This window comes from Asparagus officinalis, chromosome 6, assembly GCF_001876935.1.
Source record: "Asparagus officinalis chromosome 6, Aspof.V1, whole genome shotgun sequence".
NCBI classification, from domain to species: domain Eukaryota; kingdom Viridiplantae; phylum Streptophyta; class Magnoliopsida; order Asparagales; family Asparagaceae; genus Asparagus; species Asparagus officinalis.
In genome coordinates, this window is record NC_033799.1 from 3,408,938 (window position 1) to 3,481,026 (window position 72,089).

Sequence of the window (72,089 nt, forward strand, 5' to 3'; positions counted from 1 at the left end):
AGGCGCCGAAACAGCCTGCACCCTCATAAATGCGGCTCACCTCAGTTGTCCAGGTGAAGGGACGAGAGCCGCCAACGCTCGGTGGTTGGTCAGATCCACGCAAGCATCTGACAGCCGTTGTCACGCATACGAGGAGGGGCTTTCCCACTCCTATGTAGCGTGATGCAGAGCACAGCTCTTCGAATGACCATTGACGGTACGAATGAACAGCAGGACGTCTCCGAACAACGTGTGGTCACATCCCATAATTCAAGGAGCAGTCAAGCTATCTCCCTCACCTCTATTAGTGGTCAAATCCCATGAATCAAGGGATAGCCCATGCCATCCCTTGCCTGTTAAAACCCATCTTCAGCAGCATGAAAGAGGGGGATTGGCCGTTGCATATTCTGCTGGCTAATCTCCCAAAGGTTGAACCTGGACCTTTGCCAAAGGCTCCCTCATTTGAGAACCGAAGCTCCGGCTCCGGCATCAACTTCGATCGGATCGTCCAAGGGAAGCAGACTCGGCACGAGCACCGAGCGAGGCATCCTATCGCCACCTAAAGTCCCCACACAAAACAAAGAGGGCCTTCCCTCTGCTTCTGTTGTAAACATTTGATTTGTTAGTTTGTAATAAGCTTTCTTATAAATACAAACGAAACTCCTTTCTTCGGAAGAATCAAATATTCACCCTACAAGGGTTCCCGATCAGCTCGTGTTTCCGTCATTCCGAAGTTCCATCGTTTCGCATGGTCCGTCGACTCACTTCATGTGTTTGTCATCGTAAAATGATCTCTTGTGACTCGGATAGTGATATTCATCATCTTATCTCTGTCTCGAGCCGTGTGCGGGGACCTATAGGTAATTTTTGACGCCTATACTTGACAACGCCTATAAAAAGCGGAGAACCCCCCACACGACAAATAGTCGCTCTCACCCAGCCCACGCCACTCTCTCCCAAACCCTAGACCCTCTCTCCCCCGTCCCCCCGTCGTCGCCGCTGATCCTACCGTCGTCGTCGTCGCTGACGTTGATCTTCCTCACTGGCGTTGATCGATCTCGTCACCGTTATCGTAGGAGTTCACCAGAAATTAGGGCATCGACAATATTAAGGTAAAAAGTTTTTTTAAAAAAAGTTCTCCTAATTTTTTGTATATTCCCACTATTTTATGGTGATTACTTGTAAAACCTTAGATTTTAAAATAAATTTTGAATTATTTATGAATTTTGTGAAGAAAAATTAAATAATTTTGTGTATTTAGAGGGGAAATTATCAAAAAATGTTAAAATTAGTGTTACTATAAAAGTTTGACATCGATATATAAATTTAGTTAAAATTATAGGTTTCTAAAATTGATATAAGAGGATTTAATGGTAATTAACATTTTTTAAGTTTTTCGTGTAATATTGATATATATATATATTTACTCTTAAGAGGTAACGATGAACGATCGAATTGTAATTCTTTGTTCATATGATGGAAAGAGTAACTATCTTGAAGATAATATGTCTGTTTATGAAGGAGGTGTGACAAAGCCATTGTTTATATTAAAATCGTATATTTTTGATGAATTTGTTAATGAATTAACAAACTTACATTAACCAACTCACGTGAGTATCACCTCAATGTTATTTGCATTTATCCTGTTATGGAGAACAGAACAAGCGACATTCAAATCTCAGGTGGGGTATTACATGACGAGAAGCGTTCGGTGGAATTATTTATTAAAAAACATCAGAGAAATTTGGGCAAATCGGTGAATCACAACGGAATATACTCTTGCATGTTAGAGGACCTTGAAGTTGACTCCGTCGGCTTTCTATCTCCGTAATAAGATGAAGGTTGGACACAATCACAATACTTGAACGGTCCTTCGTTTGTGGGCACTTCAAATATCTTCGATGCTAACACAGCCCATCAATATAATAATGCAAGTGTTGAATCCAAGGATGGTGATGAAGAGGATGACTTACAAATTAATAGCATGACATGTTTGGTAGATCGTGATGAATGGGACAATCAATATATTGACGGATGTTATACTAACAATGAGTATGTCATTTTAGAGGATCCGCCGCCCGATGAACTTTATGGAGAAGAATGGATTGATAACTCCATGATAGAAAGTATTCCTATCGGCATTAATATTATTGATAGTACACAAGGCGAGGACTTCTCATTCAAAAAGGAAGATCTATTTAAAAGCAAGGAGAAATTGATCCATGCGCTTTGTTTGTGGGCCATCCAAAAAATGTCAAGTTTAGGCCAACAAAAAAACAATGCAACAAACTATAATGTGGTTTGTTTTTACCACAAAGATGACGAAGAAGAAGATAATGATGGGCACCACGACGGCAATGTGAAATGTCCTTGAGCTCTTAATTCGCGCTTGGGTGTAAGAGTAGGTGAGCAATTTAAAATCACACACTACAACGAACTCCACACATGTAACAATCATCGATTAGAGATGAATCATAAGCACGTGTTCGCCTCTTTCATATATCGATTGATTTTACCTAATCTAAGGAACGATCTTGATCTAAGGCCAAGTGATATTCGTCGTTTACTGCATAAAGCGACCAACTTGGATGTATCATACAACAAGTATTAGAATGCTAGGAGGAAGGTGATAATAAAAATATTCGGGGATTGGGACAAATCTTATGAGATCTTACCATATTATCTCGAAGCACTCAAAAAAGAAAATCTGGGCACAGTTTATGAAGTATCATCTGTGACGCTCCTGGGTTCACACAAGGCTGCAGTCCAAGATGAAACCAGAGATGTCAAACCTGCCATGCACCCACACTGTGCATAAACACGTTTCACCAATCACAGTAATATCCTCTAGTATAACCAAATAGAAGTGCAGGTACAAATAGGCAAAATAAAGAGAATAAATATAATAGACATGATATAGAAGAGATATCTCATAAATGAAAAGAATCATGTCTCAACTATAATACATATGATATCTGAATAATAAAAATATCTCAACATGAATCAACTAAAAATCGTACTAAGGCACACTGCCTTTACAATATGAATATGAAACTCTAATGTCTGGATAAAACTCAAAACTACAGTGGAGTCTCTACAAGTAAAAATACGCGACAACGACTATGCCAGAACTCCGTCACCCTGCGGCTCTCCGAAACTCTGAACTACCTAAAAAGTAATTTAAAAGAAAAAGAAACAACAACATGAACGTCAGAGCGCTACAGCAAGATTACCTCCATCCGTCCCAGGGGAAGGGCTGCTAGATGGAGTGGATGCTCTATCTATTAAGCATAGTCTACCTAGATTCATTTTTCCCGTATCTAAGTAGGATTAACATTTAGAAACCTACAACACGAGACATGGTACGTCGAGCGAAATAATCAAACAAGGAAACCCTCATGTATATACCATAAATCTCAAATTGTAGATATCTAAACATTAATACTGAACTAAGAAAAGATAATCTAATGAAACCAATAATTAGAAATCCATAACACGAGACTAGTACGTCGAGCGAAATAATCCAAACAAGGAAACCCTCATGTATATACCATATGTCTCAAGTTGTGAATCTCTAATCATTGATCCCAACTAAGAAGTAAAAAAGACAGTAAAAGAAATAAGATATCAACACATCGTATTTATAATATCTTTCACTATCACTGGAGAGATAGAATAAAATACAAACACATAATTTTGTATCCTTTCAAAAGTAACGTATCTCAGTTATATAGTTCAATGATAGGTCGTATTCATAATCGGCATCTGTCATACTTAGGCTATCAAGTAATTGTCTCAGTATAACAGACTATCCTGTAGGTATCCTAAACTGTGTACACGGTTCATTAGTCTCATCGCGATCTCAGTGTGTAACATGAGTACGGGACGGACTACCAAATAGGCATCCTAGAAATACGGCTCACGAGCCTCATCACACCCTAGTGCAGGACGGACGGCTAGATCAAACCTCCTAAAATCCGACTCAATGGCCTGTACATGTGGAATATCGACACACTACCTCATGTAGTACTGAACTGAGCTCATCAATGATATCCACCTCATATAAATCTTTGTATCTCTGGCATGTCGATGCACTATCCCATATAATACTGAGCTATGCTCATCAACGATAGTTACCTCATGTATAAATCGTGTATATCTGGTATGTCGACGCACTATCCCATATAGTACTGAGTTGTGCTCATCAACAACATCCAACATGTATATGAACTATATCTAATTCAAATATGATCAAATCAAAGTTCATCATAATCCCATTGGGATTCTTAAATGTCTAACATAACATATTCATGACTATACGTGTAATATCAAGCGGCTCAAAACCCCGCGAACGCACCTCAAAACGGCGCAACACAGCTCCACCAAACGAGCAGGAAAAACAGACGGGATATCTGTTAGTAAAATAAGCATATCTTTCTCTAGGAAAACTATTTTTACAAATTGTTTTCTGTTTTAAAAACTAGATTCACACATATTTCAAATGACATAATCTTGGTTCAGTTTGGAGTTCATTTGTTATCCCAAATCTCCAGTTAAATATTATATATGTGCAACCGTTTTTCTGCAGGACATGTTATTAGTAAACATAACATATCTTTCTCTATACAAAGTCTTTTTAAGAAGTTTTTCTGCAGGACATGTTATTAGTAAACATAACATATCTTTCTCTATACAAAGTCTTTTTAAGAATGGTTTTCTGTTTTAGAAACTATATCTTTCTCTATACAAAGTCTTTTTAAGAATGGTTTTCTGTTTTAGAAACTAGATACATATATCTTTTATTTAAAACTGGTTTGGTTAAATTTGGAGTTTGTTTGCTATCTTAAACTCTCAGTTAAAGATTATATAAGTGCTGTAGTTTTCTGCAGAAAAACATATATATAGTACATCACTTAAATTTCTCATATATGAATAAAATTATGAAAAACCCTAATAATCATGATCATGATACTATCATAAATAGAAAGAAAAGATTATTAATCTAGCATTTGTTTTAAGATTTACTATCAAAAATCTGATTTTTAACACCTCAGGTTAGGATTAAAGCATGAAAACACATATTCAACATCATATTAATCATCTAAACTAGTTATTTAACTATAAGAGTAGGTTTGGATGAAGATAATCTTGTATAAAATTTCGTTCTAAGCCTCTGAGATAAACAACAAGCAATTAGAAGTGCAAACAACCCGTTTTCTCCTTGCTACACGTCGATGATCTCGCCTTTGTGTCGATATTTGCTTCACAAAGCTCTCAAAATTCTTAATTTTAAGGTTAGGGCTTTAGAGAGAGGAATAGGGACTGCTAGGGTTTGAAACTCTAATGTAAGGGTGATAATTTTTATATATATATGCAAACCTGAAATAAACCCGTTTGATTCGAACCAGGAAACCTAGTCTGACGAGGAAAACAACTTTCAGTATTTTGGTAATAACTTTCGCGTCCGACCTATGAATGAGGTGATATAAGATTTGTTAGAAAGCTGTTGAAAAGACCTACAACTTTGGTATTTTGAATTTTCCCAGATTCTAAGTGCATCGTTATGTAAAATCTATAAACTCTTAACTTGTCATTTTTCCCAGATTTTTTTTCTCGTACATGTTTTGTGCATTTGCACTCATATATTCATATATATGTATCAGATTGATCTCAAATCAATTCCTAGCATACTCAAATATCAATAAACGTTATTTATCATAATATAACATGTTTATTATTATATCTCACAACATTCAGTATTACGAGGTTTTACATCATCAGACCATGTTGATGGCAGAGAACGGCGGTTCATAAGTGCATTTTGGGCATTTGGGCCTTGTATTGAGGGTTTCAGATATTGACGTCCTCTTCTTAGCATTAACTGCACTCACTTGTACGGCAAGTATAAATGCGTATTGCTTGTTGCAACCGGTGTAGACGCAGATGAGGGATTATTTCCTTTGGCGTTTGCAGTAGTTGATGTTGAAAACACAGAGAATTAGGCGTGGTTTTTTGAATGCATTACATATCATATCCCTAGTGTGGAGGCGTAGACTATTACATTCATATCTGATAGGATGAAAGGAATTCCAATAGCACTCCAACGACACTTCTCGTCGCCCATCAACATCATTATTGTTTGCGACATATTAGGGACAACTTCAAGATGAAGCATGGAAACAAGCAGGTTCAAGACCTTCTTTGGCAAGTCGGTTGTGTAACGGAAAAATTAGTTTATGAGCAACTACGGAAGAGGATTAAGTTTATTTCACGAGCTGCACATGAATGGATCGAAACTAGTTTGGGTCCACACAATGTTGATAAGTGGGCTTTATGTGAAGATGGCGAGAAACGATTCTGTATGATGATTACGAACGCTTCTGAGAGTTTCAATGACATGCTTAGGGAAGCATGCGGCATGCCAATACAGTCACTAGTTGTAAAAACATTTCATAGGCTTAATAAATTCTTTCTCCGACATCGCACATTTAGTGAAAATATCCTGTTAGAGCTCACGCCAAAGGTTAAAGACATATTAGCGGATCGGATTGTGCATGATCGATTATTTCGTATCGTAAGATACAATTTTAATGAATGGGAGGTCATTGAGGAAATATCACATAGAGAAAGTCGCTCTTACAAAGTTAATATGCTAGTGGATCACACTTGTATATGCACTTGCAATGTACCGCAACTACAATGGCTTCATTGTGCCCACGTTGTCGCGACTTGCTCTGATCTATAGGGTGGTGCGAGGATTTCACATTATGAATTCGTCGTAAATTGGTATTCAACTTATAACTATCAGCAGATGTACAAAGAGTGTTTTCGTCCATCATATGATAGTCGACATTGGGCACGAGATGGGCCACGCATATTGCCTCCTTTATATAAAAGATCAGTTGGGCGTCCGCATTCTGTACAGATTAGAAATAGCATGGATGACGGTCGAGAAGGAATTAGGAAGAAAAATAAGTGTAGTAGATGCGATCAACCGGGCCACAACAAAAGCAGATGTCCAGCTAGAATTAGGCGTTGATTTCTAATTTTAGTGTTTGTTCCCATATGACATTCGTATTTGTAATATGTAACATTCTAATATTAATCCTTGTTCAGAAGTGACATTCGCTTATTGTAATATGTAACATTCTAATATTAATCTTTGTTCCCATGTGACATTCGTTTTTTGTAATATGTAACTTTCTTCTTTAAATCTTGAATCATGAATATGTTAAATACATATGATTAAGTCATTCATCAGAAATATCTAACACATTGTCTTTTAATATTTTAATCTCAGATACATCCATTATGGACCCGGGACTGATACATGGCGATGTTTTATACCTTCAGGCAGATCATTGTTCACACCATATTGGCTTAGGACAGATAAAAAGTTTTTTTGTATATATATTCCTTACTTTTGACACTAATTTTAATTTTTCTCAATATACTAAATCAATTTTGTTTAAAGTGCAGCCCGTACCAGATATCACCATGATCGATATTCATAGTCATTCGGGTTGGGTCATTGAGGATGAGAGGGTACTAGACTTGATAGCTCAAGCTGGGTTCCGGGAGTGTTCAACAGTGAGATATATTAGGCTTGACTGGTCCCTTATCCGTGCATTGATTGAGAGGTGGAGGCCGGAGACTAACACCTTTCATATGAATATAGGAGAGTGTACTATTACATTGCAAGACGTAGTCGTCATACTTGGGCTCTGTATCGATGGCCCGGCAGTTACGGACACCGATGATCATAATTGGGCTAAAGTATGTGATATGCTTCTTGGTCAGGTTCCCGACTTGAGGAGTAGTGCGATGAAGCTATCACGGCTTCGTATGATATTTATGGGAGATATACCAGCCGAGGGTTCCGGGAGTGTTCAACAGTGAGATATATTAGGCTTGACTGGTCCCTTATCCGTGCATTGATTGAGAGGTGGAGGCCGGAGACTAACACCTTTCATATGAATATAGGAGAGTGTACTATTACATTGCAAGACGTAGTCGTCATACTTGGGCTCTGTATCGATGGCCCGGCAGTTACGGACACCGATGATCATAATTGGGCTAAAGTATGTGATATGCTTCTTGGTCAGGTTCCCGACTTGAGGAGTAGTGCGATGAAGCTATCACGGCTTCGTATGATATTTATGGGAGATATACCAGCCGATGCCACGGTTGAGACGCTTCAATATCATGCTCATGCGTATATGTTACACATGATTGGGTGCGTGCTATTTCCTAATGCGAGCAAAAATCTTGTACATGCACGATGGCTGCCACTCCTAAAGGATTTTGGTGTATGCGACAGTCTATCATGGGGTAGTGCGGCGTCGGCATACTTATATAGAGAACTAGGTAGGGTCTTCTTGATGCAGAATAAATAATTCAATGGATGTTGCACATTGATACAGATTTGATCATGGGAACGCATTCATATAGGACGACCTACTTTGCTTGTGCACCGCGACCTACAGGGCCAGTTTCCTTTGGCATACCGGTATAATTGTCCACATAATTTTATTTGTATTGAATTTGTACTCATATATTCTTTATGCCAAATAGGTATAACGTGTGGTACGCTAAGTATAAATCAACGACGCGACATATAGAGTTTTACCGAATGAGCTTGATGGCCTCCAACACCAATAGGTAAACATAAAACTCAGTTCATTATGAATATTTTAGTTTTGTTATTGATACCGATAAAGGTTTTATCTTATTTTAGTTCAAGTGGAGCCCCTATTTTCACCGCCAGAGCTCGATATGCTGGGAGATTGTGGAGATAGCAATGTCCCCGACCGTGAGTTACAGTAATTTCTGCGCTCTCAATATGTGTCAGATTTTGTCGAGCAAATCGATCATAGGTGACGACTTACATCGCATCATACGGACTGGGGCATATTCCTTGCAGCATACATAGGTGGATTAATAGGTGAGATTTCATATAAGATGAGAGAGATACAGTTGTTGATTATACCATATATATGCGTTGGTATTAGGATATCACACATAAATGGATCACACGCGACCCACAACCATCAGCTGGATACCTGTCACGCCCACCGATAGATAGTTACATTCCTAGTTCCATGCTCGAGAGAGATTATGTAAATTTCTAAGCTAAATTAAAACATCAATTTTTTATTAAGATATTACTTGCTAAATTGTGTATATATTTATTAACTCGCAGATCAAAGCTTTTGATGACATTGAAGCTGATATAGATGAGCACATCAGTGATATCCAGGATCCGATAGCCGTAGGCCTCTACAATAGGATCAAACAGAGAATAGCAAACGTGTTTCATAAGACTCATGTCGATGAGTTTGTAGGCCGTGAGGACAGGTCTCGATCATTTGGGCAAATGTACACGCGACGACATAGGTCACACAACGATGGAGCCAACACTTCTCATAGCACGTCGCATGCTGATAGAGCTGGTACTTCTCAACCTCATACACAACCATATACTCAGATCATCGAGACTCAACAAGAACGCAGGGGGCGGGGAAGGGGGGAAGAACGAGGGGAAGGGGGGAAGAACGAGGGGAAGTGGGAAGAGAGGGAGAGGAAGGAGATGAGGAATTTTCGGTTGTATGTGATTGTCACTAGTTGAAATTTGTTACTTGCAATGATTTTTTAAATATAAGTATCTTTTGTGGATTGATTATTGTTTATACATATGATTTACGTGAGTATTGTTTGATTCGTATTTGATTCACGGCTAAATTTTAAGAATATTGTCGTAATTCAGTATATATGTGATGGATTATTGTTCACATGTGTATTTTCGCGAGTATTATTTAATTCAGTATATATGTGATAAAATATTGTTTAATTTAGTATATCTTGTTTGATTCATGTATTTTGTTTGATTCATGGCGAAAATTTCATGTATACATTGTTGTGATATACATATAGGAAAATTGTCGTGTATATAAAAAACATGCATAACCGTCTGTGCATGTTTTTTAAAACCTGCAGCTTCACGGGACTTGACGTCTCGTGAAGTTGTAAGCTGAATTTCCACTCAAACTTGACGGGACTTCAAGTCCCGTGAAGATTTTTCAACTATTTCACGGGACTTGAGTCTCGTGAAAATATTATAGCTCTTAATCAACATCATTATACGCTGCTAAACTTCACGGGATTTGAAGTCCCCTGAAGTTTCAAAGGTTTTTTTTCCAAAAACCGATCAAGTTTCACCCGTCCGACCTAGTTTTAGCCCGACGCTAAAACTAGATCGGTTTTGATAATTATTTTCAAATGAGGGTGTTTTTGCTAATTTTTCTTGTAAAGGTGTCGGTTTTCGAAGTTTCTAAGCATATATTCCACATGAGGCCTTTATTGCCTATCTTGAAAGCTATCATCGTTCATCCTTCAAGGATCCTGCTTTTGTTATTTCCAGTACTTTTTTATGAGTACTGGGGCTCAAAGGCTCCTCCTTTACTCTTATTCAGCTATAAATGTGTCAGGTTGAGTAGGTTTGCTCCATCTTAGATACTATTTTCTAGCCTGAAGTGGTTTCTTGTATTGAGGGGTTTAGTATCTTAAAGTTTCAATCTTTGGTGGTTTTCTGCCTGCAAGGTGATGATTTGAGTTATTTTTCCTTGTAAAGGTGCAAGTTTGCATGTGGGTCTTCTAAAATTGCTAATAGATTGGGCTCTTCTACTGCAGGTGTAGATTTGAGCTTTATCTGAAAATGGGCCCTTTGCACTTCGTGAATTAAGTTTTTATTTCAATCTTGTAGCTCCTCATTTCTGTTCTTCTTGACCTGCAAGGTGATGGTTTTAGCTGATGCCTGTGATTTTTCCTTTTTTTTTCTTTTCCTTTCCCCAGAAGTTGACTCCAGCTGGAAATGAAACTTCTCCAATTCGTCACTTAACAGTATTTGTTCTGGGTTTTTGGAATGAGGCCTCAATTGATGGATTTTCCAAAGCTTGGACTTTTTCTTGTTCTGATATTGGGCTGGAATGATTCCTTCAACTGCGAAAGGCCCGGGGTTGTCAATATTGGAGCTATATTAGCTTATGATTCGGTCATCGGCAGAGTTGCAAAGGCAGCAATTGAAACTGCAGTTCATGATGTCAATTCAGATAAAAATGTTCTTGCTGGGACTCGGTTAAACTTGATTATGATGAACTCTAATTGTAATGCTTTTCTGGGAGCAATTGGAGGTAATGTTCCCTTCAACAGTAATATCATTCTGTTATTGAAGCATGAGGCCTTTATTGCCTATCTTGAAAGCCATCCTTGTTCATCCTTCAAAGATCCTGATTTTGTTATTTCCAGTACTTTTTTATGAGTACTGGGGCTCAAAGGCTCCTCCTTTACTACTATTTTCTAGCCTGAAGTGATTTCTTATATTGAGGGGTTTAGTATCTTAAAGTTTCCATCTTTGGCGGTTTTCATGTGGGTCTTCTAAATTCAGGTGTAGATTTGAGCTTTATCTGAAAATGGGCCCTTTGCACTTCGTGAATTAAGTTTTTATTTCAATCTTGTAGCTCCTCATTTCTGTTCTTCTTGACCTGCAAGGTGATGGTTTTAGCTGATGCCTGTGATTTTTCCTTTTTTTTTTCTTTTCCTTTCCCCAGAAGTTGACTCCAGCTGGAAATGAAACTTCTCCAATTCGTCACTTAGCAGTATTTGTTCTGGGTTTTTGGAATGAGGCCTCAATTGATGGATTTTCCAAAGCTTGGACTTTTTCTTGTTCTGATATTGGGCTGGAATGATTCCTTCAACTGCGAAAGGCCCGGGGTTGTCAATATTGGAGCTATATTAGCTTATGATTCGGTCATCGGCAGAGTTGCAAAGGCAGCAATTGAAACTGCAGTTCATGATGTCAATTCAGATAAAAATGTTCTTGCTGGGACTCGGTTAAACTTGATTATGATGAACTCTAATTGTAATGCTTTTCTGGGAGCAATTGGAGGTAATGTTCCCTTCAACAGTATTATCATTCTGTTATTGAAGATGATAAGTAAGATGTAAAAATATTTTGGCTTCCATCTGCAATATATACTATTGAGTAGGATTTACAGTGGTACACTTTCGTATTCCAAAATAGTAGTAAACGATTTAACTGTCAGACTGGTTTTGTGATATGTCATACTCCTGAAAAGCTTGCGTAATTCTACATATATTAGTCTACTTCTATCTTCTTGCTCACATGCTTGTTGTTAGTGGAAAATTTGTAGTAAAAGGACTGAAAGAAAATTGACTTGTATTCCTTCTATCTCAATTACAATTCGATTACAAAAAAAAGAGAATAGATTTGATTCTCCCCTTTGTTTAAAGCTGGGTTCTTCAAGGTAGCGATGGAGTGCCTCCTTCGAATGCTTGCGTCGAATTTGCTCTCCGTTGACGATCCGACGTTTTGATTCACTAGAACGATGTCTTCTCCTCACGATTTGACGTTGTGGAGAACTTACGTGGCAAGTTTTAGAACTCTGGACGAGTTTAGAAGAACTCTGTAAAGAGTTGATTTGAACCAAAAATCGGTTAATAAGCCAAGGCCAGAAGAAAGCTTCGGTGGTCGATCTCCAGATCCGAGAATGCTCCAAAAATCCTCTCTTTGCTGCCAAGTTTCAGGGTCAATCCGAGCCAAGAAGTTCTAACCTTTAACTCAGTTGAGTTTCTTCTTATTTATAGGAGATTAAGGGGGTGTAACCGCCTCTTAAATCACTCCTAAGTGGGGTGTAACTGCCCCTAAATCGTGGGAAACAGTTTTGGAACTGTTCAAGAGTTTAAGGGGTGCAATCCTCCCTAAAATCTCTTCATAATGAGGTGTAACCGACCCCATTAAGTGGAGATACAGTTTTAAAATCGTATAGGTTCTGTTTGAACCAGTCAAACACAAAAAAAAACGTAGGTCTGACTCCCGCGTTTTGATGTTGCAACGCAGGTCCGATTCCGGCGTTTTGATGTTGACACGCGGGGAGGACCTCCGCGTTTTGGTGTTGCAATGCAGGTTCGACTCCAGCGTTTTGTTGCTGACACACGGGCAGGACCTCCGCGTTTTGGTGTTGACACACGGGGAGGACCTTCGCGTTTTGTTCTAGGAGTTTGGAACGCGGCCACGAGCTATGCGTTTTGAATCTGAGACGCATAGGTGAGCTCCGCGTCTGAATTTGAAGAGACCGTCGATTTGTAGTTTCTTTTGCTAGAGCGTTGCAAAGATCATCATTTTGTAATCTTCATCTTGGCTCCTTGAAAGTATAAGAGTCGTTAAACTGTAACTCCCGATGTTGATTGTGAAGGCTGTTGATTAGAGCTTTCATCGGTTGTCGTGAAGGTCGTCAGATTTAACCTTCATCGATCTACGTGAAAATCTTTAAATTGTAACATTCTGAAAATCGTCAGATTGTAACATCCATTATCGACATTTGAAGGGGGATCAACTATCTATTGTGATTTTTAGACAGCCTACACCTGTAGGCGTCTAAAAATATCTATGGGTGTCCGCACACAGCTCGAGACGGAGAGAAGACGATGAACGTCGTTATCCGAGTCTAAGAGGATTATCTGACGCCGACAAGCGCCTGAAGCAAAACGGCGAACCGAATGGCCTGCGCGCTTATCAATCAGCTCGCGCGCGTCGGTCAACATATGCACGCGCGTCAATCAGTTCGCGCTCGTCAGTCAACGCCCATACGTCAGTCAACGCGCGCCCGTCAATCCGCTCGCACGCGTCAATCAGCTCACGCGCGCACGCGTCAATCAGCTCACGCGCATCAATCAACGCGCGCTCAACAATCAACTCGTGCTCAACAATCAACTCGCACGCGTCGGTCAAATCGCGCGCGTCGGTCAACTCGCGCGCATCGATCAATTCGCACAGAGCGTACAAGTCAACAAGACGATGAAATACGCAAAATGGTGGAAAATACAAGTCCCGGAAGAGCCGGAAAACACAAGAAATTAGCGAAGCCAAAGCTCCCAGCGCGCCGCGCAGGACGGACCAAACCGACCCGTGCCCACGCGGGTCGGAAGAATCCGACCAGCGCCAGCGCGGGTCAGATTTGTCCCCGCGCGCTGTTTCGATCCCTGTTCGGTTTTTGACGATTTTTCTCGGGATTTGGTCGTTCCTGAGCATCCAAACTGATCTGATATCATCCCCAAACGTTGTTAATCAGTTATTAACTGAAGATAAGAAGGAATCGTTCATTCTTATCTAAAAACCACCCAACCGAAACCTATAAATACGAGCTCGGTGGCTCATTTCACGGGGGGATCAATTATCAAGAGGAGGAGGTGCTGCCGAGTTGGAGAGCAAGGGAGCACAAATTTCAGCAAGGGCTAGCGAGATCCCGGCGAATCTCGACATAAAGAAGGAGCAATTCGAAGGATCTGAAGCTCGTTCCCGTTCGTTCCTCGAGAATAGGCTTGATCTTAATCTCGAGAAAAGCTACTGATTTCGCTTGGTCGATTTTAACGCTTTAAGCAAATACCTCCTTGGTGAGGTAGGAGCTCTGTCGAATTTTTAGCAACCGGATCTGATTAAAGGTGGTCCACGGATAAACCCCGGCACAGGCGAAGACACCCACACAAGCAGGAGACCGATAAACGATCTCCCTGATTTTGTTTTGACGAGAGTTGTAATTTTTATTTTCATTGTGTAGGAGTCTTATAAAAAGACTATCTTTTTTTGTTTTCATTGTAACGACTGAAGTTGTAATGAATACCGCAATGAATACAATAATTTTCGACGCAAACATTGTCTTCTTAAGCTTAGATTTAATTATACAAGCATTTACATCCTTGTACCAAATTCATCCGTTTCCATCATTAGGGTATTTATGAGATGGCTATTATGAAGTGTAAAGTTGCATAAGTGATATAAAATGAAATCTAAGGGGGTTAAAGAATCAAAATGCGGCGAGGAAATCAAATTTCCTCAAGATCTCATGTAGTGGACAATTTTTTTACTTGTTCTACTTTCCACTCATTTTAGTTACTAAATTGCACAACAGAAATAAGCGTCGTTTATCACACAACTAACGTTGGTAACAAGTCGTCAAGCTACTTCTTAATGGTAACCTTTCACAAACTGAGAATTTAAATACTGAATGTGCACAAATTGGAAGGAGTAAAGCTTTTTTACGTAATATATTTTTGTTTGTCTCAAGACAATTTTTATATGCGCAGAGTCGCAGATAAAACACAAGGCATACAAACATGCACACATACACAATATTTTTATAAATGTTGAATTTTCAGCCTACCATTAAGATAGTAGGGCTACATAAAAAAGTTCTTGCATTTTAGGAAGGCTGAAACCTGTAAAATAAGACAACAGATACTATCATAAAAAATAAAGAAAATATCAATTACATTTTAATTTTATCAAAAATTAATAATTCATGATGTATTTTAAATTCCTTGCTTGTTTACATGAATGTCTTAACTATTATAAGTTATTTGTTGTTCCGATCAAAATGTTGTTGTTGTTGTTTTGTACATCTGAAGACACTTGTGTATACATATCTTGAATACTTCTTATTGTGCAAATTTCAGCTCTGAAGATTCTGGATCGCGAAGCAGTTGCAATCGTTGGGCCACAGGTTTCAACAACAGCCCACATGATCTCTTTTATTTCAAATGGTCTTCAAATTCCTCTAGTGTCCTTTGCAGCCACAGATCCAACCCTCTCTTCCCTTCAATATCCATTCTTCCTCCGCATGACACCAAGTGACTCCTACCAGATGAAAGCAGTGGCAAATTTAATTCATTACTACGGGTGGAGACAAATAATTGGAATTTATGTCGATAATGAGTTTGGTAGAAATGGAATAGATTCTTTGGATGATGAACTTGCTAACAGCATGAATTTATGTCGATAATGAGTTTGGTAGAAATGGAATAGATTCTTTGGATGATGAACTTGCTAACAGCATGTCGAAGATCTATAAAATTGCTTTACCGAAATGGAATAGATTCTTTGGATGATGAACTTGCTAACAGCATGTCGAAGATCTATAAAATTGCTTTACCGATTGAAATTTCTCGTGACAAAATGACAGAAGCTCTGCGCAATTCTAGAGTTATTGGACCTCGGGTTTATGTGGTACATGCTTCACCAGATTCTGGTCTTGACATTTTTTCAGTAGCTGAGCAACTAAATATGATGACCGATGAGTATGTTTGGCTAGTTACAGATTGGTTTTGCACTGCTTTAGGTTCATCAGAATCAAATTTGCTCAACACACTTAATCATCTTCAAGGGATTGTAGGTTTTTGTCAATACGTTCCTGTATCTAGCCAAAAAAGAGGTTTTATGTCTAAATGGGAAGAATTACACAAAAAAGGCATGGTAACTTCTAAAGTTAATGCATATGGGTTTTATGCATATGACACAGTTTGGGCAGTTGCCCGTGCCATTGATGATTTACTTAGGGACTCTGGAAATGTAACATTTTCTTCTAACGATGAGCTAGTCAACATGAATGGAAAAATTCATTTCGATCAATTCAAATCCTTTGATGACGGGTATCTCTTACTTCAAAAGTTGTTACTTTTGAATTTTACTGGCATAACCGGTCAGATTCAATTTGATAAAAATCGGAACCTCAAAGGTGGCGCATATCAAATAATCAACATCGGTCGAAATATAGTTCATACAGTTGGTTACTGGACTAGTCATTTTGGGCTGAGCATTTCTCTACCAAATTCTTTACACGAAAATGATGAGAGAGATTTGAGAGCAAAACAAGTTCTTGGTAATATTACTTGGCCTGGTGAGAATACGAAAACGCCACGAGGTTGGGTGGCTGCCACTAGCGAAAAGCCCCTACTCATTTTGGTTCCACGTAGAGTGAGTTATGTTGAATTTGCAACTGTTCTAGACAATCACACAGTCACTGGATACTGCATTGATGTATTTGAAGCTGCAATTAAGTTAGTTCCTTATGCAATACCTCACAAGTATGTACCTTTTGGAGATGGTATTACCACTCCAAGTTATTGGACACTCGTAAATATGGTAGCAAACCAGGTAACTTATCACCTAAATTGTGATTTCACACTTGATCTTTTTCTTTTTTATCTTTTTTTCGATTATTGCATCATGATACCATGTGGCATGGTGTAATTACACTGGTGACCCTAAGTTTACATATCTACACTGATAACCTTGAGATTACAGATTGAGGTTACACGAGTAACCCTAAGATTGTTTTAGTTAGGCTCACTAAGTAATCTCATTCACTAATGTCAGAGTTATTCGTCTGGATACACTGACCTGAGGGCCACCCGTGTATTTACACCATACCACGGGCTACCAACATGTAGATAATCTTCTTTTTTTTCCTGGTGGTTTCCTTACGTGGTTTTAACAATATATGTTGTAGACCATGGATGCGGGTGTTGGAGACATTACTATAGCCAAGAATAGAACTAAAATTGTGGACTTCACTCAACCTTATATCACTTCTGGACTTGTCATAGTGGTACCAGTAAAAACTATCAAATCAAGTGCTTGGAGTTTTCTCAGGCCTTTTTCTTTAGACATGTGGTGTGTGATTGGAGCATACTTCTTACTCATCGGGGCTGTTGTTTGGCTACTTGAGCATCGGGTGAACAGCGATTTTAGGGGACCACCCAAGCGACAATGTCTAACTATATTCTTGTAAGCCTTACTGTTTTATTTGAAATGAATGCTGGTTCTGCTTAAAAATTTAGGGTCAAATCGCAATCATCGTGAGCTATTAGGCGTTTTCAACAAAAAATAAACTATTTTTATTAGAAACAAATACCATAAATGTTCTAATCTGCAAAAACATACCACAACTATCACCAAATTACCTGGTTTAAGGCTCATTCAAGTAACTCGGGGAAGATTCTAAAGAATTCACAAACAAAACTTTGCTTCCATTTCCCGTAAATTTGCATCAAAATTCACAAATTTACTAATCACCAAGTTCGTCAATCATTGAAAGTAAGAAATCAAACTTCCAAATTCTCCATTTAGAAAGTAGAAATATGTATCTAAAGATATTTGGTATCCCTTTTTTTCTGCTCAACATAGACACACATGCATGCAAATGGAAGAGTTGCTTCTTCGTGACTTGTTACATAAAATTTCCATAAAATTTTATTTCATTAGAACCTAACTTTCTTAATTTTTCTTCTTCAGGTTTAGTTTCTCATCACTTTTTCACACGCAGCGTAAGTTAAATTACAATACACTATATGTTCTTTTTCATTAATAAGCTACACAGCACATCTTATGCATATTAATTATATATACTTTCTCCACTCTTTTCAGAAGAAAATACTGTGACCTTTCTTGGGCGTTTCGTGATGGTGGTATGGTTCTTTTTGCTGTTGGTGATTACATCTAGCTACACAGCAAGCTTGACGTCGTTCCTTACTATCCAACAACTAGCATCTCCAATAAGTGGAATCGATAGCTTGATTGCCACTAATGAGCCTATCGGTTTTCAAGAATCATCATTTGCTCGAGTCTATATGATAGACGTTCTCAAGATTCGTCCCTTGAGACTTGTTCCTCTTAGAACTCCTGAAGATTATGCTAAAGCACTACGGCTTGGACCCAAGAGAAGTGGAGGGGTGGCGGCAATTGTAGATGAGCTTCCATATGTTGAGCTATTTTTGCAGAAGTTTAATGGGTTTGGCCTCGTTGGAGAGCCTTTCACAAGGAGGGGATGGGGATTTGTAAGTAGCTTACTGAATTCAATGATGAGCACATGCTATTTTACTGGTAGATCGATCTAAAATTTCAAGCAAGTTAAGGCTGAAAGTTCGAATTTTGGAGCTTGCGTATAGTGACATGATAAGATATGCATAACTAATGTGGAAAAAATGAGTGTAGCAAAAGTAAGAATGTTATGAATCTATGATGATATTGTGGATGCATGCTAAGAGATAGGATAAAAAATATGTGCATTTGTGGGGTTTAGAGACGTAATGGTTTCTCCTTTTGAGAATAAATGGAACATAACCGATTGAGATGTGCTTTTTTCTTCCATGTACGACGTAGACCACTAAATACGTCAACAAAGACAAGTGAGGGGATTTGATGGGAGTAGGCCTAGGAGAACTACCTTATACTAAAGGAAAAAGTAAATTGCTAATAAAGAGATAAAGTAAATTAAATAATCAGAGGAAGATGCATTATATACAATAAAAGGTGTTGCTATCCTGCTTATCTCAAATTTTAGTTGGCAGCAGAAGATAAAGATTGCTTATGTTCCTATGTCCATCTTGTGTATTAAATAAAAGATTTAGATCATCCATAGCAGTGCCATCTTGAATTATTTATTGCCAAATTATAATTATTTTTTCTTAATTATCTTTGCCTAATATCAATGTCATCTGAAATTTGCTTAACCAGCGGGATTTATTGACAATGATACACAGAGACATTATAAAGCATAATGAGCATAGCAGATAGTTTAACATTGAAATTGCTAACACAAGTCACAAATTTAAATTTAAGCTCTAGAAATTTCAACAAAGACACTGAGAAAAGGTCTTCTTTGTTAAAATGTCCTCTTTAATCATAGCAGATAATCTAGAAGAGTGGTCGGTAGGCTAGGCCCCTTTTATTTTCTTGATATCTTGTCAAATTTATATGTGCGCATAACAAATACTTTTCATCTTTATGCAACTACAACAGGTGTTTCCAAGAGGCTCTCCTCTTGCAATTGACTTGTCAAGTGCTATATTGAAGCTTTCTGAGAATGGGCAACTTCAGATGATTCACGATCGATGGTTGTGCAAGAACAATTGCACTCCTAAACCAGCAAAAAGTTCTGATCCTTATCGGCTTGAGCTACACGGCTTTTGGGGATTATTTCTTGTATGTGGGGTTGTATCTTTTGGAGCTCTTCTCATTTTTCTTCTAAGGGCAATTCGGCAGTTTATTCGCTTCAAAAGCAAGCAGAGAGACCCTGCAGATTCAAGCAAGGGCTGTTCTCACATGATATATAGCTTCTTTGACTTTCTAGATGAGAAAGAAGAGGCAATAAAGAAGATGTTTAAGCAGCAGAACAATACCTCTCAGCCCGAGGTTAGTTGATAAATTATACTATTTGTTTCAGCTGGTGCATATTTCCACAATTTGTGATTATTTCCTTTTTCAGAGAGAATTGTTTAGAAGTTACGGTGTCTTATATGTATGTATTCTTGAGATCCCCTAACTGGTAATATTAGCATGTAATTTGATGCGACGCTGTTTCATGTTGTACATGTTGTACAGGATGTTTGTGGTTTTCTATAGTAATACATATTTTGTAGAATGCAATTACCTATTTTTTTTAGTCCTTATTGTTGACTAGCATGCATGGTTGTATGGGAGTGTTTGGATTCTTCTTCAATTGCCAAGGTTCAATGCATATCAAAGGCATAACATAGTAAATGTGTTTTCCTGCTTCTTGTTCTTTTTCATTAACTTCTCTATACTTGATTGTCCACAATGATTTAGTGTCTCTTAAAAGTTGCCGATCACGGCCTATGAATAACTTCAACAAGGTTTCAAATATCGGCCAATAAATCGATATTATCGGCGATTTATCGGTTTCGAGGCCCTTCCGTTATGATAAGTTCAAATTTTAATTGGTTATCATTTTGGGGTAAATACCGACGATAAAGCGGCAATAAGATGATAAATCGGCTGAGTTTAGCGGTAAAAATTATTGGAATTATCGGTTAGTGATCTTAAACATGTGTATTTACATTTGGTTAGTGATATTAAACATGTGCATTTACATTTTGGTATGTTTATATTTCATTAAGTTTCTACCGTTGGTTAGTTTATCTTGTTATTTGTTTGTATGTTTTTCAAGATTGTATTTTAGGATATTATATTATGCATGCATACCCTGACACTCCGATGAATACTACTTATCCCTGATATATCCCCGATTTTCGTTATCCAATATGGATTTTGACTGTTCGATAAATCCCCAATAAACGATATTTAAAACATTGAACTTCAAAGCCATTATTTTTGTCAGAGAAATTCTCAAAAATAATTTTTAGTATTAATACTAATGTAAAAATCATTATAGAAGAATATCTCAATTATGGGTACAAAGAATATTGATGATCCAATGAGTATCCAGTTTCATCCTCATTTTCTTGTATGTGGATATATTTGTATCCAATATCCCCTTAAACTATGAATATCAAAAACAATCCTAGATATCCTAATACCTTCCTGAATATACTGATTATGCCTGAATATATGTATCTTTTAATGACATCCATTGTCACATAATATGATATCTCGGTATAAAATGTCGATCTCCTTCTGTCCTACATATTTTTACATTTTTGCAGATGAGAAAATAAAAGTTAAGGTATTACTCATCTTTCCATTCAGGTTTCTGTACTATTTGGTAATACCCTGCTAATATCCAAATCTGATCCAAATTCGTATATAGAGAATATGGATATTGACTTACCATGTTGTTACCTTGATCCAAATCTGTTTGGTTTTAGTTGACTTCATATCTTGCTGATTCTGCCGGGTTTGCTTATTAGATGAACGCACCATTATAAACAACTCATGTGCGTTTAAAGAATTAATGGGTGAGATATGATAAACCATATGTCACCTGGGTACTTCTAGCTGAAGCCATACCCGTACTCAACACGTACCTATGTCCGTACCCGCACCAAAACTATGTTGGACACTCTTGAATATGTGGATACATCTATTGGGACGAGAGCTCAATTATACAATAATATGTTTTAATTTAAAACACTCAAAATATAGGTAACATCCTCTTAAAAAATATATTCTTCATAACAAAAGAAACATAAAAATGTTATAGGAATTTTCATAACTTGTAAATGAGAAAACATTATTAATCTAACATATGTATATAGTTGTGTCCCCGTACACTACCTTTTACAAACTTCTCATGCCCTATACTTTAATAGTACCCGTACCCGTTTCTATGCAACATATATTAATGATTAAGTATTATTTGAGAGAGACAAAATGGGTGTTGCTTACTTTATTTGTATGTCCTCTTAAGATAATTTTCAAAATAGAGGTTTTCTGCATTATACAATATTATTTGATACCCAGCAAATACTGTCTAGCCTAGACAAGGATTTTAAATACATGAAGTCGGTTGTTTGGAAGTAGGTGACTTTTTCTTAGTTTTCATTATACGTACATGTTTTCAAGGCCAGTCTTTTGCCAATTAAGCACATAACATGAGCTCTGAAATGGAAAACTTTGTTCAATGAGATTATATGCAGCAGATTAAAGTTGTCTCATGAGACATGAAAATGAGAGAGACGACCAATTCACATCCAGGAATTACACCAAACATTACTGTACTGATTCTTCCATAGATAGTGAGAGAGACGACCAATTCACATCCAGGAATTACACCAAACATTACTGTACTGATTCTTCCATAGATAGTGCTACTCTTTTGGATGTATAAGTGCTTGTTTGTTGGACCCTTTTGTAGTTGATGAATGGTACATCACCTTTCATTTTTCCAGTCCTTTGCAGAGAGTTGAGCTTCCATATTATTGTTCAACTGCATCTGTTTCTTTATGTATTGGTACTTGTAGTTCACACTAAACGAAACTTTTCATCACTGAACTTTTCATATTTCATTTTATAAGCAAGTGCTACAAAATGTTGTAAAATTACTTGGCTTGTGTAGTTGATATTTATGGCTGCAGACCTCTTGCTCAGTTTCATTTTTTCCTTTTTATCTCTCTTGAATTTGTTAGTTGCTCTTATTCATTGCGCATATGGGTTATGTGCAAATGTCTGTCTGTTCTATGAAATCAAATGAAATTTTTAGGACAAATTTTTGTTTTAGACCTTTTTAGGAATTTATTTCCAAAATTCGACCCATTTCAGATTTTTTTTACAAATTTCGATCAAGTTTCAGCCACTTGGCTGAAATTGGGTTGAAATTTGCGAATAAAGTTGAAAAACTTTACGGGATTTAGAATCCCGTGAAGTTTAGTCCTTAATTAAACTTCACAGGATTCTAAATCTCGTGAAGTTAAACTCCACGTGACTTTAAATCCCGGAGAGTTCAATATAACATGGTCGCCATAGTTGGCCAAGTGGTTAGCTCAAATAAACCTAAACTTCAATCATTCAAGTGGTCCTGAGTTCGAATCTTATCATTGCACATAACTACTTATTTTATGAAATTTATTAAATATAAACTTCACGGGATTTAGTAGAAGTTTACCGCCTGAGCCAAGCTTTTTTGTTAGCGCTAATTAATTAAGGACATAACTTCACGGGATTTTAAATCCCGTGAAGTTTTTCAACTTTATTCGCAAATTCGACCCAATTTCAGCCGCCTGGTTGAAATTGGGTCCAAATTTACAAATAAATCTAAAAGGGATCGATTTTTTTAAAATAAATTCCTAAAAGGGTCTAAAACAAAATTTTGTCTAAAATTTTTAGGTGATTTTGATCTCTTACTACCTGTTTCCATAACAGATAGACATTGAAACTTAGATCTATTCACCATAATTTGAACCAGATCCTTCCTTCCCTAAATAACTGATGTAGGACGCTTAACGGACAATTTTATGGAGGAGTGAGACAATCACGAGCTAAACGCCGACTCATACATATTATTGACTTTCACAAAGAAACAATCATATCTTTCAATTCGGAAGCTCATCAGTAGTACCCATTTTTGGTTGAAATCCGAAAATAACAGCTTTTAGTTTACTTTTGGTAATAAAGTTAAAGTCAATTTAGATTAGAAAATAAATTCAATGCTATAGTCAAATTAGATTAGGAAACAGATTCAATTTTGATTCATGATTTGTTTCCTCTATTATAGGGAGTCTTAATTAGATTAGGAAACAGATTCAATTTTGATTCATGATTTGTTTCCTCTATTATAGGGAGTCTTTTTAGGGTAGGATTTGATAAACAGATTCAATTTTGATTCATGATTTGTTTCCTCTATTATAGGGAGTCTTTTTAGGGTAGGATTTGATATTTTCTTTTTCTTTGTAATTCTAGTCTTACTAGGAGTCTTGTTTGTTTTTCTATTTAAGAAAGTTCATGTAACCCAAAGGAATATTTTCGAATTAAATAAAACTTCTCTTGAAGAAAATTTTGGTGTGTTTTCTTGAGTTTTTGGAAGAAGTCCTTGTGGTAAGGCTTCTTTGTTTTCGCCGCTGCGTCAGTTGGTATCAGAGCGTGGTTCATCTTGCACAATGGCTGAGAACAACAATGATCTCAATATTATAATCGTCCAAACACTCCAATTGATTCAACAACAGATGCAAAAGCAACTAGAACACTCACGGTAACATGAGTTAATGATGGAGGCGCTTCGGAAGTTGCAGATTGGGAATAACCTTAGGCAACGGGCAGTTCCCCCGGCTGGAGGACCTGTTGGAGGCGAGGCTAAACCCACGATCCCCCGACTAGGGTTGGTTTGGATTCAGATTCAGAAGGGGAGGAAGATCTAACTTTCGGTCCAAATAATGACCAGTTTATTGCTCCTGGTTGGTACAATGATCGAATTCCGAAGATCAAGGCTGATCTCCCTTTCTTTAGCGAAAATCTTGATGTGGAGGATTTTCTAGATTGGCTTGCTGAGGTCGAGAAATATTTCGATCTGATGAGAATTGCTGATAATTTACAGGCTAAATACATAGCCTATAAACTACATAGTGGAGCTTCTGCTTGGTGGGAGAAATTTCAAAACAATCGCAGGCGTCAAGGCAAGCAACATGTTCGCACTTGGAGACGTATGAGGGAGGCGCTATATCCACGATTTCTTCCGACGAATTATAATTAAATCCTTTATCAAAAATTTTAGGATTGTAAACAGGAGGATCTGACAGTCTGGCAATATACCCAGGAGTTTTATAGACTATCAGCGCGGAACAACCTGAACGAAACAGATGGACAATAGATTTCTAGGTTCATCGGTGGGCTTCGCACCGTGATCAAGGATCAAGTGCAGTTGATAACCATATATAGCGTGGATGAAGCAATTAATCGTGCTATGAAGGTGGGAGCGCAACTCACCCGTCCCAATAGATATCAGTCCAATTACAAGAGATTTAGTGAGTCGTCACGAGGTCAGAATATAGGGTATAAGCAGACTGAAAATCAGAACACTACTCAAAAGGACGCATATGATAAGACAGACTCAGCAAATTAAGCAAGGGAATCGAGGTTTGCAGAATCAGCAGAATTTCTAGAACCAAACGAGAGGAGTTCAGCCAAATCGACACGTTAATAATCCCTATGCTCGGAGTCATGAGAATAAATGCTATCGTTGTCAACAGACGGGGCACCTATCTAATAATTGTCCTAACCGTGGTAGAGTTAATATGGTTGAAAGGGAGGACAGCGAGGAAGGAGAGCTTGAGACTGTGGTCGAACACCATATGGTCAATCCTGATGATGTGTATGACGAGGACGAGCGCAAGGTGAGTGTAGTGCGCAGAATGATGTTGGCAACTGAAAGGATGGCTGAGGACCCATAAAGGCATAATCTTTTTCGAACTCGTTGCAAGGTGAATTTCCTCAGTGAGTCCAAACGTCAGAACTCTTATGTATATGAGAATAAGTTTATGCCATCAAGGAACTGATTTATGTGATAGTCAAGGAAAACTATGCTATGTAACTTGGGAGTCTTTGAGCGTTTCAATATTCAGGTAAGTGATTTGGGTGGCTCCAAATTGGCCTTCACTGTACACAGGCTTTATAATTTGCAGATCAGGATGGATGGTGTTGGCATTTTAATTTTCACAATTGGGTTAATTGCGGATAGAACCCTTTACTATCACCAGAATTGAGCTAGCTATTCCTAGTTCTATTATTGCAGGTAGTCCCCCGGGCTGAAAATCTATTGTTGCAAATAAACCTCCTGAAAATTGTCAAAAAAATCTCACTTTATCTGAATAAATTCAAGTTCGCCATGGTACAGCCTATCAGCAATTATTTTGCAGAATGCAATGGGAGTTTTCGGTATTATAGTTCCTGCAGAGGGCACTTACATGACCTGTTTTTTTATATATATAAAGTACAGGTTAAATGCATGCTACTAGTATCTATAATTTCCTTATCTACTAGTATATTTTTACATGACCTGTTTTTATATATATATAAAGTACAGGTTAAAAGCTGTTAAACCATCCTATACACTGCACAAGTTGTGGTCCAAAATGTCAAAATATCCTCAAATCCTGTAGACTATCAATTCTTCAGTGGAGAATCCACCTGATAATGTCTCCCTCAGATTGAAACAAACATGGTAAATGATACTTCAACTCTACTACTAAGAAAATGTAGGATGCTTCCTCAAGTCCATGACAAGTAAAGACGCTTTCCATGACCCACCCAACCTATTAAAAGAGACACTTGGTCCAGGGGCGTGACAAAATGGTATAAGAGCAGTTGCCAACCGGAAGTGTGGTGCTAACTACTATGCGATGGGAGCCACCTCTAGTGCCCGTAGAAGCTACCTTTAGACTCCACATCGTCTGGTAGCCTGGGATGTGCTAATTGTCATGCTGCGACGAGGACATCGCCTTTGTAAGGTGGGGTAAAATGTGACATCCCACTGACCCAAAGTTATAGTCCCACATCGGTGAGGGAATAAGATATTTAAATGTTTATATAGTGAAGCTAAAAACTCAAGTGTAACATCGGCTAGTCGATTTTGGTAATGGTTTGAGCCAAATAGCACGTTACACTCGGTGGGTCCCACAGCTCGCACGCGCCAACGGTCCGCGGGCCTCTTTTCTATCTCCCTCATTATTCACCACTGAAATAGGAAGAATTTTCAAAATAGACCCTTCTAAAAACTTATTTTCAAACAACAATCCCTTTTGAAAATATTTGTCATTTTTGACCCAGTTCTAACCAGAGATTTTAAATCGCATGAAGTTTAAGACCTCATTTATGATGCCTTTAACTTCATGTGATTTAAAAATCGTGAAGTTTTTGAAGCTTTTCAACATTTTCTTAAATATTTTTAAAAATAAGTTTTTAAAAAGGTCTGGCCTTAAACATCACCGGCATTTAAAATCTCCTAAATTTTTTGATATTTTTTCATTATTTTCGTAAATATTTTTAAAAAAGATCATTTTTTTAAAATAAATTTATAAAGAGGTTTGTCTTCAAAATTTGTCCGCTGAAATATCTCCCTCACGGTTGTCTTTCCTCTTGTCACTTTCTGCAGTATCTGGCTGAGCAATTCTCAGTGCTTGCTCTCTTCTCATCTGGGTCTTTTTCAGAATTTACAATTATTACCACTAAGCGTATATTCCACATGAGGCCTTTATTGCCTATCTTGAAAGCCATCCTTGTTCATCCTTCAAAGATCCTGATTTTGTTATTTCCAGTACTTTTTTATGAGTACTGGGGCTCAAAGGCTCCTCCTTTACTACTATTTTCTAGCCTGAAGTGATTTCTTATATTGAGGGGTTTAGTATCTTAAAGTTTCCATCTTTGGCGGTTTTCATGTGGGTCTTCTAAATTCAGGTGTAGATTTGAGCTTTATCTGAAAATGGGCCCTTTGCACTTCGTGAATTAAGTTTTTATTTCAATCTTGTAGCTCCTCATTTCTGTTCTTCTTGACCTGCAAGGTGATGGTTTTAGCTGATGCCTGTGATTTTTCCTTTTTTTTTTCTTTTCCTTTCCCCAGAAGTTGACTCCAGCTGGAAATGAAACTTCTCCAATTCGTCACTTAGCAGTATTTGTTCTGGGTTTTTGGAATGAGGCCTCAATTGATGGATTTTCCAAAGCTTGGACTTTTTCTTGTTCTGATATTGGGCTGGAATGATTCCTTCAACTGCGAAAGGCCCGGGGTTGTCAATATTGGAGCTATATTAGCTTATGATTCGGTCATCGGCAGAGTTGCAAAGGCAGCAATTGAAACTGCAGTTCATGATGTCAATTCAGATAAAAATGTTCTTGCTGGGACTCGGTTAAACTTGATTATGATGAACTCTAATTGTAATGCTTTTCTGGGAGCAATTGGAGGTAATGTTCCCTTCAACAGTATTATCATTCTGTTATTGAAGATGATAAGTAAGATGTAAAAATATTTTGGCTTCCATCTGCAATATATACTATTGAGTAGGATTTACAGTGGTACACATTCGTATTCCAAAATAGTAGTAAATGATTTAACTGTCAGACTGGTTTTGTGATATGTCATACTGCTGAAAAGCTTGCGTTATTCTACATATATTAGTTTACTTCTATCTTCTTGCTCACATGTCTTCTTAAGCTTAGATTCCATTATACAATTCTACATATATTAGTTTACTTCTATCTTCTTGCTCACATGTCTTCTTAAGCTTAGATTCCATTATACAAGCCTTTACATCCTTGTACCAAATTCATCTCTTGCTCACATGTCTTCTTAAGCTTAGATTCCATTATACAAGCCTTTACATCCTTGTACCAAATTCATCTGTTTCCATCATTAGGGTATTTATGAGATGGCTATTGTGAAGTGTAAAGTTGCATAAGTGATATAAAATGAAATCTAAGGGGGTTAAAGACTCAAAATGCGGTGAGGAAATCAAATTTCCTCAAGTAGTGGACAAATTTTTACTTGTTCTACTTTCCACTCATTTTAGTTACTAAATTGCACAACAGAAATAAGCGTCGTTTATCACACAACTGACATTGGTAACAAGTCGTCATGCTACTTCTTAATGGTAACCTTTCACAAACTCAGAATATAACTTCTGAATGTGCACAAATTGGAAGGAGTAAACCTTTTTTACGTAATATATTTTTGTTTGTCTCAAGACAATTTTTATATGCGCAGAGTCACAGATAAAACACAAGACATACAAACATGCACACGTACACAATATTTTTATAAATGTTGAATTTTCAGCCTACCATTAAGGTTGTAGGGCTACATAAAAAAGTTCTTGCATTCTAGGAAGGATGAAACCTGTAAATAATAAGACAACAGATACTATCATAAAAAATAAAGAAAAATATCAATTACATTTTAATTTTATCAAAAATTAATAATTCATGATGTATTTTAAATTCCTTGCTTGTTTACACGAATGTCTTAACTATTATAAGTTATTTGTTGTTCCGATCAAAACATTGTTGTTGTTTTGTACATCTGAAGACACTTGTGTATACATATCTTGAATACTTCTTATTGTGCAAATTTTCAGCTCTGAAGATTCTGGATCGAGAAGCAGTTGCAATCGTTGGCCCACAGGTTTCAGCAACAGCCAACATGATTTCTTTTATTTCAAATGGTCTTCAAATTCCTCTAGTGTCCTTTGCAGCCACAGATCCAACCCTCTCTTCCCTTCAATATCCCTTCTTCCTGCGCATGACACCAAGTGACTCCTACCAGATGAAAGCAGTGGCAAATTTAATTCATTACTACAGGTGGAGACAAGTAATTGCAATTTATGTCGATAATGAGTTTGGTAGAAATGGAATAGATTCTTTGGATGATGAACTTGCTAACAGCATGTCGAAGATCTATAAAATTGCTTTACCAATGGAAATTTCTCGTGACAAAATGACAGAAGCTCTGCGTAATTCTAGAGTTATTGGACCTCGGGTTTATGTGGTACATGCTTCACCAGATTCTGGTCTTGACATTTTTTCAGTAGCTGAGCAACTAAATATGATGACCGATGAGTATGTTTGGCTAGTTACAGATTGGTTTTGCACTGCTTTAGGTTCATCAGAATCAAATTTGCTCAACACACTTAATCATCTTCAAGGGATTATAGGTTTTTGTCAATACGTTCCTGTATCTAGCCAAAAAAATGGTTTTATGTCTAAATGGGAAGAATTACACAAAAAAGGCATGGTAACTTCTAAAGTTAATGCATATGGGTTTTATGCATATGACACAGTTTGGGCAGTTGCCCGTGCCATTGATGATTTACTTAGGGACTCTGGAAATGTAACATTTTCTTCTAACGATGAGCTAGTCAACATGAATGGAAAAATTCATTTCGATCAATTCAAATCCTTTGATGACGGGTATCTCTTACTTCAAAAGTTGTTACTTCTGAATTTTACTGGCATAACCGGTCAGATTCAATTTGATAAAAATCGGAACCTCAAAGGTGGCGCATATCAAATAATCAACATTGGTCGAAATATAATTCATACAGTTGGTTACTGGACCAGTCATTTTGGACTGAGCATTTCTCTACCAAATTCTTTACACGAAAATGATGAGAGAAATTTGAGATCAAACCAAGGTCTTGGTAATATTACTTGGCCAGGTGAGAATACGAAACCACCACGAGGTTGGGTGGCTGCCACTAACGAAAAGCCCCTACTCATTTTGGTTCCACATAGAGTGAGTTATGTTGAATTTGCAACTGTTCTAGACAATCACACAGTCACTGGATACTGCATTGATGTATTTGAAGCTGCAATTAAGTTAGTTCCTTATGCAATACCTCATAAGTATGTACCTTTTGGAGATGGTATTACCACTCCAAGTTATTGGACACTCGTAAATATGGTAGCAAACCAGGTAACTTATCACCTAAATTGTGATTTCACACTTGATCTTTTTCTTTTTTATCTTTTTTTTTCGATTATTGCATCATGATACCATGTGGCATGGTGTAATTACACTGGTGACCCTAAGTTTACATATCTACACTGATAACCTTGAGATTACAGATTGAGGTTACACGAGTAACCCAAAGATTGTTTTAGTTAGGCTCACTAATGTAATCTCATTCACTAATGTCAGAGTTATTCGTCTGGATACACTGACCTGAGGGCCACCCGTGTAGTTACACCATACCACGGGGTACCGAGATGAACACCCCTGGTGGTTTCCTTATGTGGTTTTAACGATATATGTTGTAGACCATGGATGCGTGTGTTGGAGACATTACTATAGCCAAGAATAGAACTAAACTTGTGGACTTCACTCAACCTTATGTCACTTCTGGACTTGTCATAGTGGTACCAGTAAAAACTATTAAATCAAGTGCTTGGAGTTTTCTCAGGCCTTTTTCTTTAGACATGTGGTGTGTGATTGGAGCATACTTCTTACTCATCGGGGCTGTTGTTTGGCTACTTGAGCATCGGGTGAACAGCGATTTTAGGGGACCACCCAAGCGACAATGTCGAACTATATTCTTGTAAGCCTTACTGTTTTATTTGAAATGAATGCTGGTTCTGCTTAAAAATATAGGGTCAATATCACAATCATCGTGAGCTATTAGGCGTTTTCTACAAAAATTAAACTATTTTTATTTGAAACAAATACCATAAATGTTCTAATCTGCAAAAACATACCACAACTATCACCAAATTACCTGATTTAAGGCTCATTCAAGTAACTCGGGGAAGATTCTAGAGAATTCACAAACAAAACTTTGCTTCCATATTCCGTAAATTTGCATCAAAATTCGCAAATTTACTAATCACCAAGTTCGTCAATCATTGAAAGTAAGAAATCAAACTTCCAAATTCTCCATTTAGAATGTAGAAATATGTATCTAAAGATATTTGGTATCCCTTTTTTTTTGCTCAACATAGACACGCATGTGCAAATGGAAGAGTTGCTTCTTCGTGACTTGTTACATAAAATTTCCGTAAAATTTAATTTCATTAGAACCTAACTCTCTTAATTTTTCTTCTTCAGGTTTAGTTTCTCATCACTTTTTCACACGCAGCGTAAGTTAAATTACAATACACTATATGTTCTTTTTCATTAATAAGCTACACAGCACATCTTATGCATATTAATTATATATACTTTCTCCACTCTTTTCAGAAGAAAATACCGTGACCTTTCTTGGGCGTTCTGTGATGGTGGTATGGTTCTTTTTGCTGTTGGTGATTACATCTAGCTACACAGCAAGCTTGACGTCGTTCCTTACTATCCAACAACTAGCATCTCCAATAAGTGGAATCGATAGCTTGATTGCCACTAATGAGCCTATCGGTTTTCAGGAATCATCATTTGCTCGAGTCTATATGATAGACGTTCTCAAGATTCGTCCCTCGAGACTTGTTCCTCTTCGAACTCCTGAAGATTATGCTAAAGCACTACGGCTTGGACCCAAGAGAAGTGGAGGGGTGGCGGCAATTGTAGATGAGCCTCCATATGTTGAGATATTTTTACAAAAGTTTAATGGGTTTGGCCTCGTTGGAGAGCCTTTCACAAGGAGGGGATGGGGATTTGTAAGTAGCGGTTTGGCCTCGTTGGAGAGCCTTTCACAAGGAGGGGATGGGGATTTGTAAGTAGCTTACTGAATTCAATTATGCGCACATGCTATTTTACTGGTAGATCGATCTAAAATTTCAAGCAAGTTAAGGCTGAAAGTTTGAACTTTTGGAACTTGCATATAATGACATGATAAAATGTGCATAACTAATGTTTAAAAAATGAGTGTAGCAAAAGTGAGAATGTTATGAATCTATGATGATATTGTGGATGCATGCTAAGAGATAGGATAAGAAACAAAAATTCATTTTAATGAATTAACGAGTGGTTTTATTCGAAACGCCTCGTGATCTTCAACCAATTATGTGCTACAATATAATTACCTGGAGTAAGCGCTATAGCTTGTTTCCAATACTCAGCAGCTTGATCGGACCAAGCCTTGATTATATCACTAAGAAAAGGATAGGTACCCTGATATTGAAGTACAGATCTCAAATGATACTTGTTAAGTAATTGATTTTGTGATAATTTGTAAAAAACATAGGCTTGAGACAAAGAAGATAAGTCACAAGACTTATTAGAAAACGATTTGTGGGGTTTAGAGACTTAATGGTTTCTCCTTTTGAGGATAAATGGAACACAACCGATTGAGATGTGCTTTTTTCTTCCATGTACTACGTAGACCACTAAATACATCAACTAAGACAAGTGAGGGGATTTGATGGGAGTAGGCCTAGGAGAACTACCTTATACTAAAGGAAAAAGTAAATTGCTAATAAAGAGATAAAGTAAATTAAATAATCAGAGGAAGATGCATTGTATACAATAAAAGGTGTTGCTATCTTGCTTATCTCAAATTTTAGTTGGCAGCAGAAGATAAAGATTGCTTATGTTCCTATGTCCATCTTGTGTATTAAATAAAAGATTTAGATCATCCATAGCAATGCCATCTTGAATTATTTATTGCCAAATTATAATTATTTTTCTTAATTATCTTTGCCCTAATATCAATGTCATCTGAAATTTGCTTAACCAGCGGGATTTATTGACAATGATACACAGAGACATTATAAAGCATAATGAACATAGCAGGTAGTTTAACATTGAAATTGCTAACACAAGTCACGAATTCAAATTTAAGCTCTAGAAATTTCAACAAAGACACTGAGAAAAGGTCTTCTTTGTTAAAATGTCCTCTTTAATCTTAGCAGATAATCTACAAGAGTGGTTGGTAGGCTAGGCCCCTTTTATTTTCTTGATATCTTGTCAAATTTATTTGCGCGCATAACAAATACTTTTCATCTTTATGCAACTACAACAGGTGTTTCCAAGAGGCTCTCCTCTTGCAATTGACTTGTCAAGTGCTATATTGAAGCTTTTTGAGAATGGGGAACTTCAGATGATTCACGATCGATGGTTGTGCAAGAACAATTGCACTCCTAAACCAGCAAAAAGTTCTGATCCTTATCGGCTTGAGCTACACGGCTTTTGGGGATTATTTCTTGTTTGTGGGGTTGTATCTTTTGGAGCTCTTCTCATTTTTCTTCTAAGGGTAATTCGGCAGTTTATTCGCTTCAAAAGCAAGCAGAGAGACCCTGCAGATTCAAGCAAGGGCTGTTCTCACATTATATATAGCTTCTTTGACTTTCTAGATGAGAAAGAAGAGGCAATAAAGAAGATGTTTAAGCAGCAGAACAATACCTCTCAGCCCGAGGTTAGTTGATAAATTATACTATTTGTTTCAGCTGGTGCATATTTCCACAATTTGTGATTATTTCCTTTTTCAGAGAGAATTGTTTAGAAGTTACGGTGTCTTATATGTATGTATTCTTGAGATCCCCTAACTGGTAATATTAGCATGTAATTTGATGCGACGCTGTTTCATGTTGTACATGTTGTACAGGATGTTTGTGGTTTTCTATAGTAATACGTACTTATTTTGTAGAATGCAATTACCTATTTTTTTAGTCCTTATTGTTGACAAGCATGCATGGTTGTATGGAAGTGTTTGGATTCTTCTTTAATTGCCAAGGTTCAACGCATATCAAAGGCATAACATAGTAAATGTGTTTCCCTGCTTGTTCTTCTTATTCATTAACTTCTCTATACGCATATCAAAGGCATAACATAGTAAATGTGTTTCCCTGCTTGTTCTTCTTATTCATTAACTTCTCTATACTTGATTGTCCACAATGATTTAGTGTCTCTGTTTCCCTGCTTGTTCTTCTTATTCATTAACTTCTCTATACTTGATTGTCCACAATGATTTAGTGTCTCTTAAATGTTGCCGATCACGGCCTATGACTAACTTCAACAAGGTTTTAAATATCGGCCGATAAATCGATATTATCGGCGATTTTTCGGTTTTGGGGCCTTCCGTTATGATTAGTTCAAATTTTAATTGGTTATCATTTTGGGGTAAATACTGGCGATAAAGCTGCGATAAGCTGATAAATCGGCTGAGTTTAGCGGTAAAAAGTATTGGAATTATCCCTAACCTCTCTAGAATCATTGGAATTATCCCTAACCTCTCTGCGATAAGCTATAGTATTAATTTGTATTTATTGAGAGATCTCAAGTTTGAGATCTGCTCTTGCTTTGTAATTTCTTGTTGGTTAATAAGAAATCTACTGTGTGGCTCCCGAGGACGTAGGTAGTTGCCGAACCTCGTAAAAACTTGATGTACTTTTCTCTATACTGCGTTTCTGCTGTCTTAGGGGTTTCGAGGTAAATTCCCAACATTCTGTTTCTTCTCAGAGCAATCAGGCAAATTTATTCGATTCAACAAGCAGCATAGACATCCTGTGGAAGTTTCAAGCACAGGCTGCTGTTCGCATGCCGTGTACAGGTTTTTCGACTTCATCGGCGAGAAAGAAGAAGCAATCAAGAACATGCTTAAGCAGCCGCAGAACGACCCTATTACTGTCAGCAATTTGTAGGTACATAAATCAGTTTACAGTGGCATCGTACTTAAAATTCCAAACGTCAGAACTCTTATGTATATAAGAATAAGTTTATGCCATCAAGGAACTGATTTATGTGATAGTCAAGGAAAACTGTGCTATGTAACTTGGGAGTCTTTGAGCGTTTCAATATTCAGATTAAGTGATTTGGGTGGCTCCAAATTGGCCTTCACTGTACACAGACTTTATAATTTGCAGATCAGGATGGATGGTGTTGCCGTGTTGGCATTTTAATTTTCACAATTGGGTTGAATGCGGATAGAACCCCTTACTATCACCAGAATTGAGCTAGCTATTCCTAGTTCTATTATTGCATGTAGTCCCCCGGGCTGAAAATCTATTGTTGCAAATAAACCTCCTGAAAATTGTCAAAAAAATCTCACTTATCTGAATAAATTCAACTTCGCCATGGTACAGCCTATCGGCAATTATTTTGCAGATTACAACGGGAGTTTTCGGTATTATAGTTCATGCAGAGGGTGCTTACATGACCTGTTTTATATATATATATATATATAAAGTACAGGTTAAATGCATGTTACCAGTATCTATAATTTCCTTATCTACTAGTATATTTTTACATGACCTGTTTTTATATATATATAAAGTACAGGTTAAAAGCTGTTAAACCATCCTATACACTGCACAAGTTGTGGTCCAAAATGTCAAAATATCATCAAATCCTTTAGACTATCAATTCTTCAGTGGAGAATCCACCTGATAATGTCTCCCTCAGATTGAAACAAACATGGTAAATGATGCTTCAACTCTACTACTAAGAAAATGTAGGATGCTTCCTCAAGTCCATGACAAGTAAAGACGCTTTCCATGACCCACCCAACATATTAAAAGTGACACATGGGCCCGGGGTGTGACAAAATGGTATAAGAGCAGTTGCCAACCGGAAGTGTGGAGCTAACAACTATGCGATGCTAAGTGCTACACTGTGTGATGGGAGCCACCTCTAGAGCCCGTAGGAGCTACCTCTAGAGTCCACATCGTCTGGTAGCCTGGGATGTGCTAATTGTCATGCCGCGACGAGGACATCGCCTTTGTAAGGTGGGGTAAAACGTGACATCCCACCGACCCAAAGTTATAGTCCACATCAGTGAGAGATTAAGATATTTAAATGTTTATATAGTGAAGCTAAAGATTCAAGTGTAACATCAGCTAGTCGATTTTGGTAGTGGTTTGAGCCAAATAGCACGTTACACTCGGTGGGTCCCACAGCTCGCACGCGCCAACGGGTCCGCGGGCCTCTTTTCTATCTCCCTCATTATTCACCACTGAAATAGGAAGAATTTTCAAAATAGACCCTTCTAAAAACTTATTTTCAAAAACAATCCCTTTTGAAAATATTTGTCATTTTCGACCCAGTTCTAACCAGAGATTTTAAATCGCATGAAGTTTAAGACCTCATTTATGATGCCTTAAACTTCATGTGATTTAAAAATCTTGAAGTTTTTGATGCTTTTTAACATTTTCTTAAATATTTTTAAAAATAAGTTTTTAAAAAGGTCTGGCCTTAAACATCACCGGCATTTAAAATCTCCTAAATTTTTTGATATTTTTTCATTATTTTCGTAAATATTTTTAAAAAAGATCATTTTTTTAAAATCTCCTAAATTTTTTGATATTTTTTCATTATTTTCGTAAATATTTTTAAAAAAGATCATTTTTTTAAAACAAATTTATAAAGATTTTTGTCTTCAAAATTTGTCCGCTGAAATATCTCCCTCACGGTTGTCTTTCCTCTTGTCACTTTCTGCGGTATCTGGCTGAGCAATTCTCAGTGCTTGCTCTCTTCTCATCTGGGTCTTTTTCAGAATTTACAATTATTACCACTAAGCGTATATTCCACATGAGGCCTTTATTGCCTATCTTGAAAGCCATCCTTGTTCATCCTTCAAAGATCCTGATTTTGTTATTTCCAGTACTTTTTTATGAGTACTGGGGCTCAAAGGCTCCTCCTTTACTACTATTTTCTAGCCTGAAGTGATTTCTTATATTGAGGGGTTTAGTATCTTAAAGTTTCCATCTTTGGCGGTTTTCATGTGGGTCTTCTAAATTCAGGTGTAGATTTGAGCTTTATCTGAAAATGGGCCCTTTGCACTTCGTGAATTAAGTTTTTATTTCAATCTTGTAGCTCCTCATTTCTGTTCTTCTTGACCTGCAAGGTGATGGTTTTAGCTGATGCCTGTGATTTTTCCTTTTTTTTTTCTTTTCCTTTCCCCAGAAGTTGACTCCAGCTGGAAATGAAACTTCTCCAATTCGTCACTTAGCAGTATTTGTTCTGGGTTTTTGGAATGAGGCCTCAATTGATGGATTTTCCAAAGCTTGGACTTTTTCTTGTTCTGATATTGGGCTGGAATGATTCCTTCAACTGCGAAAGGCCCGGGGTTGTCAATATTGGAGCTATATTAGCTTATGATTCGGTCATCGGCAGAGTTGCAAAGGCAGCAATTGAAACTGCAGTTCATGATGTCAATTCAGATAAAAATGTTCTTGCTGGGACTCGGTTAAACTTGATTATGATGAACTCTAATTGTAATGCTTTTCTGGGAGCAATTGGAGGTAATGTTCCCTTCAACAGTATTATCATTCTGTTATTGAAGATGATAAGTAAGATGTAAAAATATTTTGGCTTCCATCTGCAATATATACTATTGAGTAGGATTTACAGTGGTACACATTCATATTCCAAAATAGTAGTAAACGATTTAACTGTCAGACTGGTTTTGTGATATGTCATACTCCTGAAAAGCTTGCGTAATTCTACATATATTAGTTTACTTCTATCTTCTTGCTCACATGTCTTCTTAAGCTTAGATTCCATTATACAAGCCTTTACATCCTTGTACCAAATTCATCCGTTTCCATCATTAGCGTATTTATGAGATGGCTAATGTGAAGTGTAAAGTTGCATAAGTGATATAAAATGAAATCTAAGGGGTTTAAAGACTCAAAATGCGGCGAGGAAATCAAATTTCCTCAAGATCTCATGTAGTGGACCAATTTTTACTTGTTCTACTTTCCACTCATTTTAGTTACTAAATTGCACAACAGAAATAAGCGTCGTTTATCACACAACTGACATTGGTAACAAGTCGTCATGCTACTTCTTAATGGTAACCTTTCACAAACTCAGAATATAACTTCTGAATGTGCACAAATTGGAAGGAGTAAACCTTTTTTACGTAATATATTTTTGTTTCAGAATATAACTTCTGAATGTGCACAAATTGGAAGGAGTAAACCTTTTTTACGTAATATATTTTTGTTTATCTCAAGACAATTTTTATATGCGCAGAGTCGCAGATAAAACGCAAGACATACAAACATGCACACGTACACAATATTTTTATAAATATTGAATTTTCAGCCTACCATTAAGGTTGTAGGGCTACATAAAAAAGTTCTTGCATTTTAGGAAGGCTGAAACCTGTAAAATAAGACAACAGATACTATCATAAAAAATAAAGAAAATATCAATTACATTTTAATTTTATCAAAAATTAATAATTCATGATGTATTTTAAATTCCTTGCTTGTTTACATGAATGTCTTAACTATTATAAGTCATTTGTTGTTCCGATCAAAACGTTGTTGTTGTTTTGTACATCTGAAGACACTTGTGTATACATATCTTGAATACTTCTTATTGTGCAAATTTCAGCTCTGAAGATTCTGGATCGAGAAGCAGTTGCAATCGTTGGCCCACAGGTTTCAACAACAGCCCACATGATTTCTTTTATTTCAAATGGTCTTCAAATTCCTCTAGTGTCCTTTGCAGCCACAGATCCAACCCTCTCTTCCCTTCAATATCCCTTCTTCCTCCGCATGACACCAAGTGACTCCTACCAGATGAAAGCAGTGGCAAATTTAATTCATTACTACGGGTGGAGACAAGTAATTGCAATTTATGTCGATAATGAGTTTGGTAGAAATGGAATAGATTATTTGGATGATGAACTTGCTAACAGCACGTCGAAGATCTATAAAATTGCTTTACCGATGGAAATTTCTCAGGACAAAATGACAGAAGCTCTGCGTAATTCTAGAGTTATTGGACCTCGGGTTTATGTGGTACATGCTTCACCAGATTCTGGTCTTGACATTTTTTCAGTAGCTCAGCAACTAAATATGATGACCGATGAGTATGTTTGGCTAGTTACAGATTGGTTTTGCACTGCTTTAGGTTCATCAGAATCAAATTTGCTCAACACACTTAATCATCTTCAAGGGATTGTAGGTTTTTGTCAATACGTTCCTGTATCTAGCCAAAAAAATGGTTTTATGTCTAAATGGGAAGAATTACACAAAAAAGGCATGGTAACTTCTAAAGTTAATGCATATGGGTTTTATGCATATGACACAGTTTGGGCAGTTGCCCGTGCCATTGATGATTTACTTAGGGACTCTGGAAATGTAACATTTTCTTCTAACAATGAGCTTGTCAACATGAATGGAAAAATTCATTTCGATCAATTCAAATCCTTTGATGACGGGTATCTCTTACTTCAAAAGTTGTTACTTCTGAATTTTACTGGCATAACCGGTCAGATTCAATTTGATAAAAATCGGAACCTCAAAGGTGGCGCATATCAAATAATCAACATTGGTCGAAATATAGTTCATACAGTTGGTTACTGGACTAGTCATTTTGGACTGAGCATTTCTCTACCAAATTCTTTACATGAAAATGATGAGAGAAATTTGAGAGCAAAACAAGTTCTTGGTAATATTACTTGGCCTGGTGAGAATACGAAAACGCCACGAGGTTGGGTTGCTGCCACTAACGAAAAGCCCCTACTCATTTTGGTTCCACGTAGAGTGAGTTTTGTTGAATTTGCAACTGTTCTAGACAATCACACAGTCACTGGATACTGCATTGATGTATTTGAAGCTGCAATTAAGTTAGTTCCTTATGCAATACCCCATAAGTATGTACCTTTTGGAGATGGTATTACCAGTCCAAGTTCTTGGACACTCGTAAATATGGTAGCAAACCAGGTAACTTATCACCTAAATTGTGATTTCACACTTAATCTTTTTCTTTTTCTTTTCCTTTTTTTTTGGATTATTGCATCATGATACCATTTGGCATGGTGTAATTACACTAGTGACCCTTAGTTTACATATGTACAATGATAACCTTGAGATTACAGATAGAGGTTACACGAGTAACCCTAAGATTGTTTTAGTTAGGCTCACTAATGTAATCTCATTCAGTAATGTCAGAGTTATTCGTGTGGATACACTGACCTGAGGGCCACCCGTGTAGTTACACCATACCACGGGGTACCGAGATGTACTTAATCTTCTTCTTTTTTTTCCCCTGGTTGTTTCCTTATGTGGTTTTAACAATATATGTTGTAGACCATGGATGCGGGTGTTGGAGACATTACTATAGCCAAGAATAGAACTAAAATTGTGGACTTCACTCAACCTTATATCACTTCTGGACTTGTCATAGTGGTACCAGTAAAAACTATCAAATCAAGTGCTTGGAGTTTTCTCAGGCCTTTTTCTTTAGACATGTGGTGTGTGATTGGAGCATACTTCTTACTCATCGGGGCTGTTGTTTGGCTACTTGAGCATCGGGTGAACAGCGATTTTAGGGGACCACCCAAGCGACAATGTCTAACTATATTCTTGTAAGCCTTACTGTTTTATTTGAAATGAATGCTGGTTCTGCTTAAAAATTTAGGGTCAATTTCGCAATCATCGTGAGCTATTAGGATTTTTCTACAAAAATTAAACTATTTTTATTAGAAACAAATACCATAAATGTTCTAATCTGCAAAAACATACCACAACTATCACCAAATTACCTGGTTTAAGGCTCATTCAAGTAACTCAGGGAAGATTCTAGAGAATTCACAAACAAAACTTTGCTTCCATATCCCGTAAATTTGCATCAAAATTCACAAATTTACTAATCACCAAGTTCGTCAATCATTGAAAGTAAGAAATCAAACTTCCAAATTCTCCATTTAGAAAGTAGAAATATGTATCTAAAGATATTTGGTATCCCTTTTTTTCTGCTCAACATAGACACACATGCATGCAAATGGAAGAGTTGCTTCTTCGTGACTTGTTACATAAAATTTCCATAAAATTTTATTTCATTAGAACCTAACTTTCTTAATTTTTCTTCTTCAGGTTTAGTTTCTCATCACTTTTTCACACGCAGAGTAAGTTAAATTACAATACACTATATGTTCTTTTTCATTAATAAGCTACACAGCACATCTTATGCATATTAATTATATATACTTTCTCCACTCTTTTCAGAAGAAAATACTGTGACCTTTCTTGGGCGTTTCGTGATGGTGGTATGGTTCTTTTTGCTGTTGGTGATTACATCTAGCTACACAGCAAGCTTGACGTCGTTCCTTACTATCCAACAACTAGCATCTCCAATAAGTGGAATCGATAGTTTGATTGCCACTAATGAGCCTATCGGTTTTCAAGAATCATCATTTGCTCGAGTCTATATGATAGACGTTCTCAAGATTCGTCCCTCGAGACTTGTTCCTCTTAGAACTCCTGAAGATTATGCTAAAGCACTACGGCTTGGACCCAAGAGAAGTGGAGGGGTGGCGGCAATTGTAGATGAGCTTCCATATGTTGAGATATTTTTGCAAAAGTTTAATGGGTTTGGCCTCGTTGGAGAGCCTTTCACAAGGAGGGGATGGGGATTTGTAAGTAGCTTACTGAATTCAATGATGAGCACATGCTATTTTACTGGTAGATCGATCTAAAATTTCAAGCAAGTTAAGGCTGAAAGTTCAATGATGAGCACATGCTATTTTACTGGTAGATCGATCTAAAATTTCAAGCAAGTTAAGGCTGAAAGTTTGAATTTTTGGAGCTTGCGTATAATGACATGATAAGATGTGCATAACTAATGTGGAAAAAATGAGTGTAGCAAAAGTAAGAATGTTATGAATCTATGATGATATTGTGGATGCATGCTAAGAGATAGGATAAAAAATAAGTGCATTTGTGGGGTTTAGAGACGTAATGGTTTCTCCTTTTGAGAATAAATGGAACATAACCGATTGAGATGTGCTTTTTTCTTCCATGTACGACGTAGACCACTAAATACGTCAACAAAGACAAGTGAGGGGATTTGATGGGAGTAGGCCTAGGAGAACTACCTTATACTAAAGGAAAAAGTAAATTGCTAATAAAGAGATAAAGTAAATTAAATAATCAGAGGAAGATGCATTATATACAATAAAAGGTGTTGCTATCCTGCTTATCTCAAATTTTAGTTGGCAGCAGAAGATAAAGATTGCTTATGTTCCTATGTCCATCTTGTGTATTAAATAAAAGATTTAGATCATCCATAGCAGTGCCATCTTGAATTATTTATTGCCAAATTATAATTATTTTTTCTTAATTATCTTTGCCTAATATCAATGTCATCTGAAATTTGCTTAACCAGCGGGATTTATTGACAATGATACACAGAGACATTATAAAGCATAATGAGCATAGCAGATAGTTTAACATTGAAATTGCTAACACAAGTCACAAATTTAAATTTAAGCTCTAGAAATTTCAACAAAGACACTGAGAAGTCTTCTTTGTTAAAATGTCCTCTTTAATCATAGCAGATAATCTAGAAGAGTGGTCGGTAGGCTAGGCCCCTTTTATTTTCTTGATATCTTGTCAAATTTATATGCGCGCATAACAAATACTTTTCATCTTTATGCAACTACAACAGGTATTTCCAAGAGGCTCTCCTCTTGCAATTGACTTGTCAAGTGCTATATTGAAGCTTTCTGAGAATGGGCAACTTCAGATGATTCACGATCGATGGTTGTGCAAGAACAATTGCACTCCTAAACCAGCAAAAAGTTCTGATCCTTATCGACTTGAGCTAAGCTGCTTTAGGGGATTATTTCTTGTTTGCGGGGTTGTATCTTTTGGAGCTCTTCTCATTTTTCTTCTAAGGGCAATTCGGCAGTTTATTCGCTTCAAAAGCAAGCAGAAAGACCCTGCAGATTCAAGCAAGGGCTGTTCTCACATGATATATAGCTTCTTTGACTTTCTAGATGAGAAAGAAGAGGCAATAAAGAAGATGTTTAAGCAGCAGAACAACACTTCTCAGCCCGAGGTTAGTTGATAAATTATACTATTTCTTTCAGCTGGTGCATATTTCCACAATTTGTGATTATTTCCTTTTTCAGAGAGAATTGTTTAGAAGTTACGGTGTCTTATATGTATGTATTCTTGAGATCCCCTAACTGGTAATATTAGCATGTAATTTGATGCGACGCTGTTTCATGTTGTGCATGATGTTTGTGGTTTTCTATAGTAATACGTACTTATTTTGTAGGATGCAATTGCCTATTTTTTTAGTCCTTATTGTTGACAAGCATGCATGGTTGTATGGAAGTGGTTGGATTCTTCTTCAATTGCCAAGGTTCAATGCATATCAAAGGCATAACATAGTAAATGTGTTTCCCTGCTTGTTCTTCTTATTCATTAACTTCTCTATATGCATATCAAAGGCATAACATAGTAAATGTGTTTCCCTGCTTGTTCTTCTTATTCATTAACTTCTCTATACTTGATTGTCCACAATGATTTAGTGTCTCTGTTTCCCTGCTTGTTCTTCTTATTCATTAACTTCTCTATACTTGATTGTCCACAATGATTTAGTGTCTCCTAAAAGTTGTCGATCACGGCCTATGACTAACTTCAACAAGGTTTTAAATATCGGCCGACAAATCAATATTATCGGTGATTTATCGGTTTTGGGGCCATTCCGTTGTGATAAGTTCAAATTTTAATTGGTTATCATTTTGGATTAAATATCGTCGATAAAGTGGCAATAAGCTGATAAATCGACTGAGTTTAGCGGTAAAAAATATTGGAATTATCGGTTAGTGATATTAAACATGTGTATTTACATTTGGTTAGTGATATTAAACATGTACATTTACATTTTGGTATGTTTATATTTCATTAAGTTTCTATAGTTGGTCAGTTTATCTTGTTATTTGTTTGTATGTTATTCAATATTATATTTTAGGATATTATATTATGCATGCACACCCTTCGATATGACACTCCGATGAATACTACTTATCTCTGATATATCTCCGATTTTCGTTATCCATTATGGATATTGACTATTCGATAAATCCCCAATAAACGATATGTGAAACCTTGAACTTCAAAGCCAATATTTTTGTCAGAGAAATTCTCAAAAGTAAATTTTAGCATTAATACTAATATAAAAGTCATTATAGAAGAATATCTCAATTATGGGTACAAAGAATATTGATGATCCAATGAGTATCCAGTTTCATATCATTATAGAAGAATATCTCAATTATGGGTACAAAGAATATTGATGATCCAATGAGTATCCAGTTTCATCCTCATTTTCTTGTATGTGGATATATTTGTATCCAATATCCCCTTAAACTATGAATATCGAAAACAATCCTAGATATCCTAATAACTTCCTGAAGATACTGATTATGCCTGAATATATGTATCTTTTAATGGCATCCATTGTCACATAATATGATATCTTGGTATAAAATGTCGATCACATTTTTGCAGATGAGAAAATAAAATTTAAGGTATAACTCATCTTTCCATTCAGGTTTCTGTGCTATTTGGTAATACCCTACTAATATCTAAATTTGATCCAAATTCGTATATGGAGAATATGGATATTGACTTACCATGTTGTTACCTTGATCCAAATCTGTTTGGTTTTAGTTGACTTCATATCGTGCTGATTCTGGCGGGTTTGCTTATTAGATGAACGCACCATTATAAACAACTCATGTGCGTTTAAAGAATAAATGGATGAGATATGATAAACCATATGTCACCTGGGTACTTCTACCTGATGCCATACCCATACTCAACATGTATCTATGCCCGTACCTGTTGGGAATTTAACGCCTAAATCCCTAATGCAACAGAAACGCAGAATAGAGAACAGTACACAAGATTTACGAGGTTCGGCAACTGCCTACGTCCTCGGGAGCCACACAGTCAATTTCTTATTTAATCTAACAAGAAATTACAAATCAAGAGCAAATCTCTAAACTGAGATTTCTCAAATGAACACTGTAGCTACAGTGTTAATGCCCACAGTAAATCCCCTCTTCTATCTTCTCTCTCTCTTCTTAAATCTCCCTCAACCACTGTTGAAAGCTGGAGATTAAATGAGAAATCGCTGCTGCGAGCCACCATCGCGTTCGCCAAGCTCGAGCTCAACTGCTCGAGCTTCACCTGAAGCCGCGCCTGGAGGTCGCCGTCGACTTCGCCTGAGTCGATGTCCGCGCTCGCCTGCAACATCCTTGAGCTCGCCGGAGCTCTTCGTCGGCGGAGGTTGGTATCCACCCCCAACCTAACAGTACCCGCACCAAAACTATGTTGGACACACTTGAATATGTGGATATACATCTATTGGGACGAGAGCTCAATTATATAATAATATGTTTTAATTTAAAACACTCAAAATATAGGTAACATCCTCTTAAAAAATATATTCTTCATAACAAAAGAAACATAAAAATGTTATAGGAATTTTCATAACTTGTAAATGAGAAAACATTATTTCTTCATAACAAAAGAAACATAAAAATGTTATAGGAATTTTCATAACTTGTAAATGAGAAAACATTATTGATCTCATGTAAATTATTGATCTCAACATATGTATATAGTTTTTTTTTTTTTTTGAGAGAGAAATGATGGACTACTGTTAATCATAACAGTAGTCCGACCAGCTAAATTAACCAAAAAATTGGCTGATACAATAAGATACACATTCCCAACCAATAAGAATGTGTACTTGAGTTCAAACAGAAATTACAAACCAAAAGAAAAACTCTTGTTCCCCGTACACTACCTTTTACAAATTTCTCATGCCCCATACTGTAATAGTATCCGTACCCGTTTCTATGCAACATATATTAATGATTAAGTATTATTTGAGAGAGACAAAATGGGTGTTGCTTACTTTATTTGTATGTCCTCTTAAGATAATTTTCAAAATAGAGGTTTTCTGCATTATACAATATTATTTGATACCCAGCAAATACTGTCTTGCCTAGACAAGGATTTTAAATACATGAAGTCGGTTGTTTGGAAGTAGGTGACTTTTTCTTAGTTTTCATTATACACTTGTTTTCAAGGCCAGTCTTTTGCCAATTAAGCACATAACATGAGCTCTGAAATGGAAAACTTTGTTCAATGAGATTATATGCAGCAGATTAAAGTTGTCTCATGAGACATGAAAATGAGAGAGACGACCAATTCACATCCAGGAATTACACCAAACATTACTGTACTGATTCTTCCATAGATAGTGTTACTCTTTTGGATGTATAAGTGCTTGTTTGTTGGTCCCTTTTGTAGTTGATGAATGGTACATCACCTTTCATTTTTCCAGTCCTTTGCAGAGAGTTGAGCTTCCATATTATTGCTCAACTGCATCTGTTTCTTTATGTATTGGTACTTGTAGTTCACACTAAACGAAACTTTTCATCACTGAACTTTTCATATTTCATTTTATAAGCAAGTGCTACAAAATGTTGTAAAATTACTTGGCTTGTGTAGTTGATATTTATGGCTGCAGACCTCTTGCTCAGTTTCATTTTTATGTTGTAAAATTACTTGGCTTGTGTAGTTGATATTTATGGCTGCAGACCTCTTGCTCAGTTTCATTTTTCCTTTTTATCTCTCTTGATTTTGTTAGTTGCTCTTATTCAATGCGCATATGGGTTATGTGCAAATGTCTGTCTGTTCTATGAAATCAAATGAAATTTTTGGGACAAATTTTTGTTTTAGACCTTTTTAGGAATTTATCTCCAAAAATCAACCCCTTTCAGATTTATTTACAAATTTCGATCAAGTTTCAGCCACTTGGCTGAAATTAGATTGAAATTTGCGAATAAAGTTGAAAAACTTCACAGGATTTAGAATCCCGTGAAGTTTAGTCCTTAATTAAACTTCACAGGATTCTAAATCCTGTGAAGTTAAACTCCACGGGACTTTAAATCCCGGAGAGTTCAATATAACATGGTCGCCATAGTTGGCCATGTGGTTAGCTCAAATAAAGCTAAACTTTAATCATTCAAGTGGTCCTGAGTTCGAATCTTATCATTGCACATAACTACTTATTTTATGAAATTTATTTAATATAAACTTCACGGGATTTAGTAGCAGTTTACCGCCTGAGCCAAGCTTTTTGGTTAGCGTGGGATTTTAAATCCCGTAAAGTTTTTTAATTTTATTCGCAAATTCGACCCAATTTCAGCCACCTGGCTAAAACTGGGTCCAAATTTACAAATAAATCTAAAAGGGATCGATTTTTTTTGAAATAAATTCCTAAAATGGTCTAAAACAAAAATTTGTCTAAATTTTTTAGGTGATTTTGATCTCTTACTACCTGTTTCGATAACAGATAGACATTGAAACTTAGATCTATTCACCATAATTTGAACTAAATCCTTCCTTCCCTAAGAGCATCTTCAACAGCCTCCCTATCTCATGTATTAGACTAAATTTAGGGAGTAGGAGGGGGGAAAGTTGCTCCAACATGCTCCCTATGTTGGAGACTAAATATAGGGAATATGATTTGGTATTCCAAATCAATGATAACAAAGTGACTCCCTCAGGACCGGTCCTGAGCATTCGGGGGCCCTAGGCGGGGAGGGAACGGTGGGGAGGGCTGATGATCGGCGGCAATGTGGCGTCGGGTCTGCGGTGACGGCGGGAGGAGGCTGCCGTCGGGCAAGGAGAGCAGCGGAGTTGATGAGGGAGAGGAGGGGTTGTGCCTGGCGGGGTGGCTGGAGGCTCCGAGGCGGTTGAGGGCGATGAGTAGAGGAGGAACGACGAGGAAAGCTGCTGATCTGCGGCGATGTGGTGTCGGGGCTGCGGTGACGGCGGGAGGAGGCTGGCGTCGGGCGAGGAGAGCAGCGATGTTGATGAGGGAGAGGAATGACTATGTTCGGGGACGAAGAGGGAGAAGGCGAAGCGGCGTTTTGCCGTTTTGGTGAGGGGCCGTGCTTTTTCACGAATATTTTGGGGGCCCTATTTTTTGGGGGCCCTAGGCGATGGCCTCGCCTGCCTACCCCTTGGGCCAGGCCTGGACTCCCTATATTTAGTTTCAATATAGGGAGCATCGTTGGAGCAATTTCCCCCCCTCCTACCCTATATTTAGTCTAGGACATAAGATAGGGAGCCATTTGGGGAGCATTATTGGAGCACTTACTCCTTATTTGGCTCCTTATTCCTAGGATGAGAGATTTGCTCCTCAAATATAGAAAAAACCTAAGATAACTCTTGGAGATGCTCTAAATAACTGATGTAGGACGCTTAACGGACAATTTCATGGAGGAGTGGGACAATCACGAGCTAAACGCCGACTCATACGTATTATTGACTTTCACAAAGAAACAATCATATCTTTCAATTCGGAAGGCGGATTCTGACATATTATATATGTAAATTACCTATCTCGACGAGACGGAGCCAACCAGATTGTCATATTTTTAAAATCTCATCAGTAGTACACATTTTTGGCTAAAATCCGAAAATAATCAGTTTTTAATTTATTTTTAGTAAAAAAATTAGAGTCAATTTAGATTAGGAAATAAATTCAATGCTAGAGTCAAATTAGATTAGGAAACAGATTCAATTCTGATTCATGATTTGTTTCCTCTATTATAGGGAGTCTTTTTAGGGTAGGATTTGATACTTTCTTTTCCCTTGTAATTCTAGTCTTACTAGGAGTCTTGTTTGTTTTTCTATTTAAGAAGAGTCATGTAACCCAAAGAGGAATATTTTGGAATTAAACTAAACTTCTCTTGAAGAAACTTTTGGTGTGTTTTCTTGAGTTTGTGGAAGAAGTACTCATGATAAGGCTTCTTTGTTTTCGCCGCTGCGTCAATAACACAATTATGGGAATTTATCCTTCTCTGTCTTGTTCTCTAATTTTGTTTTACATCATCTAAGGCTGTCAGCATGTATTTATGACCCAATTAATGATCTTTTAGAAGATTTTGGCAAAAGTACTGTAGGTGTCTTCTAACTTTAGTTTGCCTCCCAAGTTCCCTTAGTGCATCCCTATACTTCATCTGAAGCTAGTTGATAATATAACGTCACAGATCAAATACACTGCGTAATATTATAGCTATGTTTATAATGACAGGTTCTGCATTTTCTGCCAATTCATTTGTTATGATGATCATTTTGGAAATTCAAAGGACTGTAGTAATTTTTTTTCTTGCCAGAAGATTCAAGGTTATTTAAAATCTATAACATAATTGTTAGGTGTGTATTTAATAGGACAAATTTTCAAAACCATCCCTTTTTAAAATTTATTTATAAAAAACGACTCATTTCAATCTTAATTTCAAAAACCGACCCAGTTGGTTAAAATTGGGTCGGTTTTTGAAAAAAAAAATTCAAACTTCACGGGAGTTGAACTCCCGTGAAGTTTTGTTATGAGAAAAAACTTCACGGGAGTTCAACTCCCGTGAAGTTTGAAATTTTTTTTTTTTAAAACAGACCCAGTTTCATCCAACTGTGTCTGTTTTTGTAATTAAAGTTGAAAAGGGTCTTTTTTTGAGAATAAATTTCAAAACCGGATGGTTTTGAAAATTTGTCCGTATTTAATAAGAAAACTAAATGCATAGATAGAAGAAGTTGAAAAGGAATACCATAATAGGAGTAGGGATGAAGAAAGGAGTACAGTGACAAAAAGGATGGGGCAGAATTCACTGCCAATTGGATGTGGATGTCATGTGGGAGAATAAATGTATTGAGGGAAGGTAACTTCCTACTTTAGAAAACTATGGTCAGGGCTTTAAGAAAAAAAAGAGGAAAGTTACCTTGGTTAATTAGCTTGTAAATTTGATGTAGTAAATTCAAGGGTAAATGTCACAAAACCCACCCTGAACTTTTGGGTACTTCACACAAATGCACCCCTAAACTTCCAATCTTAAGTACAGAAACTCCACCAACTACTGGAAACTGCCGTAGATGATGCTCATGTGAAGAGTAGAAGGTATATATAATCGACCTTTGTTACTATCAGTGAACTTGAATTTGTGAAAAAGTAGGAACGATACGAGGTAAAAGTGTCCAAAACGCGCGCATGGGAATGGCATATACATCACATATCCTGGATCAAGTGAAGACTTTGGGTTTCCGGCAAGCCACTGCTACATCTATTTCATTAGGGATTGATGATCTTTTAACAATACCTTCTAAGGGATGGTTAGTCCAAGATGCTGAACAACAAAGTTTTATTTTGGAGAAACAACATCATTATGGGAATGTACATGCGGTAGAAAAATTACGTCAATCCATTGAGATATGGTATGCCACAAGTGAATATTTGCGACAAGAAATGAATCCCAATTTTCGGATGACTGATCCCTCTAATCCAGTCCATCTAATGTCCTTTTCGGGAGCTCGAGGAAATGCATCTCAGGTACATCAATTAGTAGGTATGAGAGGATTAATGTCGGATCCCCAAGGACAAATGATTGATTTACCCATTCAAAGCAATTTACGCGAAGGACTTTCTTTGACAGAATATATAATTTCCTGCTACGGGGCTCGAAAAGGAGTCGTGGATACTGCTGTACGAACATCAGATGCTGGATACCTCACGCGTAGACTTGTCGAAGTAGTTCAACACATTATTGTACGTAGAACAGATTGTGGTACTATCCGAGCTATTTCCATGAGTCCTCGAAATGGAGTGACAGAAAAAATTTTTGTCCAAACCCTAATTGGTCGTGTATTGGCAGACGATATATATATGGGGATACGATGCATTGCCGCTCGAAATCAAGATATTGGGATTGGACTTGCCAATCGATTCATAACCTTTCGAGCACAACCAATATATATTAGAACCCCCTTTACTTGCAGGAATACATCTTGGATCTGTCAATTATGTTATGGAAGAAGCCCGACTCACGGCGACCTGGTTGAATTGGGAGAAGCTGTAGGTATTATTGCGGGTCAATCAATTGGAGAACCGGGGACTCAACTAACATTAAGAACTTTTCATACAGGTGGAGTATTCACAGGCGGTACTGCCGAACATGTACGAGCTCCTTATAATGGAAAAATAAAGTTCAATGAGTATTTGGTTCATCCCACACGTACTCGTCATGGGCATCCTGCTTTTCTATGTTCTATAGACTTGTATGTAACTATTGAGAGTCGGGATATTATACATAGTTTGAATATTCCACCAAAAAGTTTGATTTTAGTTCAAAATGATCAATATGTAGAATCTGAACAAGTGATTGCTGAGATTCGGGCCGGAACGTCTACTTTTCATTTTAAAGAGAGGGTTCGAAAACATATTTATTCTGAATCAGAGGGAGAAATGCACTGGAGTACCGATGTCTACCACGCACCTGAATATATATATAGTAATGTTCATCTATTACCAAAAACAAGTCATTTATGGATATTAGCAGGAGGTCCGTACAGATCCAGTATAGTGTCTTTTTCGCTCCACAAGGATCAAGATCAAATGAATGTTCATTCTTTTTCTGTCGACGAAAGATATATCTCTGACCTCTCAATCACTAATGATCAAGTAAGACATAAATTGTTGGATCTTTCCGGTACTCTTAAAAAAGATAGGGAAATTATTGACTATTCAAGACTTGATCGAATCATATCCAACAGTCATTGGAATTTCATATATCCTTCGATTCTCCAAGAAAATTCTGATTTCTTGGCGAAAAGGCGAAGAAATAGATTTCTCATCCCATTACAATATGATCAAGAACGAGAGAAAGAACTAATACCCTCTTTTGGTATTTCGATTGAAATACCCATAAATGGTATTTTACGTAGAAATAGTATTATTGCTTATTTTGATGATCCACGATATAGAAGAAAGAGTTCGGGAATTACTAAATATGGGACCGTAGAGGTGGATTCAATCGTAAAAAAAGAAGATTTGATTGAATATCGAGGAGCAAAAGAATTTAGTCCCAAATACCAAATGAAAGTGGATCGGTTTTTTTTTATTCCCGAAGAGGTGCATATCTTACCCGGATCTTCGTTCATAATGGTCCGGAACAATAGTATCATTGGAGTAGATACACAACTCGCTTTAAATACAAATACAAAAAGCCGAGTAGGTGGATTAGTCCGAGTGGAGAGAAAAAAAAAAAGTATTGAACTTAAAATCTTTTCTGGAGATATTCATTTTCCCGGAGAGACGGATAAGATATCCAGACACAGCGGCATTTTGATACCACCAGGAACGGAAAAGGAAAAAAAAAATTCTAAGGAATCAAAAAAAAAATTGAAAAATTGGATCTATGTCCAACGGATCACACCTACCAAAAAAAAGTATTTTGTTTTGGTTCGGCCCGTAGTCACATATGAAATAGCTGATGGGATAAATTTAGCAAAACTTTTCCCGCAGGATCTCTTGCAGGAAAAAGATAATGTCCAACTTAGAGTTGTCAATTATATCCTTTATGGAAATGGAAAGTCAATTCGAGGAATTTATCACACAAATATTCAATTAGTTCGGACTTGCTTAGTCTTGAATTGGGACCAAGAAAAAAAGGGTTCTATAGAAGAGGCTCATGCTTCCTTTGTTGAGGTAAGGGCAAATGATCTGATTCGCGATTTCATAAGAATTGAGTTAGTCAAGTGTACTATTTCATATACCGGAAAAAGGTATCATACGGCGGGTTCGGGATTGATTCCAACTAATGGATTAGGTCGCACCAATATCAATCCTTTTTATTCCAAAACGAGGATTCCATTAGTTACCCAGCATCAAGGAACTATTGGTACGTTATTGAATCGAAATAAGGAATGCCAATCTTTGAGAATTTTGTCATCATTCAATTGTTTTCGAGTTGGTCCATTCAACGGTTCGAAATATAACAATGTGGCAAAAGAATCGAATCCCATAACTCCAATTAGGGATTTGTTGGGCCCCTTAGGTACTATTGTACCTAAAATAATGAACTTTTATTCATCTTACCATTTAATAACTCATAATCAGATCTTGTTAAACAAATATTGGCTATTTGACAATTTTAAACAGACTTTCCACGTATTTGAAGTACTTAAATACTGTTTAATAGATGAAAATAGGAGGATTTTAAATCCCAGTCCGTGCAATAATATCATTTTGAATCCATTCCATTTAAATTGGTGCTTTCTACATCACAATTATTGTGAAGAGACATCTACGATAATTAGCATTGGACAATTTCTTTGTGAAAATATATGTCTAGTTAAATATGGACCACACATAAAAAAATCTGGCCAAATTTTAATTGTTCATGTTGACTCCTTAATTATAAGATCAGCTAAGCCCTATTTGGCCACTCCAGGAGCGACTGTTCATGGACATTATGGGCAAACCCTTTCTGAAGGAGATACATTAGTTACATTTATATATGAAAAATCCCGATCTGGTGACATAACGCAAGGTCTTCCAAAAGTGGAACAAATCTTAGAAGTGCGTTCAATTGGTTCAATATCGATGAACCTTGAAAGGAGAGTTGAAGGTTGGAACGAACGTATACCAAGAATTCTTGGAATTCCTTGGGGATTCTTAATTGGCGCCGAGCTAACCATAGCCCAAAGTCGTATCTCTTTGGTTAATAAGATCCAAAAGGTTTATCGATCCCAGGGGGTCCAGATCCATAATAGACATATAGAGATTATTGTACGGCAAGTAACATCAAAAGTGTTGGTTTCAGAAGATGGAATGTCTAATGTTTTTTTACCGGGAGAATTAATTGGATTGTTGCGAGCGGAACGAGCGGGGCGTGCTTTAGACGAAGCGATCTGTTATCGGGCAATTTTATTGGGAATAACGAGGGCATCTCTGAATACTCAAAGTTTCATATCCGAAGCAAGTTTTCAAGAAACTGCTAGAGTTTTAGCAAAAGCTGCTCTACGGGGTCGTATTGATTGGTTGAAGGGTCTGAAAGAAAATGTTGTTCTGGGGGGAATTATCCCTGTCGGTACTGGATTCAAAAAATTAGTGCACCGTTCAAGACAAGACAAAAAGATTCATTTGGAAATCAAAAAGAAAAATCTATTCGAGTTGGAAATGAGAGATATTTTGGTACACCATAGAGAATTTTTTTGTTCTTGTGCCCCAAGCAATTTCCATGACACACCAGAAAAATCATTTACACGAATTCATAATTCCTAAAGAGAGATTTATTCTTTTTACTTTCTAGTTATTGATTTGGTAATAAACAAAATTAAGAAATTAAGTTAAGTAATAAAAAAAATGAATGGTTTGGGCTGTGTATCAACGGTCAATCCCGGTAGAAGGTTCCGTAGGAACAATTATTTATTTGTTAAAAAAAAAAAGAGAAAGCGTGGGAAAAATGACAAGAAGATATTGGAACATCCATTTGGAAGAGATGATGGAAGCAGGAGTTCATTTTGGTCATGGTACTAAGAAATGGAATCCTAGAATGGCCCCTTACATCTCTGCAAAGCGTAAAGGTATTCATATTATAAATCTTACTAGAACTGCTCGTTTTTTATCAGAAGCCTGTGATTTAGTTTTTGATGCAGCAAGTCGAGGAAAAAACTTCTTAATTGTTGGTACCAAAAATAAAGCAGCAGATTTAGTAGCATCGGCTGCAATAAGGGCTCGATGTCATTATGTTAATAGAAAATGGCTCGGTGGTATGTTAACGAATTGGTCCACTACGGAAACGAGACTTCATAAGTTCAGAGATTTAAGAGCAGAACAAAAGATGGGGAAACTCAACCGTCTCCCTAAAAGAGATGCAGCAATGTTGAAAAGAAAATTATCTACTTTGCAAACATATTTGGGCGGGATCAAATATATGACTGGGTTACCCGATATTGTAATCATCGTTGATCAACAAGAAGAATATACAGCTCTTCGAGAATGTGTCATTTTGGGAATTCCGACGATTTGTTTAATCGATACAAATTGTGACCCAGATCTCGCAGATATTTCGATTCCAGCCAACGATGATGCTATAGCTTCAATCCGATTGATTCTTAACAAATTAGTATCCGCAATTTGTGAGGGTCGTTCTAGCTATATAAGAAGTCGTTGATTATGATTATGTTATGATTAAGAATAATAAGATTAGTTAATGTTGATTATTTTGATTTATTGGATCGGTTACTATTCTTGTCTTGAATTTTTTAAAAGAGATAAAATGGGATATTGATATTATGTTATGTGATTTCTTGGTATCCTAACTATATGATTAATGATGAAAGTATATGAGTTGAGAAAGAGATGGTTGAATCAAAATAATTTTTTTTGAAGTTCGATTTCTGTCAGAGGACAATATGAATGTTATGCCATGTTCCATTAAAACACTCAAAGGGTTATACGATATATCAGGTGTAGAAGTAGGCCAACATTTATATTGGCAAATAGGAGGTTTACAAATTCATGCCCAAGTACTTATCACTTCTTGGGTCGTAATTACTATCTTATTAGGTTCAGTCATCATAGCTGCTCGGAATCCACAAACCATTCCGACCGATGGTCAGAATTTCTTCGAATATGTCCTTGAATTTATTAGAGACTTGAGCAAAACTCAGATTGGAGAAGAATATGGTCCTTGGGTTCCCTTTATTGGAACTATGTTCCTATTTATTTTTGTTTCTAATTGGTCAGGTGCCCTTTTACCTTGGAAAATCATACAGTTACCTCATGGGGAGTTAGCCGCCCCCACAAATGATATAAATACTACTGTTGCTTTAGCTTTACTCACGTCAGTGGCATATTTTTATGCGGGTCTTAGCAAAAAAGGATTGGGTTATTTTGGAAAATACATTCAACCAACTCCAATACTTTTACCAATTAACATCCTAGAAGATTTCACAAAACCTTTATCTCTTAGTTTTCGACTTTTCGGGAATATATTGGCTGATGAATTAGTAGTTGTTGTTCTTGTTTCTTTAGTACCTTTAGTAGTTCCTATACCTGTCATGTTTCTTGGATTATTTACAAGTGGTATTCAAGCTCTTATTTTTGCAACTTTAGCCGCGGCTTATATAGGGGAATCAATGGAGGGTCATCATTGATTAGTTTTCGAAATAGTCTTTTTTTTTTAAGCTTACCACGATTGAGGCAATGCATGCTTGGGGTTCTTGGTTGGGGAACATAATAGATAGAAATACATATATATCTATGTATATACGACTAGAGTTGTAGGAGACAAGATAGACGATATTACGAAATGGCAGATGGGTTAGGGGGGTCACACTAGATAAATGGAATGTCTATAAGTCCAGCCACAGTCCCTGTATATCTTTCGAAGAATTATTCTAGAATCTGATTCAATATAAAATGTGGGCGGTTTGCGTTATGAAAGAAACAAATGTATATGTGATATTAGATATATACTAGTTATATAGGGGTTATCCCTATCTATATTAATTATTAATTTCATTTTTTTTTTATTCGAAGTTTTAGTTACTTCGACTCAATAGATTTTAGTGATCAAATAAGTAATAATTCATTGGTTGATTGTATCATTAACCATTTTTTTCTTTGGTGTGAGGAACCTATCATCATGAATCCACTGATTTCTGCCGCTTCCGTTATTGCTGCTGGATTGGCCGTAGGGCTTGCTTCTATTGGACCTGGAGTTGGTCAAGGTACTGCTGCAGGCCAAGCCGTAGAAGGTATTGCGAGACAACCAGAAGCAGAAGGAAAAATACGAGGTACTTTATTACTTAGTCTAGCTTTTATGGAAGCTTTAACAATTTATGGATTGGTTGTGGCATTAGCACTTTTATTTGCAAATCCTTTTGTTTAATTTCATCCTAGAATGAAAATGTAAAAAAGTACGTAACGTACTTTTTCTTATGTTATTAACTTGTTGCCGTTTGTTTCTGTGAATTATATCACTCCTACAATTATGTATTTGTTGCGACAATACCCCGGGAAGGACTGATTTGAGGATGAGGAATTAGTGGATTCGCTCGCTTTCTTCCTTCCCGTCCTTAGTTTAGTACGATGGAATTTTTACTTTTCTTTTACGAAGTGTTTGAACAAAGGAGATATTTTGCAATTGACATGAGACCCAGGACCTAACTTAATAAGTATCTTATCGGAAACTTCAAAAAAAATAAGAAATTTTGTAATTCTCAAATTCAATAAATAGATTTAATCTACTCCCATTAAGAACCGGAAATTAAGAAAAAGAAATCGATAAAAAAGAACGACTCAAGTGATACAAAAAGAACTCTGTTCTTTGTTAGTCCTATCTATAAGAGGAGAGCATATGAAAAATGTAACCGATTCTTTCGTTTCCTTAGGCCACTGGCCATCTGCCGGGAGTTTCGGGTTTAATACCGATATTTTAGCAACAAATCCAATAAATCTAAGTGTAGTGCTTGGTGTATTGATTTTTTTTGGAAAGGGAGTGTGTGCGAGTTGTATATTTCAAGAATAGGTTGGATCCAACCGACTGTACTTTATTACTGTACTTTATTTATGTTATTTTATATATATTATTTTTGATTTTTATATTATAGTATAGGATAAATAGGAAAAAAGTGCATAATCTCGACGAATTCCTTCTGAGTAAATTCATAAATCATATGTAAGAACCATAGCATTTCGTTATTCATTGGTAAGTCAACTTTGATTCTCTATCAACCAACCAATAATGTGAGACCATTAACATGGTTAAAGCTAAACTGTTTGAAGTCCGGGCACAATATGGTACTCTTTCTACCACTACGTTAAAACCGAAATGGTTTCAAAAAAAAATAGTTGGTAATTTTTCCGATATATAACACTCATATCGATAAAATGATTTGAACCATTTACTAGAATAAATAAAGGGCACCTTGCCCTTTATTATCCAATGCCGAATCGACGACCTATGTATAAAAAAGAGGAATTTTTGGATTTGCATAAAAAAAGGAAATAAAATGAAAAAAATAATATATACATATAAATATAATATGAATATTTTCAAGTAAATAAAGAACAAATAAAAAAACAACTTTGCTGACAATTATAGATTTTTTGTCTGGTCGGAAGAGTCCTCCTAATATTCTGGTCTTGTATCAATTTTGATATGTTTGAATACAAACAGAAATAGAGAGGATAGGCTCATTACCTTAAAAAAAGATACGGGAATGCCCATAAAATAAAAAAAAAATGAGCGTGAGAGCCAAATGAATCGAAAGATTCATGTTTGGTTCGGGAAGAGATCATGGAAGTTGTGAAATTAATGGTAAGATAATCTACTTTCATTAAGTGATTTATTAGATAATCGAAAACAGAGGATTTTGAGTACTATTCGAAATTCGGAAGAATTACGTAGAGGGGCTATTGAGCAGCTCGAAAGAGCCCGGGATCGTTTACGGAAAGTGGAAATGGAAGCAGATGAGTATCGAATGAATGGATATTCTGAGATAGAACGAGAAAAGGTCAATTTGATTAATGCTACTTCTTATAGTTTGGAACAATTTGAAAATTACAAAAATGAAACCCTTCATTTTGAACAACAAAGAGCGATTAATCAGGTCCGACAACAAGTTTTCGAACAAGCCTTACAGGGAGCTCTAGGAACTCTCAATAGTTGTTTGAATAGCGAGTTACATTTCCGTACCATCAGTACTAATATTGGAATACTCGGGTCCATGGAAGAAATAACTGATTAGTCCTTCTACTTTTACTTTAGTTTAGAGTTTAGGCATTATTTTTTCCTTTTGTTTCCGAAAAAGAAAAAAGAGACGCTAATGGTAACTCTTCGCGCTGACGAAATTAGTAATATTATCCGTGAACGTATTGAACAATATAATAGAGAAGTAAAGATTGTGAATACCGGTACCGTACTTCAAGTAGGCGACGGAATTGCTCGTATTCATGGTCTTGATGAAGTAATGGCAGGGGAATTAGTAGAATTTGAAGAGGGTACAATAGGCATTGCTCTCAATTTGGAATCAAATAATGTTGGCGTTGTATTAATGGGCGATGGTTTGATGATACAAGAGGGAAGTTCTGTAAAAGCAACAGGAAGAATTGCTCAGATACCCGTGAGCGAGGCTTATTTGGGTCGTGTTATAAATGCTCTGGCTAAACCTATTGATGGGAGAGGTGAAATTTCTGCTTCTGAATCTCGGTTAATTGAATCTCCTGCCCCAGGCATTATTTCGAGACGCTCTGTCTATGAGCCTCTTCAAACAGGACTTATTGCTATTGATGCGATGATCCCTATAGGACGCGGTCAGCGAGAATTAATTATTGGGGACAGACAGACTGGCAAAACAGCAGTAGCCACAGATACGATTCTCAATCAAAAAGGGAAAAATGTAATCTGTGTTTATGTAGCTATTGGTCAAAAAGCATCTTCTGTGGCTCAGGTAGTGACCACTTTCCAAGAGCGAGGGGCAATGGAATATACTATTGTGGTAGCCGAAACCGCGGACTCACCTGCTACATTACAATACCTTGCTCCTTATACGGGAGCGGCTTTGGCTGAATATTTTATGTATCGTGAACAACATACTTTAATAATTTATGATGATCTCTCCAAACAAGCGCAAGCTTATCGCCAAATGTCTCTTCTATTAAGAAGACCTCCTGGTCGTGAAGCTTATCCAGGGGATGTTTTTTATTTGCATTCACGCCTTTTGGAAAGAGCCGCTAAATTAGGTTCCAGTTTGGGTGAAGGGAGTATGACTGCTTTACCAATAGTTGAGACTCAATCTGGAGACGTTTCGGCTTATATTCCTACTAATGTAATTTCTATTACAGATGGACAAATATTCCTATCTGCCGATTTATTCAATGCGGGAATTCGACCTGCTATTAATGTAGGTATTTCTGTTTCCAGAGTAGGATCCGCAGCTCAAATTAAAGCCATGAAACAAGTAGCCGGTAAGTTAAAATTGGAACTAGCTCAATTCGCAGAGTTAGAGGCCTTTGCGCAATTCGCTTCTGATCTTGATAAAGCTACTCAGAATCAATTGGCAAGAGGTCAACGATTACGCGAGTTGCTTAAACAATCCCAAGCAGACCCTCTTACGGTGGAAGAACAGATAGCTACTATTTATACTGGAGCGAATGGATATCTTGATCAGTTAGAAATCGGACAGGTAAAGAAATTTCTCATTCAGTTACGTACCTACTTAAAAAAGAATAAACCTCAATTCCAAGAAATTATATCTTCTACCAAGACATTCACCGAGCAAGCGGAAACCCTTTTGAAAGAAGCTATTCAGGAAGAGATCGAACTGTTTCTACTGGAGGCATAAATTTATCATTAGAATTCTCTTCTTTTCTTAATACAAGAGTCATTATTGCGAACTATTTCTTTCTGATTCAAATAATTCAAAAAAGGGTTTCTTGATATCGCCATTTTCAAAAATAGATGGAAAAAAATTGCGTCCAATAGGATTTGAACCTATACCAAAGGTTTAGAAGACCTCTGTCCTATCCATTAGACAATGGACGCTTTTCATTCCTATTTTCTTGTTTCGCATTCTCCCTTTCTCTTTTTGGAAAAAAAGGAGATTACATGGAAAATCTTTTAGGGAATAAAAAAAAAGAATACATATCCGAATGGAGGATACATGTAGAATAAGGAATATGGAGCGGGTAGCGGGAATCGAACCCGCATCGTTAGCTTGGAAGGCTAGGGGTTATAGTCGACGTTGATTGATTATTTTTAACGTCTCTAATTCAAAACCGAACATGAAATTTTGATTTCATTCGGCTCCTTTATGGAGGATCGATGTATTAAAAATTAGATCCATAACATCTATGTCAGCTTTTCTTGTTGAATGCATCCAAAGCTACTCGCTTTTTAGATGATCCCTCTAGAGAAGGGGATTCTACCAAATCCGTCTAATCTAGTTACTTCGTTCCCTATTTCCACCCAAGAGATCCTGAGGAAAAGAATTTGGTTTCCACCGAGCTAAAACAATATGGCGATGGTTGTAGTAAACTAAAACTATCGTTTTCTAGCTATTTGGCTTCAATCTTCCCTTTCCAACACAAAAATTGAAGATCTAGTTACGATTGGAAATAAACTTTTGTATCTTCATCCATAGATCCTTTACTCATACTCATTCAATTGGAAGATTTGATCCAATTCAAATCAAAAAATTATGCTTCGCGACTCCATAATTCCATTTTTTAGTCAATTTGAAATTGACCCTTGGATACAAATCGTGAAAATGTATATTCTTCCTCAAATATACTATTGAGGGAAAAAGGATTAAACCTTTTTAAGAAATAAAGTTTTTTTGATCGTAATATGAAAAAACCGAAAGACCCCTTAACTATTTAAGTTATTAATTGAACGAATCGCACTTTTACCACTAAACTATACCCGCTACATATCTCCATTATTATATATGAATGGATCTTTTGTCGAACAAAAGAATGAGATAAAATTAAGATAGCATCTTTCATTTTCAACTTCCCTTCCAACTGCCCGATCCTATGAATTTGAATTCAGATCAATTGTATCTCAAATAAAGCTTGTCCCTTGAACAAGTAAATGAGTTATGTTATATATGTTATAACATATGTGTGTTTCATTTTTGATATAATTTAATATTAATATACGTATGTGTTCTTTTCCAGTTAAGTAATTAAGGAAATAAAACGAAAAAAATACTTAATTAATAAGAATTGAAAAAATATGCACATTCTATATTTCTATAGTATTAATAATAAGAAACGACACCTCTATCATAGGAATAGGGATGGGCATTTTCTTTGTTGTTGCTTCAATAACAATTTAATTATTTTTTATTTGATATCAAATTAAAAATAATTATAAATTATTTGATCTATGAAATGATTCATCAGAACAAAACAAGTAACGGCCCGGCCAGTACTTAACCAGGCCGGGGTAATGAACCTTAATCTTATCTTACAAAATCAAAGATACATGTGTGTGTATGTCTGTGTAACATTTGTATGTTTATTTTAGGATGAACAATCATATAGATTATAAACAAGGAACTAATTGTATATGCATGTTACAGGCGATGATCTTTTGAAAATTTGAAGACAAAATGAAAACCAAGAATCAAGATAAAAGAAGAAAGAACTGAAAACTGAAGTCCAATTGGAAACTGAAAACAAGCAAATATGAAATCAACAGTACACTGAAGTTCATGGAACTAAACTCTAGGACTACCCATTCCTTTATAGAAGTAAAGGATCAGCATATGATGATAGCTGCCAACAATAATCACAGTTAAAAAAACAATATGCTAATACTTATACGCATTCGCTATATGTAAATTCAAGAAACAATTTCCAGCAGTATAAGCAGGATCACCTCACATATCATAGAAAGAAACTAACAGCCACAAACCTAGCTTGTACCCACTAGTCCAGAGAGCTTACATAAAATTTGCAATTAAAAAATTTAAAAAAACAATATGCTAATACTTATACGCATTCGCTATATGTAAATTCAAGAAACAATTTCCAGCAGTATAAGCAGGATCACCTCACATATCATAGAAAGAAACTAACAGCCACAAACCTAGCTTGTACCCACTAGTCCAGAGAGCTTACATAAAATTTGCAATTAAAAAATTTTCAGTTAACTGAAGCCTAAATAAACAAAACAGTAAAAAAATCACAGAGAGAACAGAAATATAATTGCAGATTTTTTTTTATCAAACTAACAAAAAGATGAAATTGAGAAATACAATCATTATATTGTTCAAAAAATGATGATTTAGATACTACATAAGGGAGATCGAGATCCTAACTAAATTACCAATTAGATGTCAGTTTTGGAAACCCCCTAAAAAAACCCTAAAAGTTAAAAATTAAAAATTACTCATTAATTCTTGATTTTCGTCTTCTCAAGGTCTTGTAGAAATCCGACCAAGTCCAACTGAAGCTTTTTGATCAGCGTCGAGTAGCTTTTTAGAAATGGAGGAAAGAGTTGGTTTTTGCGTTTGAAGATAATGAAGAGGGGAACGTAGAAAGAATAAGGAAAGGGTCGGAGCTTATACAATTAAAAGGTGATGGGTTTGGGTTATTGGGTTCAAAAACCTTTTCTTTTTTTACCCCGATAAACTATTAACTTCATTTCTAGGATACCGGGTAAGGGAAAATGGGGTTTTTTCAGTTTCTACCCGTATCAGCCACAAGTCTTCAGTGAATCCACGCCCGGCACGTGTCAGACACGGAGCCGTTCCCCTTTTTGGCGTGTCCGTGTTACCTAGTTAAAAACCATTCACACCATCTCTCAAAAATATCAGCTTTAAATGAGCAAAATTGACCCATACACTACCACAGCATTTGTGTGAAAACCAAAAAAAATTAATCATTTGATTTAAAAATACACTGTATATTTAATCATTTCAAAAAAAAACTGTAGCAAGTAATAATAAAATTTTGCTATTTACACTGTATATCATGTCGTTGAAATACAAAGTGAGCTAAAATAAGCTAATTAAGTATTTTGTGTCCATGAGTGATGTGGGAAGCGGATGAGTTTAAAAGAAAATGGGTGTAAAACTTTGGGTTTATAGACAAAAAAATCATTTTTAGAAGTATGATTATAAAATTAAATACCCATCAAACTTCAGGTTTATATATTAAAAACCCATGTATGATGCCACGACATTAGTGTGCAAAAAAGCCAAATAAATGTTTTCAGCATTTTCTTCAAGTATATCCCACGTACATAAGAACTTAGAGAAAACTATATAAAGTTAAACTATAAATTAGTAACTTACACTGCGTACCAAAGTGTTGAAATATAAAGTGAGATTACAGTTAATTTGAAAGAGCATTTTGAGACTAAGAGTGATTTTTGGAAGAGGGGAGGCTTCTAAAACTAAGTGGAGGTTTATATGCAAAATTTGCTAACCAACAATAATATAATAAAGGAATGCTCTTGCCAAACGGACTACTCACTTTTCAACAAAATTTGCTAACCAACAATACTATAATAAATTTTAGGGGAATTTTTTAAAAAAGACCGATTATGCTAAATAATTAGCAAAATCAACCATTTTGCTAATTATTTAGCAAAATCGACATCTTTTTGGCCAACAGGTCAAAAAGAGGTCGGTTTTAAAAAATGTCATTCTAAATCGTAAAACCCACAGGACTACTTGTCCCGTGGGTTTAATTCTTCAACCCTCACAATCCCATTCTTCTTCATCTCCCTAAACAACTCCACCCCCTTCTCTACATTACCATTTTTACGAAGCCCCGACACAATCGTAGCGTACGCCATCACATCCGACTGAACCTTATCCCTCCTCATCTCCTCTCATACCCTCCTCATCTCCTCCCAATCACCTCCTCGACCCTCCCCTCCTTACACAGCCCCTTCGCGAGGGTCGTGAACATGGTCGTCGCATCTCTGAAGGACCGATGCTGCTGTTTCCGGGCAGGAGGGAGGTGGCAGGGCGAGGACTCGAGAGCGCGACACTCGGGATCTACGGGACGAGCATGGAGGAGAGACTGCCGTCGCCTAGCGTCACGGTTTGGGTCCGGGGGATGGGGGGTTCTGGGGGGGGGCTGAGAAAGATTGGACCTTGGGTTGTTGGGACTGGAGGAGGATTAGGGTTTAGAGGAGGTGATCGCAGTTCGTTGGGGTTTTGTGGGGAGGGGCGTTCCGCAGCAGTGAGAAGGAGGCGGTGGTGCAACAGCCACATGAGGGGAGCATGGTGGTGGTGGTGGTCAGCGGTGGTGAAGACATATGTTGGGGTGGCTGATGAAGGGGAAATGAGGGAAATGGGGGGACATAAAGGAGGCCTTGAATGGGATTGTGAGGATAGGGAGGGTTGAAGAACTTAAACTCACAGGACTACTAGTCCCGTGGGTTTTCTGATTAGTGACCACTAAACATACGGGACTACTAGTCTCGTATGTTCTGAGCTAGGCGTTTTTTAAAATCGACCTCTTTTTAACTTGTTGGCCAAAAAGAGGTCGATTTTGCTAAATAATTAGCAAAATGGCCGATTTTGCTAATTATTTAGCAAAATAGGTATTTTTTAAAAATTTCCCCTAAATTGTATTGTAGTCAGGAAATGACATTCTACAGTTGTAAACCCTTTAACTTTAGTATAGATATAAATTTTTAGTAGAAAGTTGAAGTTTATTTCCTGCTCTTGCCAAACAGACTACTCACTTTTCAACAAAATTTGCTAAACCAACAATACTATAATAAATTTTATTGTAGTCAGGAAATGACAATCTACAGTTGTAAACCCTTTAACTTTAGTATAGATATAAATTTTTAGTAGAAAGTTGAAGTTTATTTCCTGCTCTTGCCAAACAGACTACTCACTTTTCAACAAAATTTGCTAACCAACAATACTATAATAAATTTTATTGTAGTCAGGAAATGACAATCTACAGTTGTAAACCCTTTAATTTTAGTATAGATATAATTTTTAGTAGAAAGTTGAAGTTTATTTCCTTTTTTTTAATCTAACCATCTTGAAATCTACTATTTCCACGCATATCCCGCCACATATTACAAATTACTCATTTCCTGCTACAGATACAATTAAGCAGCAGATTTAATATGCTAAAGCTAAAAGATAGGCCACACATTATATAATCTTCATTTTATTTCAGCGGTCTTAGTATAAGAGGAAGGAGAAAAATCAAGACTTGTAGACTCAGACACAAATGTCATACTACAACACGGAAAAAGGCCATCAAACACAGAAGTTTCCAAATCAAAGCACAAGTACATAGATATATTTGTTGTTGTGTACGAGTATATGTCTATGACTCGTATGATGCGTGTGTTGAGTTCATATTCACATATGATTATGAGAATCCATAGAAATAGCTTATATCAAAACAACACAAAATATTTCGTCTTATATATGTTTTCAATATGAGTACAAGCTAAATATTGGTGAGTGTCAGGCATGGATGAGTAAAGGTGCTGTGAATTTGACAAGCGGCATGTCTATTTTGATTCTTGGTTTCCAAGCAGCTAAAGACAAGACTAACGAGAAGCTAAGCTAAAGACGAGACCAACAAGAAGCTAAAATTTCGATTCTTGGTTTCCTATTATCTGATGATATAATACTCACATCTTAAATCTAATAATTCCAAGCAAATAACTAGGAAGTACTTTCGACCTCAAATTTTAAGTATTACTTATTCCCTTTTGCTGAATATAAGCTCTGTTTAATTTCATGCTGAATATAAGTTCTGTTAAATTTCATACTTTCATCATAAAAATACCTACGAAGTAGAGAGAGCACTAAAAACCCTCGTCTTTTTCCTACGCCTAAATGAAAACTAGCTCATCAACCCACACCAAGAACACCAAATGAAACAAAAACCCAAATTCTATACCATGAGTTTTAATTCTATCTTGAAGAATCATTCACCAATTCAAAGTAAACTATCACTGGTTACAATTTGCCCTATAATTTGGTAGTCTGACCTAAAACTAATACAGCGCTTAGGTTTACCCTTTTTAGGAAATTAATAATAGAGCAAAACCTGGACACCAAATACCAATGAAAACCAAATCCATCGCTCAATTCTGAATTTTATGAGCTTCTCTAATCAAAATCTACACCTTAAAATTAATGTTGAGCTCAGAAATAAATGTGAGGTTTAGGGTTTATCGACTGTTCCGATCTATGAAATTTAGATGATTTTACCATCAAAAAAATTTCTGTTAATATAGAGGAAAATAAGATTAAAATAAAAAAATTTATTCGATGATGGAGAGCTAACCTGAGATGGAGAAGAGAAAGAACCAACCTTTGTCTGTGTTCCCCCCGAGATCAGCTCTTGAAGTTGCTAGTGGGTCGGGTAAGTATAATAATTAGATCCGAACCCGGTTCTTTGTACTAAGCTGATGATTCTGATTCAAGTAAATTGTATCAATTTTCTATGGCCTTAATAGCACTTAAATACCTCATAGTTTCACTCACTTAGCACTTAAATACCCTCATTTATTTTTCGTAGCATTTATACCTCAAGTTGTTTAAAATTGACAGGTTAGCACCCTCAATCGTGCAAACATCAAAATTTTCACCCGTTAGCACCCCCAATCATGCAAACATCAAAATTTTCACCCGAATGTTCCTATATGAAACTTCCAGATTAATTATAGAGCTTTCCAACTATTAATATTTAGGGAATTTCCTGCCTGTCACCATTTTAAAAGATTTATTAGTTAGTTGTTTTGTTGTTAGATATTTTTTTTGGATATTTTGATCAATTGATTTATTTATTCATTACTGGTACTGGGAATGGAAGCAACGTATAGGATCTTTATTCAACGTGCGGTAATACACGGTCATGAGCTCAATCTTTTGCTCGAATGAATACGGCCCAAATCAAGAAGAGCAGCAGGCTTCTGAAGTTTTCATATTGTATCGGTCTTTATCGTACACAGCACCTCATTCCGAGTAAGGGCGGGCAACGGGACTAGCCGGCTCGCGCGGGCTCAATGGTGAGATGAGACGGCCCACGTCCTGCAGCGGGACAAGTGCACCGTGTTGCATCGCTTGCTTGTGGGCTTAGATCTTAGCTCAGCCCACTCGCAGGAATAAGATTAAGCGAAGCGTGCCATGACACACGTGCCGGCCCGCCCAACCCAACATGTTGTTATTTTTTATTTTTTATTTTTTATTTTTGGATTTTGTAAATGATTTTTAGTATTTTTAAATAGTTTTCAAGCATTGTTTAACACCTAAAATTATATATAATTAACTAACAATGCAACCATTATAAAAATAAAAAATAATTTTATTAAGTAAAATTGTATATTTGTACAGAATGACAAAGAGAAACATCACAAATACAGAGGTTTTACATGGTTCGGAGCAAGTCCTACTCCACGGGCGACAACTAATTATTTCACTAATTTAACAATATAGTAATAAATTACATTAATCGATGAACTGATGAAATAATGAAGGGGGAAAAATTGCATGCAACCCAACGGGCCTGGTTCAGCGGGCCAACCAACTTTCATTTAGGCGCAACTCACTCGCTGTGTTCGGTGGGCTGAGTGAGCTACCGGCCCACTTGTTACTAAAGGCCACCTTAGCACGGTCCCGCTACTGTAGCGGGCCGAATCGGCCTATCCTGCACTGAGTCGGTCGAGCCGAGCTCAAGAGCGAGCCGAACGAGCGGGCTCATGGGCCGATCCAGCCCAGTACACGCCCCTAATTCCGAGGAGCATCAAAGGAGTTCGGTTATCATTCATTCAGCTATTACATATATATGATGTTATAGAATCTAATTACATGATTCAATTATTTGAGTAATGAAAATTGACTGATTTGCACATATTAAGACTAATAAAATTATTTTTCCATCTTTATACCTCTTGCTTATATTTTATTTTCCAAACTTCTTTTTTTTCGCTTTTTATAGTCATCCTACTCTTTGGAATTTACTCCTATGCTAATGCAAGCAAACATAGCTAGTGATGCTACTAAAAGCAAGCAGTGTATGATAATTTATCCACACCCAAGTAAAATAATTTTTTTCCTTTGGTTAGAATATTATAATTGGGTTAAGTAAAACTGCCCCAGTCATGCTTGCGACCGCAATTTGCAAGGAGTCCTCCCCTTCTTGCCTCTTCCACCTTTCACCCTTTTCATCAAATTATGTATTTAAAGTGAACCTCAATTTCTCCCAAAATAGAAAGGAAATGTTTTAGATAAAAGTAGCAAGAAATAGATTCAGCCGAGCAGAGAGAAAAACACGAGACCATTTATTGTGCATTTGTGCAACGCACTTTGAGCACTTGGGAGTCGCCCAGACGCCCCAAACTTTTCTTCAAAACACAGGCTATATTACTCGTGCTCATATGCTCTCTATCGAATCATTTGTAAAAAAACATCTAATTGCAGCACACAGCTAAGATTGTAAAGCATCTCATTGTAGTAAACAGAGAGAAATATAGGCGAACACGCTCAAGTCAGTCCTCAACATCAAACAATAAAGTAGAATCCCGAGTCACCGTCGACAAATTTGGCATTAGAATATAGACACAATTCATGTAATCAGAAAAATCTAACAATGTACTTCTGTAGCCTTTATTTTTCTGAATTTCAAATCTCAAAAACTTTTCAAATTAGCACGATCTCCAGAGGTAACTACCGTCCATACGAGAATGTATTTTGCATCAAGCTTTCATGAAGCATCTCAGACCACAATTTCCGCAATACACAGAACTAAAGAAGGAAGAAATAAATCCATAAGGATCAGAACAACTCATGTTATATCCAGCTTACAAGAACAGCTTGACAAAAAGATGTTGTGATTTCTTAAAAAGGAGAAGGTTCACAAACCTCGACGAACTCAAAACAGTTTAATTTTCTGATCTTTGTTGAACATAAAACAGATAAGCAAAAATTGAAGCCATCCAACTAAAGATACTGAAGTACGGCTCATCCAGGTAGGTTGCTGGGATCTGCTAGAAAATTCCCAATAGTTACCTGCTCCAGAAATTGCTCAACATTACCTGCATTAAGTTCTCAAAGAGAAGCAGCAGCGCGAGAGAGAGAAAAAAGGGAACAAAAAAAGAAAGAGGAAAACCTACATGAAACCCTGAAATGATAAGGGTGGATATTCAAATAAGCGAGAGAACACGTATATCCTTTTCTCTAGCCCCCCATTGTAAAGGGTTTACTTTTCGAATCAGTTAAATAATCTAACTTAATATGTACAATATTGAACATGATGCCTTCTTCTGCACAGGCTTGATCAATAGGGGGAGTATGAGAGATTACCAATCATTACCATACAACCGACGATTACCATACAGGGCTCACAATTTCTCCAAGTAATATACAGACTAATTTGAACTAAAGCCGCGGTGCCCTCTATCCAACATATTTCTCATCAATTTCCCTGCACATGCAGTGAGATGAGGAAGAAAGTCATTAATTTTCCAATGTTTACTGCAAAACCAGACAGTGATATGTGGTCCATAAGGATACATGTCGATATGAACACGTGAGAAGTATAAATGCATTGATGATGTAGACAATGCTAAGCAAATACTGAGACAGTCATATAGACGAGCAAACACCATAGTATTCCATGGAAATAGAAAATTACTCCTGACAGGCTGATTACACACTTCTCTAACTTGTTTCGAACTAAAACGAATATGACAAAGATGTATTTACTACTAATGTAATACATAGCAAGTTGCTTGAATCTCTCTGAAATATATATGACGTATAAGATGGTTTCACTGACATTTTTCCTTACCAAACTGGGTAATGTAAAAGAAGACCTACGAACAAGAATAGTAACGGCATAAGACATTTTGTGTGCTTCGCCATAGTATTATGCAGTAAGTCGTTTTACTTCCACAAAACTCAGTAAGAATCGGAGTGAAAAAAACTATATATAACTAGAAAAGCAAAAGAGGGTTCTATGATAAAGGTACGCATTCTGGAGAGTTAGGACATAAGAAGTTTATATATCCAGTAGTAATTAGTCACTATTAGTATGTCCTGAACTAATTCAAAATTTCCAAGAATAGCAACGGCATAAAACATTTTGTCTGCTTTGCCACTGTATTGTGCAATAAGTGGTTCTAGTTCCACAGAACCGAGTAAGAATCGAGGTGAAAAAAACGAGAACTCTACAAAAAGCAACAGATGGTTCCATGATAAAGATATGCATCCCGGGCAGTTAGGAAAATAGAAGTTTATTTATCCAGTAATAATTATTCGCTATCAGCATGTCCTGAACTGATTCAAAATTTTCCAGGAAATGTGATTAACACCAAAGCTCCACTTAGGGGCAAAAAATCAACAGATCTAACTAAAAAATCTCAATTTTGTTTTCAAAAATATCCACATCTCGTATAAAAATATAAGTCAGCTTACCAAGAAAATTCATCAAGAACCTTCATTTGACTCGGATCTGCATTTTGCATGCACAATGGGGCCCAACTGAGATCTATCTAAACCATCGATTTTTCCGTCTGGAAAGTTCATGTACACTGTCCCTTTGTACATCCACTCTTCAGCTTCATCACTATAAAAATCCTCAAAGGGCTCACCACATAGCGTTTGTCTTCCTTCTTCTCTGCGACTGTTTCAATTGGCATAAAAGGTACAACATCAGTTCCAACAGTCTCAGCACCACTCAGCCACTCCTTCGTATTAACAAACCATTTGCGAGAAGGCTTTTGTTTGCGGTTTCTAGATATTCGATTCTTAGTTACATGCCAATCCATGTGAGTGCTATGCTCTTCTTGGCACTTGAAACGGAGACCACATGTAGTGCATTGTCTTGGAAGATTTGTATATAAAGCGTTTATTGCAGACTCGTGTCGCACCTTAAGAAGCTCTGCGTTGAATTCAAGCCCCACTGTGCCCTGAAATCAAGATTTCTTAACTGAAAACCTAGATTCTATGTCTAACTTTGATTAAAAGGGGGGGAAATGTAAGAATGTATTATATTTCATATAAAAGAGAAGCGGGTGAAAACTTTTCTCTAACTAAAAAAGTGTATAAAAATGAAAAAAAGAAAGTCTCTAGGTCTATGATTCTCCATGCTTATCAACAATCGAACGTACTAGAAGCGAAGACAATCCAAAACATCAAATTTTTCTTGGCGAGTTACTGGAAAATACCTGCGTTTGAGCTGGAGGCGTCAATGAGATTAAACCTTGAGCCATTAGAGTACTAAACAGGCCAGCAATCGCAGGAGAGGCAGACATTATAGAGCCAGTACTTTGAGATTGTGGACCCACATGGGATGATCCCGGAGGTGGACCTGGCGGTAGGGGTGGTACAATTCCACCTTGTACAAGTGAAGAGGAACCAGGCATATTGGGCATTCCTCCAGAACTATCCATTGGAGATATTTTATTAGGCAAAGAACTTATGGGAACTCCATGCCCCTGAATTTGCATGTGATTTAGGGACGGAGCCATTAAATGAGAGGAAAGATGAACTGATGCAGATGGAATATATCCTCCACGAACCTCCTGAGACTGATTTC

The 72,089-nt window shown here is 36.7% G+C and overlaps 4 protein-coding genes and 1 non-coding gene across 5 annotated transcripts in view; 3 read left to right on the top strand and 2 right to left on the bottom strand.

The window, feature by feature from the left end:
- Window positions 11,217-20,264, top strand: LOC109845536 (glutamate receptor 3.7-like). The gene is made up of 8 exons (XM_020414796.1): window positions 11,217-11,422; window positions 11,586-11,923; window positions 15,508-15,786; window positions 15,927-16,984; window positions 17,340-17,617; window positions 18,125-18,156; window positions 18,257-18,666; window positions 19,631-20,264. Exons 2-8 carry the CDS (start codon window positions 11,656-11,658, stop codon window positions 20,030-20,032), a joined length of 2,727 nt encoding a protein of 908 aa, XP_020270385.1. The 5' UTR covers window positions 11,217-11,422; window positions 11,586-11,655; the 3' UTR covers window positions 20,033-20,264.
- On the top strand, window positions 27,141-34,076 carry LOC109845538 (glutamate receptor 3.7-like). Its single transcript, XM_020414798.1, has 7 exons — window positions 27,141-27,472; window positions 27,636-27,973; window positions 29,143-30,479; window positions 30,824-31,101; window positions 31,608-31,639; window positions 31,740-32,149; window positions 33,454-34,076. Exons 2-7 carry the CDS (start codon window positions 27,706-27,708, stop codon window positions 33,853-33,855), a joined length of 2,727 nt encoding a protein of 908 aa, XP_020270387.1. The 5' UTR covers window positions 27,141-27,472; window positions 27,636-27,705; the 3' UTR covers window positions 33,856-34,076.
- LOC109845537 (glutamate receptor 3.7-like) lies at window positions 36,854-43,452 on the top strand. Its single transcript, XM_020414797.1, has 7 exons — window positions 36,854-37,168; window positions 37,332-37,669; window positions 38,772-40,108; window positions 40,475-40,752; window positions 41,261-41,292; window positions 41,393-41,802; window positions 42,834-43,452. The coding sequence occupies exons 2-7, from the start codon at window positions 37,402-37,404 to the stop codon at window positions 43,233-43,235; spliced, it is 2,727 nt and encodes a 908-aa protein (XP_020270386.1). The 5' UTR covers window positions 36,854-37,168; window positions 37,332-37,401; the 3' UTR covers window positions 43,236-43,452.
- Window positions 60,517-60,588, bottom strand: TRNAR-UCU. Its single transcript has one exon. It is a non-coding gene; the product is annotated as a tRNA-Arg (tRNA).
- The window catches only part of LOC109844760, a 12,175-nt gene continuing 9,386 nt past the window's right edge, over window positions 69,301-72,089 (bottom strand). The window contains 4 exon segments of the mRNA XM_020413873.1: window positions 69,301-69,974; window positions 70,967-71,151; window positions 71,154-71,460; window positions 71,719-72,089. The exon segment at window positions 71,719-72,089 is cut by the window's right edge and continues 622 nt beyond it. Of these exon segments, the coding sequence (XP_020269462.1) occupies window positions 70,979-71,151; window positions 71,154-71,460; window positions 71,719-72,089 (851 nt within the window). The 3' untranslated portion in view covers window positions 69,301-69,974; window positions 70,967-70,978.

What these genes read in the sequence shown, in the direction of transcription:
- LOC109845536 (XM_020414796.1), top strand. Translation starts at nt 11,656, where the DNA reads ATGAGGCCTCAATTGATGGATTTTCCAAAGCTTGGACTTTTTCTTGTT. An exon ending in CAATGTCTAACTATATTCTT is followed by an intron (nt 17,618 to 18,124) that starts GTAAGCCTTACT and finishes TTTCTTCTTCAG; the next exon opens with GTTTAGTTTCTCATCACTTT. An exon ending in CAAGGAGGGGATGGGGATTT is followed by an intron (nt 18,667 to 19,630) that starts GTAAGTAGCTTA and finishes CAACTACAACAG; the next exon opens with GTGTTTCCAAGAGGCTCTCC.
- LOC109845538 (XM_020414798.1), top strand. Translation starts at nt 27,706, where the DNA reads ATGAGGCCTCAATTGATGGATTTTCCAAAGCTTGGACTTTTTCTTGTT. An exon ending in TAAATATGGTAGCAAACCAG is followed by an intron (nt 30,480 to 30,823) that starts GTAACTTATCAC and finishes TATATGTTGTAG; the next exon opens with ACCATGGATGCGTGTGTTGG. An exon ending in CAAGGAGGGGATGGGGATTT is followed by an intron (nt 32,150 to 33,453) that starts GTAAGTAGCGGT and finishes CAACTACAACAG; the next exon opens with GTGTTTCCAAGAGGCTCTCC.
- LOC109845537 (XM_020414797.1), top strand. Translation starts at nt 37,402, where the DNA reads ATGAGGCCTCAATTGATGGATTTTCCAAAGCTTGGACTTTTTCTTGTT. An exon ending in TTTTCTGGGAGCAATTGGAG is followed by an intron (nt 37,670 to 38,771) that starts GTAATGTTCCCT and finishes TGCAAATTTCAG; the next exon opens with CTCTGAAGATTCTGGATCGA. An exon ending in TAAATATGGTAGCAAACCAG is followed by an intron (nt 40,109 to 40,474) that starts GTAACTTATCAC and finishes TATATGTTGTAG; the next exon opens with ACCATGGATGCGGGTGTTGG.